At 39.8% G+C, this 72089-nt stretch overlaps 2 protein-coding genes across 5 annotated transcripts in view; one reads left to right on the top strand and one right to left on the bottom strand.

Annotated features, from left to right (window-relative positions):
- The first annotated feature begins 2134 nt into the window (after nt 1-2134).
- Daw1 (dynein assembly factor with WD repeats 1) lies at nt 2135-39501 on the top strand. The gene is made up of 13 exons (XM_090354951.1): nt 2135-2228; nt 14773-14845; nt 15604-15748; nt 17493-17551; nt 19363-19485; nt 24248-24347; nt 26617-26724; nt 27475-27581; nt 30463-30565; nt 31943-32057; nt 33447-33523; nt 36103-36265; nt 37451-39501. The coding sequence occupies exons 1-13, from the start codon at nt 2189-2191 to the stop codon at nt 37483-37485; spliced, it is 1248 nt and encodes a 415-aa protein (XP_090211077.1). The 5' UTR covers nt 2135-2188; the 3' UTR covers nt 37486-39501.
- A 19656-nt stretch (nt 39502-59157) lies between these two features.
- Nucleotides 59158-72089, bottom strand: part of Sphkap (SPHK1 interactor, AKAP domain containing) — a 135872-nt gene continuing 122940 nt past the window's right edge. For 3 of the 4 annotated variants that reach the window (XM_090354953.1, XM_090354952.1, XM_090354954.1), the window contains 3 exons: nt 69713-69765; nt 69439-69623; nt 59158-60955 (listed from right to left, as the gene is read on the bottom strand). In XM_090354953.1, the coding sequence (XP_090211079.1) occupies nt 60812-60955; nt 69439-69623; nt 69713-69765 (382 nt within the window). In that variant the 3' untranslated portion in view covers nt 59158-60811. The remainder of the gene's footprint in view (nt 60956-69438; nt 69624-69712; nt 69766-72089) is intronic. The other variant, XM_090354955.1, reaches the window with a different exon arrangement.

Raw genomic sequence — 72089 nt, forward strand, 5'->3', positions numbered from 1 at the left:
TCCCTGATACATGGCTCTCAGCAAAGTCAAAGTTGAGGCCTGCTGATCCCTTGGGAGAATGTCTCTCCCTTCAGGAGTCTGTGCTGCCTCTTTTAGCTCCAGAGTGGGCAAAGCAGGTGTCACGGGTGGGAGATGAAGCATTTCTTCCAGACTCATGTGTTGAGCTTTTGGATCCTAATGAGTTCGTGTCCAGAGGAGATGGCCTCTTCTAAGCTAGTTGGTCATCAGAGGTCTACCTTCATCCTGAACCCACTGATGGCGTCACAGCTTATGTGATCAGTGGGGAATTGGTGGAGACTTCAAGAGTAGATCTGACTTGCAAGAAGTATGTCATTGGGGTCATGCTCACAAGAGTATCATTTGTTCCCAGTGTATCCCTGACTCTATCTCTGTCTGTCTGTCTGTCCACCTGTCTTTCCTTCCCGGCAGCCATGAACAGCCTCCTCCACCCTACATCATCTCCATGGTGTTCTGTCTCATCCAGGGCCCTAAAGTGTCTTGAAACCTTTGGGGGCTTCTTGTTTCATAACGACAGGAGGGTGGAGATTAGGTCAGAAGTGAAACACGAAGTCAGATGGAGGCCCACTTAAAGATAAAAGCAGAGACAAATACTTCTTCAGGTCCATCTCTCCATTAGAATATTCTGAATCCTTGATTGCTCTGTAGGAAGCAAAAGCCCTTTTTACTTAATAGTTTCAAGCTTAATAGAGATGCTGTGAGAACTCCACGAAAGGAGCCTCTCAGCCAGAGTTTTCTCTTTGCTTTATCATTTTTATTGGCTCACCCATGCAAATGTACACATAAATGTCTACTTACTGGCAACTTGAAAAATGTGAGGGTTGATTACAAGTGTCCTTCTCTTTCCATCTCCATACAAATCAATGTGTCTTTTCTACTCACAAAGGCATTCTCTTAAATCCTCTGGCTATAGCCGTGTGAATCAAAATAATACAATTATTTAAATTACACCCTCTATTCAGATTTCATTCATGGTCTCAGTGATAACCTTTATCATTATTTACTTGGCCTGGGTACTTTTAGTTGTTTTATAGGTTTAATTTCTTTAATCTGACTTGATTCTTCAGTTCTTTTTGTATGTTGACCTTGAAGAGTGTTAGTTTGTTATCACTTCCTCTGTTTGGTTTGCACAGTATTTCCTTATGGTCAGGATAAAATGATACATTTTGGCCAAACCTTCTGAGCTTGCTCTGTCCTCTTTGGTGCATTTATAAGATGTCAATACATCCTAATATTGGTAACGTCAACATTAACCACATGTTTAGATGATGTGCACATCATCTAACTTAGTTAACTTTTGAAAAACCACATTTTAAAATATCATTACCTAATAATAAAGTGTTTCAATAAAATATGCCAGAGACCTCCTCACTTCAGCAAAAACAATTTTCTGCTTCTCCATGTAGGTCCCTGGTTTGCAGGACTGGGGTGGCTCTTAGCTTTGTGGTGAAATGGTTTTTATGTGTTGCACCTTCCTGTCAGACTTGATTGTGTCACTTACTTAGCAGCCAGGGCTTTTCTGGTTCAGTGATCTTTCTTGTCTCCTAAGTATATCCACTATAAAAAGGCTCAGTCAGATGACTGAAAATCTGAAATACTTTGTTTTTCCTGCCTAATTTTTTTTTTTTTTTTGCCAGTCCTGGGGCTTAAACTCAGGGCCTGAGTACTGTCCTTGGACTTTTTTCTCAAGGCCAGCGGTCTGCCACTTGAGTCACAGCACCACTTCCAGTTTTTTTTTTTTCCTATGGCAAGCACTCTACCACTAGGCCACACACCCGACCCCTTCCTGCCTATTTTTTAAATAAAGGAAGGGGAAAGTTCGGAATGTTAAGCAGGCGAAAGTATAGCAATTTAATAGCTTTAAAAAAATTCCATATACTTTAATCTGCTTTTCCAAAAATTGCATGAAAGTATAATGCTTCCCATCAATAAGATATTTTTCCTTTCAAATTACCTTTTAAAGGGGGAAGTAAAATAAGCGAACGAATTTGAGGACTTTAAGGAGGACTCTTACCATCCCCGCTGACTTTGGGGCCTCCAGGCAGGCTGCCAGCACCAGGAGCTTGGGAAACTGGTAGGGGCCCTGCGCATGCGCGCTGCAGTAGCCAGTGGCTGTTTGGCCGTTTCCGTGGCTACGAAGCCAATCAACGTGGTATCTGAAGGGAAGAAAATGAAGCTCAAGAGCCTCCTGCTCAGATATTACCCGCCAGGTAAGGTGGCCCACATGGAGGGTCCCGGATCCCCAAAGCTGTGATGATCTGAGGCAGAGGAGGGGCTGGGTCCCTCCTTGGGTCCCTCTCTCCCTCCCCACCTCCTCCAGGGTGGTCCCTTCCCAAGTGAGTGACTTCAGCGGGCCTTCCCCAGGTAGGCTGCTCAGACTTTCACCTGCTGGGCACTATTCTTCAAAAATGTAAAGTGACTTAGAGGAAGTTTCAGCAACTTCTAAATACCATGCTTCCTGGTTATTCTGCAGCGAGGGTGGTTGAGTCCAGAGAGAGAGAAGGAAGAGAGAGAGAGGGGAGAGAGGGAGGGGAGGAAGGGAGAGGGGGAGGAGGGAGGAAGAGGGAGGGAGGGAGGGGGAGGGAGGGAGGGAGGGGGGGAGAGAGAGAGAGAGAGAGAGAGAGAGAGAGAGAGAGAGAGAGAGAGAGAGAGAGAGAGAGAGAGAGAGAAAGAGAGAGAGGAAGAGAGAGAGGAAGAGAGAGGGAGGGAGAGAGAGAGAGGGAGAGGGAGGGAGGGAGGGAGAGAGAGAGAGAGAGAGAGAGAGGAGAGAGAGAGAGAGAGGAGAGGGAGGGAGGGAGGGAGGGAGGGAGGGAGGAGAGAGAGAGAGAGAGAGAGAGAGAGAGAGAGAGAGACGAGAGAGAGAGAGAGAGAGAGCGAGCGCGAGCGCATTGCTTTCTTAATGTGAAATGTGCCAGAAGGATGAGGCCTATGTTAATGGAGCGTGAGAAGGAAAATGGACAGTACACAAAGCTTATAAGGTAATGCCGGTAGCCTTTTCTGTGCATGTCACCCAGTCAGCACATTGCATGGTGACTGATAATACACGGTGAGTTTAAAGAAGGCAGTAGCCCTTGAATTAAGTACTCACGGAATACCCTCACAAAATGCCATTGTTTTACAGTAGGTTATGCTGTTCTGGTCCTCTTGTGTTTGGGGGTGAGAGTTCCTCCACACTGAGAGAGTACGTGATGCCCAGTGATTCTCCAAGTTTAACAGGGATAAAACCAGGGGTAGAATGCTTGGTTCCTATGTGAGAACTCAGAAATAATAAGACCATGAAATAAACGATACCAAACTTGCCACTGAAAAACACAGATGTCTAAAAAATATGTCTGCCCACTATGAAAAGTTTGAATGAGGAGGTCACATAAAGATTTCAAAAGGAGAAAATAAGTTAAATATGAATTCAGATAGTTTTATGAAGGTAGGACTTAATGAATTTAAGGGGGCCTGGTACTGATGGTTCATGCCTGTAACCTCAGTTACTCAGAGGCTAAGATTTCAGCATTGTAGTTCAAAGCCAGCCCAATTAACCACCAAAAACTGAGAAGTGGAGCTGAGTCTTAAAACAACAACAACAACAACAACAACAACAGTTAAGGGAGCACATTCAGGTCCTGAGTTCAAGTACCAGTACACACACACACACACACACACACACACACACACACACACACACACAAGAATTAGGAGAATATGTCTCATTTTTTTCCTAGCAAGAGCCCATGGTTTAGTTAACATCTCCACTGAAATGTTCAATAGACTTTATTATTCCTTTTCTTTCATCCCATCATAATTTTGTTGTTTTACAGACTGTTCCCTGTTCATAAGTGCTACCACCACCCATGCAGTTTTTTTTCCAGTAGAAAACTTGGTAGTTTAATTTGCCCTTTTAAATTCCTTTGCACTCTGCTATCATTCTAGAAACAGATTTGGTGAGCTCTGCTTCTAGAACAGTCTATGAATTTATCACATCAGATTGTCCCTGTCCTCATTGCAATTTTCCTGACTCAGCTACCATTCTTCCAGCTACCCTTCTCATGCAATGTTCTCTGCTTATGGCCATTCCCCCTTGCTGGGCTATTTCTGTGGCTTGTCCACTGACTTGCTGGTTGCCACTGTCTTCCTCAATCTGAATGGAATTCCTCTGGTGGACACATCTGCAGTCTGAAAGCTCTGGCTGAGCTAAGTCCACCCTTTCTGCATTTTAGACTTCTTTGTTTCATGTGTTTCTTCCAAGAACTAAGAAGGATCTCTTTTTGGACACAACTTTCCTGAGGTTTTGGAATACCTGATCTCTCTTTATTTGGTATCAGAAAATGTCATAAAACCAGAGGTACTCTTATTTACAGACTGTTAAATCTATCCCTCCCTGATTTTTTCCTAGTCCATTTTTGTTTTATTATACTTATCCTTTGACACACTATTATGCTTAACTGTCCATATCTGATCTACAGAATAAACTCCATATGAACTAAAACTTCTTTGTCTATTGCTAGATCCTTAGCACCTAGACAAAATCCTAAGATAAGAGGACGCTCTAGGTGTTTGTTGAGTGACTGCATTTAGAGACATGCAGATTATGAAAAAAGTCAGTTCAGTCATGAAAACTGGGCTGCAACTTTCTCCAATATTAACTTTTTGTAGAAGGACAGCCCCTGTTAAGATTCCAAATAAAATCAGGTGAAAAGCCACTAGCCAGGAGTAGTAGCTAGGAAATTCTGATCTCTTTAAACACTCAGTTTCCTCAAGCCTCTGCTTGCACATAAGCCAGTGCTGGTTTGTGTAATAGTCTAATAACAATTGTCTTGCCTCTGGCCCTCCCCCTGACTGTCGCCATGGGTGAAAAGTTCTCCTGGGCCAGTGTGTTCTGATCTGTCAAGCTGTCAGCCTTCACTGGTGACTCATTGTCCTCTCTCTGTGAGAGGATGTGTCTTCCATCACCTCATCCTTGCACTCTTAATGCTCCTGTCACAAGTTCCTCCTCACTTCCCATGTGACCATCCAACCATTCTCACCTGAGCAGCATCCACCAGAGGATTCCTCTGTCCACCACTGGCTTGTCTGGTGCCCACTCTGCTTCTGCTCTGCCTTTGTGGCTCCTCTTCTTCTTTCTAACTCTGTAGTATTAGGACATTCCGGATCTTGGACCCTGTACCTCACTTTTCTGGTTTGCCCCCGTTTTCCGGGAAATCTCATGAATTCTAGAGGCTGATGCCTCCATCAATGTGCATCTCACATGGGAGGGAGGCCTCTGTGGACTCCCTAATCAGCTAGCTGTAGCCTGATTTCTCCATTTGCTCGGGTCAAAGCTTTGGGCTCATCTTTGTCTCCACTCTTTCACATCTGGTTTAGTAACAGCCTTGTCATTTTGGTTTCAAACTAGATGTAACCCAGTAATGTCCCTGTGCTGCGAAACTCCATGCTGACTACAGCTCCTCTCTCACTCCTGCTTAACTTTAGTCTGTTTTCTACACAGTGGGATGAGTATATTATGCTACAAACCACTGTCTTCTCAAGATGTTTCACTTATTTAGTTTTGCCTAGTCTTTTGTACAAGAATAACATCCATCTGAGGGCCGGCCCCATGCCTGTATTGTTGATGTTTCATTTCTGGCATCCATGTCTTTGTTGAATAAACACACATGATGAGATAATGTGGATTAAGAATGTCCAAACTCTTTCTGAAGCAGGTCATGTAAGAGAGGTCGTTTCTATTTCAGCTCCAACAGACACAGTCTTCAATACAAGAAACACTTCACACTGAGCCTGGCAACTGTGCGCCTTCATGATTATTTTATGAGATCATAGTCCTTAGCATATTCAAATACTTAATTTCTAAATTCCTATCTTTGGTGTGTCGTGTGATAAGCCAGATCCCACGATTCCACTAGATAGTAGGTGAGTGTTTCAATGACATTAGCCAGCAGGAAAAAATTGCTTACCACTGACTCATGCCTGTAGTCACTATGCTTCTATCACTTGAGCAGCTTCTCATTTCTTCCCTCCCTCATCCTTCTGAATGACATAAAGGCCTGGAACATGTTTTTGGTTAGCCTCCCTGGCGTTTGCTTCTCCTTACCTCCATTCCTGTTGACAAAACATGCATAACATGCAGAACTTGGATCCTGTTCACGAATCCCAAAACTCTGTGCTTCGTGTACAGCAGGGGCTGACTGCTATTAAAAGGACTCATCTCCATCTTTTTTTTTTTAAATGAGTGATCACGAGTTGTTTAGCGAGGAGAAAGAACTACAGAGCATTGATAAAACTGGTCAACATTTTGAATCCTTTGAAGGTATCTGTTGATCCAGTTAGAGAATACAGATAAATTCTGAATAGAGCCTTTTATGCACCATAAAGCATTTGAGATTGCAGCTTCTTACTTAGGTGTTTTGACAAATACATTTACAAGATAGCTCTTGAATAAGAGAAGATGAACACAGAAGTATTCTGTGAAACAGTTACCAAAGGAAGACAAGCCTGTATCCTCATCATGGTCTATATCTTACTTATATTCCTTCTTGCAACCATCAGAGCCTTTTGCTCACACAGGAGGCTTAAGTAGTTGCACAAACAATAGATATTTGACTGCCTTGGTGTATGGTCACATGTACATGCTTCAGATTTTGCACGTTATTTTCGGTATCCATTTGTTCAGTCATTTAAGTTCAGAGACTTAGCCAGCCTAAGGCTTTTGAGCATTACTCATTTTCCTTAGAAATAAAGAAATTGTGACTCAAACAATCAGACTTTTGTTAACTCGTTTGCTAATTTTTACTGCTATTTTTCCTTATACTATTAGAGGTTACTCTGTTGTCCAGTACTTTTTCCCATCCATCTTCTTTGAGTTATGGATTATTATATTATTTATTCATTGAGTTACATATTTGTTGCTTATCTCATATATTTACTCAAATGTGTATTGAGTGCTTACTTTCCTTGATGATGAATAATGCATATAAAAGGATTTTATATATAATGCAGACACTAAAGGCACAGAAAAGAAATCAGTTCTTAATTTGCATTTATGTAGACTCTGTATCCTTCAAAGTGTTCTATTCTACTTGGAAATAACCTCGTGGAGATTGTGTTCCTCAAGGTTTTATATACTAACAATGTTCACCCCTATTTTTCTGTCTCTTCTTTTTTCTTATTTTCTTTATCTTTGTATACTATATTTAATTACAGAGGGACTGTTATGACAAAGTCCTACAAAATCAACAAGGGAAGAAAAGAGAACCCTCTCATCCTCTTTCGGGTATAATGACCCCCTAAAAAGCTACAAGACATGCATATCAGCATTTGGATTTCTTTATATTAAGTTCTTCAAGCTTTATTTTTGATAGTTGTGATGTTTTTGCTGATTACCATTTCTCTTTAGCTTTGTTGTATGCTTTGCTTGTTGAAGCGGAACATTTATTTCAGATGAACTTATCCATTTTAAATTTTAATTGTTGAGTTTCACGTCATGTTTTTAAAAAGCCAACTATGAACAGAAAGACATAATATATCCAATTATTCAAATTGTATATCCAGTTTTTAATACTAAAATCCTCAATCAACAACTAATTGTTTTTGTATGTGTGTATAGATTGTGTGCGGTATAAAACTATTTCTATTTTTTTCTTTCTTTGCCAGTCCTGGGCTTGAGCTCAGGGCCTGAGCACTGTCCTTGGACTTTCTCAAGGCTAGCACTCTACCATTTGAGCTTCAGAACCACTTCCAGCTTTTTTCTATGTATGTGGTACCGAGGAATCAAACCCGGGTCTTTGTACATGCTAGGCAAGCACTCCAGCACTAAGCCAAACTCCCGGCCCCAAACTCAGGCTTTCATGCAGGCAGACACTCTACCACTGGGCCAAACTCCCCACCTTACTGTTTTTGTTTTTGTTTTTTTAAACTCCCTTTATCCTTCTATCCCTGGGGGAAATTAGTAAAATATCTAATGTATCTCATGCAAAAATAATAAAAATGAGGAAAGGAATGTGTTGGGAGGGATGGGGGAGGGAAGGGGGAGAATTTTGAAAGGAATCACACTGATCATAAATTACTTTGCTGCAGGATATTCATAAACTCATTTTTACAAGTACTTAAGGATAAAAAAGAAACAAAACAAAGACAAAACAAAAAATATCCAGGGATTTAGGTGTTATTGATCAGAAGACAGGATTGTATACACTGTGTAATATCCCTATAAATCTTGTTACTTCATCACATATATTTTTCTGTCTCCTTCTAAGGTAAGAAGTTTAGCATTTAAAAGAAAAACAAATTCAACTAATATTTGTTGTATAACAATCCATTCTTTCCTTGTAAATTTGACATTCCTTTCAGATTTCTTTAAAATTTGTGTCCAAGTAATTGCACTCTAGTTACTAATTTTAAACCAGAACAGAACATATATTGTCTTTTTAGTATATTGTAGTAACTCATAGAGTAAAATTTCATGTTCCTCAAATTAAATATTAACTATAGAAATGGCATAGGTTAATTTGAAATTTTATAATATTATGCTTTAATTTTCATTTATATCTGAGAGCTTTGCTATATACCCTGTCTGGCTTCATTAATTTTAATTAATTAGTACTTCAGTGACTTTTTTCTACACCTGTGAACAAGATCCTTCTATTCGCTCCAGCTCTGCTTGTTTACATTGATTCCCTTCGGCTTACAGTCAGAGGCTCTTGTATGCCATGACTTCTTTTTTTTAATAAAAGGTTTTTTTAATTAAATAATTTATTAACATTGATTTTTACATCATATTTCAAATGACATATTTAACAAATAAGTATTCAAGAAGGGAATCTCTATATACAATCACTGGCACTTAGATTTTAGAACATAATTAAAATTAGGCTGAGGGTTTGTATGTAATAGATACATATTGATCTATGCAATAAAACATTATAGAGTCATAGATTTTTATGTCTATGTAGTTGTGCTTATATTTCCAATACCATGTCCATGCGCCTTTTGTTCCTTTGGTCTTGACTTGTCTCACTCAACATGATTCGCTCTAGATTCGTCCAGTCCACTTCCCTGCAAATGCCATTAGTTTATCTTATCTGTTGGCTATGTAGAATTCTATTGTGTGTGTGTATATATATATATATATATATATATATCTCACATTTTCTGAATCCATTCATCTGCAGTAGGGCATCTGGATTGTTTACATTGCCTGGCTATTGTGAATAGTGCAGAGATGAACATAGCTGAGCAGGTGTCCTTATCATATCTTGGGTTATGATGTTCAGGGTAGATGCCCAGGAGTGGTATGGCAGGATTGTAGGGAAGGTCTATTTTCAGTTCTTTAAGGAACCTCCACACTGCTTTCCAGAATGGCTGAACTAGTTTACAATCCCACCAGCAGTGCAGTAGGGTTCCTTTTTCTCCACAGCCCCTCCAGCATCTGTCATTGTCTGAGTTCACAATCTTGGCCATTCTTGTTGGGGTAAGGTGGTATCTTAGGGTTGTTTTTATTGCATTTCCTTTATGACCATGGATGATGAGTATTTTCTCATATGCTTTTCTGCCATTTTAACTTCTTCCTTTGATGTCTCTCTTTAGTTCCCTTGCCCATTTAGTGATTGGTTTATTGGGCTTGGGGGAGATTAGTTTTTTGAGTTCCCTGTAGATACTGGATATTAAGCATTTGTCTGATATATTACTGGTAAATATTTTTTCCCATTTGGTTGGCTGTCTCTTTACTTTTGTGGCTATGCTTTTTTCTGTGCAGAAACTTTTTATTTTTAGGTAGTCCCATTTATTGAGTTTCTCTCCAATCTGTTTTGACCCTGGGATTCTGTTCAGGAATTTCTTGTCTGTGCGTATGAGTTCCAGTGTCTCTCCAACTTTATCATGTAGCAGTTTCAAGGTTTCTGGTCTGACATTGAGGTCTTTGATCCATTTTGAGTTAATGCTTGTGCATGCCATGAGTTCTTTTAAACACACTTCAGTTATTTATGGAACACACGATAATAGTGTATCAGTAGCTTCTCAGGACTGGCAATGTGCTGTAATATACATAATGTGCATGACGTGGCACAAGCTGTCTTTTGTGCTTTTAAGCAAATTGGAATCTTTTTGTGGTTGTCCATCAGCAGAACATTCCCTTTATTCTTTTTAAGTTTGTTTCTCAACTGGAAAACCAGGGTGTGGCTTCAGGTCTTTAATTCAAAAGAGCTATTTCAGGATGGGGTCCGGCAAACCAAAACCAGGTCAAATGGGGCTGGACTACAGTTTTTGTCCAGCTGTGAAGTGGTGTCAGGCAGTTTCCTAAGTCATTAAAATATTTTGATTGATTTTTCTGTGCTAAAATGGTAACTTTCATCACATAGCACCTTCTTGGCTTCCCTGTGCTGGCTTTGATGAATGAGGTAATGAGATGCGACAGCGGTGCATTTCCTTTAAGATGGTATCCCAGCCACTGTATGGTGGCGAGGGCTGACACCAAGAATAAGTTGAAGGATGATAGAGGAAGATCCTGAACAGGCTTGAGGTGAAGGACAATCAATCCCCTTCTAGCTAGAGCTCTAGAAAGTTCCTGGCTGGAGATTCATTATTAGACTTTGATGAAAATTGAGACTTCAGACCTTGATGAATTTAAAGAGAAACAAGGCAGAAACTGCAAACATCTCCTCTATGAGCAACGAAGAAGGAAAAGTCACTGGAGAAAGAGACACTTCATAAAGCCTGGAGAAGAAAATATTTGAGGAAGAAGAGCATCTATCATGCTATTATTTTCCAAGGCCCATGTGGTAGAAATGGCAAGGAATGAAAAATGAATTAATCAACCTGAGGATAACCGTTCACTCATGTCCTGGTGGCTGATGCGTTTAGCAAGGACTCCTTGCATAGCTGGAGAACTCTGGGAGATACAGGGAGGGAGAGGAACCATGAGGGAGAGATGGAAGCTGGGGAAGGAAAGGTATAATGTTAATTGGTTGACCAGTGTTACTTACATTTGATCCCAGCCAAATCATGTGTGCCAACTGTATGTAAATCACCAAGATGTGTTCGTTCCTCTAGGAAATATAAGGAAGCACACAGTTTTTTTCCTCCTGATAGTTGTTACAGCCTCACTGAGAAGAAATGACACAAATGCAACTCGACTGATACAAAGTGACCTGTGATAGTCCAAGCAGGAGACCTCAGACAAGATATGCTGAATAAGCTATAGCTGTTTAGATACCCTATGCATGAAATAATTATATATATATATGTGTGTGTGTGTGTATATGTATATAATATTCAACCTTAACCTTCAAATTATCTACAGATGAGAAAATTGAGCTATAAAACATTATTTTTTGAGTCTCATGACAACAGTAGATGAAGATTTGAATTGCAACACACCTTTTGGCTGCATTCATTTTCAAGGATTCTGTGCTTTTGAGAAGCAAACACAGGGTTCTGATAGCACTCTCCTCTGACGTGCTATGTGGCTGACTGCATCAACTCTCCAAGTGCAGGGAAGTCCTGAGGCCTTTGAACCCTTCCAGCCATGACTCAATGGTCCTTCCATCGTAACAAGTGATATTGGAATTCTCACTGTACCGATGTGCACAATGACCTTGCCAAGGAGTGCGAGGGGAGAAGGGGTGGACCCTGTTACACATCAAGGCAGCATCAGCAGAACCAGAGGATGGTGGTTGTATTCTTCATCAATCATTCCCCTAGGGAAGAGAAAACTCCACCAGCGGAATATGGGTACGTGATCCCATGATCCCATGTGTGTCCTTTGGGCTCTGCTGGGTGAGCAGGTGGACTGTGACAGAGGCACCTCTGATGATGGGCAGGGAAGGGCCACTGCAGTCCCCAGGGAAACTGTGTTTGTTGTTGAGTAAACTAGCCATTTGATTTTCTCATGGAAGAACCTCTTTACTTGAAAGAATCAGATAAGCAATTATTTTTCAGCAGGTATTTTCTTGACTAAGAGCCCAGTAAGCTTGAAAGTTTCCAGTAAAACCATCAACATTTCATGCCAGTGATAAAACATGAGCTTTTGAATTAAAAAAAAAAGAAAACTATATCTTGTATGGATGTCTGTAGCTTGCCCAAGTAGAAGAGTTTTCTGATGACAGCAACTGAGAATGGTATTTACATTTGATTCATGTTTGATGTTGTATGCTGAAACACGTCACCACCTAGACCTTGGGGTGATGTTTCTGGTGCTGCCAGCTTCTGTTTAATTCCCACAGCTGCTATGGGAGGGAGGGCAGACTGTACTGAGGGGCTGTTGCTGCATGGCCAGGCTCACCTCTGGGTTTGTGTAAACCAATGGAAAGAAGGTGAGGGATATAGGCCTTACTGAGCCAGCTCTGGCGCCTGGTGTGGAAATGGGAGCTGGCACATCGTAGGACTTCTCATTTGGCAGGAGGGAGTTCTCCAGTGATCCAGGTGTGGGGAGGCATGGGAAGTTGTGAGACTGTGCTGGGAACCGAACTTGGTTTCTGAGCAGTAGCTGAGGAGGTCTGGAGCACTGCCCCGGCCTCTGCTTCATGGTGGAGCCCAGGGACTGCATGGGAACTTGGGCAGCCCTGGCGGATCAGATGCTATAGTTGATGAAGGTCTTCCACCTAGGATCCTGTTCGTCTGTTTGCTTAGCTTCCCCTTCTGGTCTGCCCGTCACAGGGAGCAAGCTTTCTTGACTTGTGACTTTTAGATTAAAATGTTCAATTCTCATCGCTGAGCTTAAGATCGGAAAGATTTAATAATTTTACAGGTGAGTCAGAGCAGACAGATACATTCCGACCGGCAGTTGATTAGGGATAGAGCTTGGGTACCTGGCACTCCGTTGGCATACCACAGCTAGATCTCATGTTCTCGAGTATTCTGAAGACTTGGCAGTAGAAGGGTCTCAGGTGCACGAAGTGTCTAAAAGCCAGGCTCTTTTCTTACTTCCATTCCTGAGTAGAAAATGGAATCATCTAAGTTCTGAAATGGTGAATGATGTGTTGCTTACGATTGACCAATTTCCTATGAACATTTATTTGCTTTTTCTACTGATCATAACACATAACATCCCTTAGGACCTGTTAGTCCAGTCTTCAGAACTCTAGTAAATAAGATGCCTGGTAAGTAGACCACAAAATATAAATTTTGGGGAAAGAAGGATAGCTGGGAGTTTCTTACTACTGTGACTGTTGGGAACTGATAATAAAGTTCCCCTAAACAAAACAGTGTACTGTCATTACAGTTTATTTACTAGAAAGTCAAATGCTTAGTGCTTAATATAAAGTTACCTAAGTTCTCTTTCCTCTTTCTCCTCCTCCTAATCTCCCCCTGCTTTTTTTTTGGTAAAAGACAAAATGTACACTGGGACATGATGAATTATACAGGTCTTCTAAAATTTGTATAGTGAGACCAAAGCAGCATATTCTTAGAAAAGGAACACAAAAGTGCAGTAGCTAGCTATGTGCACGTGATCAGAGAAAATAATATTTATCAAAATTAACTCCAAGAAATGGAAACAAGGTTTCTGTTTTCTTTGTTGCCATTTTTGTTTTCTATACCATTTGTCTTGTACCTTTGTCTGTCCTGAGGCGCCATAAGGAGGCCTTGGCACAGAAATGGAGAGACAAAGGGTAAACAAATGCATCAATTATATTCACTAGACACTATGTTGAAAAGGAACTATACAACTTGTGGGAGGGGGTGAGAAGAAAAAAGAGAAAGAGAAGGAAGAGTTGACACTGTTCAAAACGACAGGTATTCATTACTTCATGTATAGCTGTAACCCTCTGGACATCACGTTTAGAATAACAATAAAATATATTTATTCAAAAAAGACTTTATCTCTCAGTCTGTGTTTAAAATTATCTTTAATTTTTTAAAATTATCTTTAAATAGTTGCCACTTAACTAAGCAGATTATGAATACAATATATCTTTTTTTTGCCAGTCCTGGGCCTTGAACTCAGGGCCTGTGCACTGTCTTTGGGCTTTTTCAAGGCTAGAGCTCTACCACTTGAGGCACAGCACCACTTCCAGTTTTTTTTCTATGTGTGTGGTACTAAGGAACCAAACTCAGGTCTTTGTGCATACTGGGCAAGCACTCTACCACTAGGCTAAACTCCTGGCCTGAATACAATATATTTTGATCAATCCTTTTCTCCACCCATTCCTCCACCCACCCCATCCCCCATTCTTCTTAATTTCGTAGGATATACATTGATTAGACTCTTGTCAGTATTTTTCTCCCTCTTCTCCCTTCTTCTGTGTTCCTCTGACTTCATCCTAACTCTTTCAAGTATTTACTTCTTGGTGATTTATTGTGCTGAACTTTGATTTGGGCTTTCTAAGGAATTAAACTATTTGAGATCTTCCTTGAATCTATGGTACTTCAGTTAACACACTGTATTTACTTAGGACTTTACAAGCTAAATTTAGTTTCCACACATAAGGGAAAACATGCATCCTTCGTCTCTCTGGGCTTGATTTCACTAAAGATAAAATTTTCCAAGTCTTCCAGACATCTAGGACAGACAAGAAAACCCAGGACTCAGCACTGTCAACTCCAGGATGTCTCTCCTCCCACCTCCTTCTACCTGTCAACTGTTGAGTAATTGACAGTGCTGGTTGAATATTTCTAAGGATAAGTTAACCTTTATTCAGAGCCCTATGCAATTGCATTGATGGTGAAAAATGGAAAATCTGAAAGCTCAAGATGAAAGAGCAAAGCTTAAGGATATTAAATTTTGGCATAGCACTGTCATCATTCACTTTTTTGTATTGTGTTTGTTTATAGGAATTCTGCTGGAATATGAAAAAAGTGGAGAACTGAGAACCAAATCCATAGATTTGCTTGAGCTCAGTTCTAGGTAAGACTTCCATAGGATGCAACATGTATTTTGCATCAAAAATTTGAACTGGATGTTGGTAGCTCACATAATTCTAGCTACTTAGAAAACTGAAGTCTGGAAGATCAAGGTTCAAAACTAGCCGGAGAAGGAAAGTTTGTGAGCTCAGTCTCCAATTAGCCAGCAAAGTGCAGACTGGAGGTATGGCTCAAGTGGTTGGGTACTGGCCGGGTGGAAGAAAATCGAATTGTGAGGCCAAAGGCCTATGTTGAATCCCTGCAGTGATACATAAAGAAAACACTGGAGGATGTGTGGTTACTTCTTCCTGAAATTGCTGCCTCTAGAGGGCGTGAGGCAGTATGGTAGAGTCAAGGCCAGTTGAGGCTAAATGAGACATTGTCTTAATTTCTTTCTTTCTTTTTGAAAACCCTGAAATAGTAGATGAGCTGAATGGTTTCCATAATTTAAAAATTGTTCTGTGTTGTATTACTTCCTGCTTTTTTCCAGTGGGATATACTTGAAGGGTCTTGATGAAGAGGTGAGATGAGTCATTCTAGAAAATTCTAGCAAATTCCAGAAAATTCGACTCCACCCCATGCCATTTACTGACTCGTGTGAGGGTTTTTTTTTTCCCACCTCTCTGAGGGATCTCTTGGAGAACAAGATGGTGCTTTTAACATTTCTAACTCTTGTGCCTGCCTAGAACAATGCGATTCTTGATGCAGTGACAACCCAAATATACTTTCTGACATGCAAAATGTCTTCTGGGTGATTTTCAGCACTGATGTCGGGGCCTTGGTAGAAGAGATACAGAAAGTAGAGCCCCTGATCACAACATCGCGAACCCAGCAGCTTACACTGCTGGTCCAAAGACTGCAGGAGAAACTCGCCCAGCACAGTGACCACAGCTTCTACCTCTTCAAGGTGAGGCATGCTTTTCAAAGCTCTGGGGAGGAGAAGGCTGGTGAAATAATCGACGCTGTGTTGATGCTTTATGACTAATACACATGAAGAGTCGTTGCCATTAAATGACTTTTAAGTGACTGAGTTATCAAAATTAGTCTCTAGCTAGAGTCATCTTAAGGAGTTGTGTTTCATAATACATTGACATTTCTCATTTTTTCCCTCTCATGTGGAATAAACTATTTCAGCAAATATTCTTGATTTACACAATTTCAAGATGATATAATGTGATGTAAGTGTGTTTACTGTAGAAATGTCAGTCGTGGTGAGGATGTTAAGAACTGGTTCTTTTCTTTCTTCCTTTCTTTTTCTGTTTTTTGAAAATTGATTCTCGAGACTGTGTCTCGAGGGTCCTTGATTTCAAGATATTACTGCCACAGCCTAGCAAGTGCTAGCATTACAGGCGTGAGCCAGATTTTTTTTATTCTTTACATGTTTTATATTTTAATTTTATTTTAAAATTAACATAATACAAGGCAGTTTCATCGTGATAATTCCATGCTGTAAAAGGAACTGTAAGCAATTTCATTCCCTGTGTTATCTCAGTATTTGGTAGTTTCCATGAATATTATTTATTATTTACACTGTTGCACTTAGTTTATTCTAAAATTTCTTCTCATAGTTCTGGTTTTGTCCTTATGTTTTCAATATAGTAATAGATATTCTTATTTGCATATCTGCTCCAGCTGGTACAATAGTCAGGCCTCTTTAAGAGGTATCAGCTCTGGATCCTGGAGAGGATGAGGTGATGGCTGTCTTTCTTTCCAGCAGGTGGCACTGTTCAACCTCAAATACAAGCTCCATCACCAGCCTGCACATTGTCAAGGAAACCCAGATGCTTTTGGTGATGCTGGGGCTTTTTACCTAGGGCCTTGGGCTTGCCACAAAGGTCTCTACCACTTGACCCACACCTCCAGAACATTTTGCTTTAATTATTTTGGGGAAAGTGGCTCCTGTTTTTGCTTGGGCTGGCCTGGATCTTGATTATTTGCACTGTCTAGATGAAGGATAAGGCCATGACACTATACCCAGGTATGAGAGGGGATTTTGTAAACTTTTTGGCTGAGATGACGTTTCATTTTCTTGATCTCCATGGCTCAGCTCAAGTGTCTGTGATTACAGGAATGAGCCACCACTCTGGTCTCACAAAAGGACAACTATTGATACTGAAAAGAGAAGCTATTATGGTGATACTCCGGCAGCTGACGTAACTGAGACTGATGCAGCCTAGCCATTCACTCTCCTAATACATTATTTATTATTATTTATGAACTATCTACTATGCAGAGATTGAAAAATTGATGACATATATTCTGACTTGTCAGGAAGCTTTAGGATTCAAAAAATAATAAAGCATAAAGTACATATGAAACATAGTGTGCATCACATATACAGTGTTCATAAATACATGCAAAACAAATGTAATTTAGAAAAAAGTGTTGGAAATGAATACTACTTTGTGTCTTACTTAATGGCCATAATTTTATCCTAAGAGAAATTGGTGTGGATAAGGACAACCCAGAAACAATTATGTTTTGCAATCATCTGTATCAACTGAATGTTTGGTTTGTTTCAATAGATGCTCTACTTGTTAGATATAAATTTGACCCCACTGAATGTCTTCCTTCACCTGAAGTTAAAAATTAATGAATCCAGTTTAATTTGGTGTGACTCCAAAAATAAATGGTCTTTTCTTGCATTGAAGGTTCTCCGGGCACACATCTTGCCATTGACAAATGTCGCTCTTAACAAGTCTGGCTCATGGTAAGACACTTTTAATTTTCATTGCATAGCAATCAAACTGTAAAACCATTGCAGTGATGGCCAGATCATTACACTCCTTATGAGTTCATTCCCCTGTTCCCAGGTTCTACTTAGTACAGAAGAGATAAAGAAGCACTTTTTCGCCCTGCTCTGAGTTTTCTGTGCATTTGGGGTAGGAGTCATGCTGAGATCTCAGGAAGCTGTAGCTGTGCATTATTTAATTCAGGGAACTAGCTCATGGGGATGAAGTTGTGTTCTCCACGGCCCCCGGAAGCTGGACTGCTTGTGAGCCTGCAGTTCATTCCCCATCTAGCTCGGGTCTGTGGGTGGGACAAGAGGGAGCCATCAAGATTGTGTGTAGAGCTGGCATTTGGTGAACTTGATTCTGAAGCAGGAAACACAAAGTGGAAAGATGAGGCAGAAGCTAGAGTGGGGGAAAAGGCACATCAACACTGATGCCATGTCACAGGCGGACAATAATATCATCTGTAGTGATATTTTTAGTTTCTTAAAATTGTACACATTATCTAATCACATAAGAATATATCCTAAAGGAATGTAACAATTCTAAATGGAATTTCTCTTCATTTTATTGGGTGAAGTCTCTTGTGGTTTATGATAGAGTTTTTTGTTGTTGTTGTTGATCTTGGGACTTGAACTCTGGGCCTGGGTGCTGACCCTGAGCTCTTCAGCTCAAGGGTACTGCTTGAGTCACAGCACCACTTCTGGTTTTCTAGTGGTTAATTGGAGATAAGACACTCCACAGACTTCAGTGCCTGGTCTGGCTTTGAACCGCCATCCTCAGATCTCAGTCTCCTGAGCAGCTAGGATTACAGTTGTGAGCCACTGTACCAGGCTAGAGAGGAGTTTTTGAGTCAAAGGATTTAGATACTGTTCTCAATTTATTTGTTCTGCACACATAATTTCTATTATTAAAGAGGAAAATGAGCCAGACATTGGTGGCTGATGTCTGTAATCCCAACAGCTAGTGAAACTGAGAAGTTTGTGGCATGAGGCCAGGCAAGAGAGAAAAGTTTGTGAGACCCTTCTCAGCTGAGAGCAGAAACCATGCCTGTTCTCCTAGGTATCAGGGAAACTCTCAGGCATGGGTGCAGGCAGGATGAAAGACCCTGTCTCAAAAAATATGCAATGAGGGTAGACACCAGGGTCCCATCTCTGTCATCCTAGCTATTCAGGACACTGAGTTCTGAGGATTGCAGTTCAAAGCCAGCCTGAGCAGGGAAGTCTGAGAGACTGTTATCTCCAATAAGAGAGACTCTTCTCTTGTGGCAGAAAAAAACCAGAAGTGGCACTGTGGCTCAAACTGGTAGAACGCTAGACTTGGGTGCAAAAAGTTCAGGGACAGAATGCAGGCCCCAGAGTTCAAGCCCCATGACTGACAAAAAAAGCAGTGAGGGCTGGAGGCAGTAACAGCCTCTGCCCAGAAAGCCTGAGGCTTTGCATTCAAACCCCAGAGCTGCCTAAACAAAGACTCACCCAACGAAGAAGTTATCACCCTACAGATAAAATACGAAGTCTTTATTTTTTATTTATTTATTTTGGGACAGTACTGGGATTTGACCTTGTTTACTTTGTTTGCTTGCCCAACTGGCATGCCACCTGGAAGTCACACTTCCAACCTTACTTTTTGCTGGCTAATTTAGAGATGGAGTCTTTCAGACTCTCTCTGACCTTGACCTTCAACCCTCAGAGTAGCTAGGATCCCAGGTGGGAGCCAGGCGCGCCCGGCTCATAGTGAGTCTTCACGAACACATTTCCATTCTCATCCTGTGTTCTGTTCCTTGTGCTAGCTTTATCACAGGAAGCTACGACCGGACGTGCAAGGTGTGGGACACCACGTCGGGTGAAGAGCTGCACACCCTGGAAGGCCACGGGAACGTGGTCTATACCATCGCCTTCAACAACCCCTACGGGTCTGTGTGTTCATTAAGTCACATGTTCGGGTCTCCAGCATCGGGGATGGGGGGATTAAAGGACGACAATTAACACATCCTGGCTGTCTGCTGCAACACCGACGGCCTTCCAGTGCCTCCTTCATGCTCAGTACCTGAGGAATAGGGAGATTTGCATCAAGAACATGGAGTTGAAGGCCAGCCTGCATCCCTGCACAGCTGTGGCTGTTGGCGAGGGATGGCTCTGGGCGCCATGATGTAACATACTCCACGGCTCACCTCTCTCCATTCGGAAGAAATGTGTACTCTGGCAGCACTTGGCTATGTGCTAAGTAACAGTATAAGTACAATAAGGGATTATTTTTTAAACAACCTCTGGTTAGAAGAGCCTGGGGAGCGAGGTGTTTTCTGTCCTCATGACGCAGGGTGCAGACTACATGTGCCAACGTCTACTGGGTGTTTGTACCAGAGAGGCTGCCCACACACACACAGCAAAATCCTCTTCCCAGGGTGAGGTCCTCAGCTTAGAGAGCTGCATTTGTTCACCAAGCTGTGCCTTCAACTTTAATTACAGAACTTGATATGAAACTGCATTACTGAATTGTTGTGTTAAAATGTTCCACACACCAATGGAATGGGAGAGTGTTGAAAAAAAAGCTTAAAAAATTCTTATTATCTTTAAGTAGATGTACAAAAGAGGTGCCACTTAACAAAGAATGTTTGTGGTTCTCAAAGGTAAATCTTTAAAAAAAAATAATGTTCCTAAATGGAATTGCAGGAAAGAATAAGGTTCATCTAGCCAGCCTATTACAAAAACCTGGGAACATAATACATACAGATCTTTTTGCAAATGTCTCTTTAAAGAAAAGGAAAGCAGGATTTATAGAGGTTTGACAAGAATTAGTTCGGTTAACTCATACCGTGTCAATTCTTTAGCTTAGCCAATTGAAAGGCCTCTATCAATAGATTAGGAAATGAAGGTACAATTGAATAAAAAAGTTAAACATACATCTTGTTTTAAAGGGATAGTCCACCAAGAAATGAGTTGTTACATCAACTGGCTCAGTAATTCTGGCGCATTTTCTATGAGAAATGACCACAACAAAACAGAAAATGCTTTAAGACAGGGAAAAGAGCATAGTGGTTTCTTGTGATCTGAGCGCTGTTATAGAAAAATGTAAGATCAGAGTTTCAGTCTGAGGGGGCCATGGGTGGTGGATGCCCAGGACCACTGGAGGATGGGCTGTAGTTTCTTGGGGTTTCCAGATGGCACTATCCGAATGCCCTTATTTCTGCAGGGCTGAGTTGCTATGTAGTTTATAAACAAAGGAAGAGCCATGAGCGTGCTCTTTTGAAGGTCTTCTTGGCAGAGAGAAGGGGTTGGGAGATTTGGTGGTAGGAAACAGCAGGAGGCAAAACACTTAGTGAGGAGGAAGAAAAAGTTCTCGGGCAGAGTGGCACAGGGAGCAGAGGGGTTATCAAGATTAGATGTTCAGCTACCTGTAATCCCAGCTACTCAGGAGGCTGAGATCTGAGGAGTGCAGTTTAAAGACAGCCCGGCAGAAAAGTCCATGAAACTCTTATCTCCACCAAAAACTCTTAACCACCAGAAAACTGGAAGTGGTGTTATGGCTCAAACTGATAGAGTGCTAGCAAAAGAACTCAGGGACAATGCCCAGGCCCTGAGTTAAAGGCTGTTGTCCAAAAAAAAAAAAGATTAGATGTATGTAAATAGAATTTTGCACTATAGTTTATGGAAATGATATCTAGACCTAGATGTTACATTTTCAGAGCATATTACTCATGAGGGTATAATCCATCCTAATTGGAACATTCCAACAGCTAATGTTATAGTCAGCGTCCAGGAAATTTACCTTTGATTTTTACATCCTAGAGAATGATAACATTCATAATATTACCTTGTGAGTGGGAGAAATGTGATTGGAACTATAAGTCATTTTGTGTTATAGCTGGTGTAATTCCCATTTCATTTTATTGCAGTGCAGTCCCTATAACATAATACCATATCTTTTAATAGTCTACTCAATAGATACAATCTTTTTATTTGGTGTCTCTTTGGGACTAACTTTCTCCGGCAAATAGCAGGGAGAGGTGTATGCTGTGGCATTTTAGTAGATTCTGTTACGTGCCCCTGGTGAAAATGCCCACTGCCTAATTGTGCAAATTTTAGTTGTATGATTTAATTGTATACAAGAGTAGTGGCTTTCATGTTTTCCTGTGACATGAATATTTCCACAAAGTAAGTTTAAGACAACTATCAAAAATAAGATGGAGCTTGTGTTCACGTGTATGTGTGTGTGTGTGTGTGTGTGTGTTATGTGTGCACATCAGTTCATGTACCTGTGTGCCCATGTGCATTTGTATGTGCATGTCTCTTTATGTGTGTATTTGTGTGTGTGACAAAAAGTTTGTGTGTGCGGAGAGAAAGAGAGAGAGGGAGAGAGGGATCATGAATACTTAATAGTGTTTTTTTATTAATTTTATGCATTAGGTAAGGAGTGAGTTTTGTTTGTTTTCTTAAATCCTGTTTGCCAGTCTTCAACTTGCACTTTTCTGCTTCAGACTCTCAAATGCTAGGATTACAGCCATGTACTGCTGTGTATGTAATGAGTAAGTTTTGATTTAGTAAAGTAATTTTAAATAAAAATGTTGATATGCGTAGCATCTTGTATAGTATGCTATCATGAAGACATAGAGAATACTTTGGTATAATGGACATTGGTGAAAACAGTGACAACTGGAGACTGATGTGGTGTTACAGGGGAAGAGTTTGAACAAATGGACTGAGGTAACTCAGGAGGCCTTGATGTGATCTTGAGCAGAAGTTGAAGGCGATAGCAATAGTTGGAAAATGCCCAGATGCCTGGATTGGGTAGCAAGGGAGAGGCTATTTCAGAGTGTCCAGCCGGCAGAGGATTTGGCGGTATTCTCTAGGAAAAAGCTCTCCTGGAGCCTGGGCAGGAAGAATCTTTACCCCAAATAATCACAGAAGCACCAGGTTGGGAGTTGGGACCAGGGGAATAAAGCGCTGTTATGGACAGTAACTCTCTTGGTCCTAGATAATTTGTTTTCCGATGTGTAGCTTGAGTTAAAGATCTCTTTCACACAACAAACATCCTCTGTAAATGAAGCCCAAGGGCTGTGGGGTGGCTTCCTTTTCAGCATGAATGAAGCCCTGAGTTTGATCTCAGCATCGCAGAAATGAAAAAACCCACAAAACATTGTTGATTCTTTTTTTTTTTTTAAAAGGTCAGGTATGTTTACCCATCTATAATTCCACCATTTGGTAGATTGAGGCAGGAGGATCATAAGTTTGAGGCCAGCCTGGACTACATAGTGAGACTCTGTCTCAAAAATAAAACTTCATTAACTAGTTAATTAATTAAATTAAAAAAATACCACAAGATAACTCAACTGTGGGGACATTTTTTTTAACTACAATTTTTTATATATATTTTTTCATATATATTTTTTAAAAGAATTTATTAACGTTGATTTTTACATCATATTTTAAATGACAAGTTTAACAAACAAGTGTGCAAGAAGGGAATCTCTATTTACAATCACTGGGACTTAGTATTTAGAACTTAATCAAAATTAGGCTAAGGGTTTTTATGTCATAGAAACATATTAATTTAAGAAATAAAATATTATGTCTATAGATTCATAGGTTTTTATGTCTATATAGTTATGTTTATATTTCCATTACCATGTCCATAGCTTTGGGTATGCAGTTATTGAGTCCTTGCTCTTGTACTCTTTGGATTTAATAGCCGCATATTAAAGATACCATGCACCTTTTGTTCCTTAGGTCTTGACTTGTCTCACTGAACATGATTTGCTCTAGATTCATCCACTTCCCTGTGAATGCCATTATGTATCTTGTCTGTTGGCTATGTAGAATTCCATTGTGTATGTATACCACATTTTCTGTATCCATTCATCTGCAGCAGGGCATCTGGATTGTTTCCATCACCTGGCTATTGTGAATAGTGCAGAGATGAATATAAGTGAGCAGGTGTCCTTATCATATCTTGGGTCATGATGTTCAGGATAGATGCCCAGAAGTGGTATGGTGGGATGGTAGGGAAGGTCTATTTTCAGTTCTTTAAGAAACCTCCACACTGCTTTCCAGAGTGGCTGAACTAGTCTGCATTCCCACCAGCAGTGTAGTAGGGTTCCTTTTTCTTGTGGGGACATTTTGATGACTTGCTATGAGTGATAAATGTGGCCCAGGCGTACAATAAGAAAAAATACTGCTAAGACCCAAGATTAACTATGCTAATTTAACTCTTCCTCTTGAGTGGGAACATATGCCAGCCACAGATTCAGCATGGCGTGTCTCTTGTCTGAAAGTGACTTACTTTGTCAATTTGCACTTTCAACCTTCTTGCAACAAGAAAAGTACCATTTTCCCAAGGAGTTTCTCACTGCCTAACTTCTCGGAACCACAATACCCATAGGCAAGAGGCAGGTTTTCTGTCTCTCTTCTAATTTTCTCCTTTCCTATTCATGTCACTGGTCCTTTATAGCTATTTACAGGATCTCCCTAGGTTTTGCCATATTTCATTATTTTAATTAAAAATTGGTATGAATGGATGCCATGAAGATGAGACATTATTTTGTTATTAATTGAAGCAGATATACGATTGCTTATCTTGAAAGTGATCATCTAAGTTATGTCGACACCTGAGCGCCGCTTGTCCTTAGTTCAGTGTATCATGTAATGCAGTCTTAACATTCACACTTTAAAAAATTGCAGTGATAAAATTGCCACCGGGTCCTTCGACAAAACTTGCAAACTCTGGAGTGCAGAGACGGGAAAGTGCTACCACACCTTCAGGGGCCACACAAAAGAGATTGTGAGTATATTTCACAGCTCATCTTTTCCTTTTGCTTGTTAGCTTATCTGTCTTTTGGAGGGTGGGGGAGCACGGAAATGGCAGGCAGAAATTGAACAAAGAGCAGTGATGCTTACTGGAAACTACGGACTGGAGTTGGGATTAAGTGACATTGTCCATTACCTGACGTATGAAACTGTGACTCCTCTATGTATCACCTCTACAATAACAATAATATATATATATATATATATAGAGAGAGAGAGAGAGAGAGACAGAGAGAGAGAGAGAGAGAGAGAGAGAGAGAGAGAGAGAGAGAGAGAGAGAGAGAGAGAGAGAGTGTGTAATTTATAGACTACGAAATTAAGAAAGGGAAGGGAAGGGGTGGGTTGGGAAGGATGGGCTAAAATATTGATTAAGATGCATTGCATTTATGAACTGCTTCATTAAATGGCAACCTCTTTGTTCACCTACTCAATGATAACACAAAATAAAAATAAGAAAAAACGAAGAGGAAATGTTATATTGCATCTCCCTCTTAGGATTCGACTATGGAAGCAGAGTGGTGGTATACTTTGTTTTCAAATTCAAGCCCAGCACTCTCAGTTGATGCAGATCATAGCTGGCAGTGCTGCTATAATTTAGAAAGAGCAGTGTCTTGCCCTAAGGACACTCTGATGTGATAATCATATCCGTATAACAACCAACCTCACCTCGTGCTTTCTATCCGCTAATGTCTAAAGAACTGATTCTGCTAGAGTGGAGGATGTGTGTGCTTTTAAAAATGATTTTTTTGTGTGTGTCCTGTAAAACAGGCCTATTATTTTAGAATTTGCATTTGCATAGACCGTCTGAGGCTCTAAATAGCTCTCATTTCTGGGAGGCCTTTGCCCTCCACCAATTAATGAGAGAATTGGCGCCCTGCAGAACAAGCCCTGGCTTGAAATGTAAACAGCCTGCTGATTTCAGGAGCAAACTGCTTCTGTTCCCCATTTGAATTCACCGTGTATTCATCCAACGAGAACACATACTGTACCCAAGGAACTTTGCAGACACAGGGTGCCCCTGGGGGGCACTTCCGGTTCAGAGCCCTGGCCACATGATAGCTCAGTTTTGCGTGTGAGTAAGCCTAAGTGATATTTTCCCATTTGAGAGCTCAATTGAGGTTGCTGATGCCTTGAGAGTAATTCTCCCAAGGTTAGAAAAAGACATAGTCATGGTCTTTAGAGAGTGGCCATGTCATCACACTTTCTTGGAATTTTCCCTTTCCTAGAAGACAGTTTTGGCTGCATAATCAACGACCTCTCTCCAAGACATAGTTAACTAAATGTTAACTATGCATGGAGTCACTATTAGAAAGGGACACAATCTTGTCCCCTAGAGATGTTTTTTTGGTTGAATTGTGGAGGCATCAATGTGTAGCCTCCAAGATGGGTTGAAAGTCTAGTACAAGTCGACCAGGCATTCAGAGGACATGGGAAAGAGTGGATCATGTGTTCTTGGGCAGGGAGGAAGTTGAGGAAACACAGAGAGATGGCAGAAGGTGGAAGGAACACCACTGGCCAGTGGCCAGAGTGGTGCACCACCTGTACCCTGGTCAAAGCTGATTGAAGGACAGGAGTGGATGGAATGAGGGAAGGAGGCGTGGGCTAACTGTAGATTTGCAGAGAGCCCTGTAACATGACAGGAAAACTCGACTTTATCTTTCACATAATGTCCCAGCTTTGAGAGTTTTCCACTGAGGGCAGGGTATGCTCAACTTGGCCAGGTGAGCTTGCTTTTGGGTTGGTGGGAAGGAGAGATGGGAGGCATCTGGGGTCACAGGTCTGGAGAAGTTGGAGGTCTTTTTCCTCTCCAGCTGTCAAATGTTGAAGGCTTGCCAAAGGCGGGTGCGGATGCCAAGAGAGGTTTGGCATTGGGGTACTCAGGAGGATTCTTAGGTTTGGGAATCCTGGGTCACTGAGAGTGGCATTAATCAATTCTACATAAAAGATGTGTCAGTTTATGCCGATTGACTTTGAAGAAGTAGCCCGTGTGATACCCCAATAGGAATCTATTGGGCAGCTGGTTCTTTGGTCCTGGCATTGCTAGTGAGGTCAGGAGAGGAAGCCTCCGTGTGACCCTGGAAATGAACTACTGAGCAGAGGTGGTGGCCTAAAGCAAAGGATGTGAACGGGGTGAAGACGAGTAGAATCTCGGTGTGTTAGGCTTTGTGTTGCTGTTGCCAGTTATCAATTTTAAAGTCTATTCTTCTAAAGTGCTTTTGTCTTTTCCATTTCGTGTGATTTAGGTGTGTTTATCATTTAACCCTCAAAGCACAGTGGTAGCCACTGGGAGCATGGATAGAACGGCCAAACTGTGGGACATTGAGAACGGAGATGAAGTGTTCACTCTGACGGTAGGTGTGCGAGGCTAGCACTCTGGCCGTTTGGGCCCATTCCTATTTGTGTTTCTGGTACAAAATTAACACTGAGTTAGAAAGCGGTTTCGAACCACTGGTTTATGGTCTGTTACAATTGATCGGCTGACAGTCCCAGAGCCTTGCTAAGGATAATTGAGAAGTCAGACAATTGTTTCTTTTGATGAGCTTGATTCTTTAAACCATATAAACGATACCTCGGTACCTGTAGATGTCTAAGACCTGTAGATGGACTAAGAGGAGAGGAGGCCTGTTTGGGAGAAGCAGAAGTGTAGGGCAGCATCCCAGAGGATTATTTACAGAGACCACAGTGTATCCTTTTCTCCTCTCCTGCCAGTCTTAAAACCCTCCTGTGTCATGGGTTACTTGACCCATGCCACCAGCCTGGCTTTTGCCAGCTGTTTTAGAGATAGAGTCTCATGGATTTTTCTTCTTGGAGAGGGTCTGATCTGGCATTGAACTGCTGTCCTCCAGGTCGCAGACATTCAAGTAGCTAGGATTGTAAGAGACACTGATGCCTAACCCCCCAAACATCTTTATTGCATCCAAATGAACTTACTTTAGGTGTGTAGGTCTATATTTTACTGTCACCTAATCTAGTTTTTAGAACATTTTCATCATCCCAGAAAGAAATTTGTGTGCATTTCTAGTCATTCTCTAGATTGTGAGTGACATTCTGTGTCAGATTTGTTCTGTCACTTAGTAAACATGACAAATACTTTTTTTTAGGGACATTTGGCAGAGGTTATCTCCTTGTCATTTGATACCTCAGGAAACAGGATCATCACAGGGTCCTTTGATCACACCGTTGCAGCATGGGACACTGCAACTGGAAGGTAATTAATTTTTTGTCATTATCTTTAAGTTGTATAAGGGTTTCATGTCATCATGTCAGTTTATGCATTCAAGGCATCCTGACCAATGTCACCCTTCCTGTCATTTTGAATCGTGTTGAGGTTGATGGTGTGACTTATTAGTTTAAACTTCTATCTAGTAATCGTGCTGTGCATTCTACAGAAATAGGACCTACTGAAAAATTTTGAACGAATTAAATTCTTTGCTGACATCTCTGATGCATAAAATAAGTGTCTTCTTTCAGTTCTGTGCAATACTGACAGGCTATGAAAAGAGCTTGGATGATGTGACTGTGGCATACCCGTGTGCTATCTTATCAAATCTTCATGATGTCTAGTCATGGAACAGGCATGAGTATCAGGAATAAACGAAACTCAGTTAATTCTCCAAAGTAAATGTTAGTCCAGGAACTTCAGTTTTCTTCCTAATGACTTTTGGTCCTAGTTGTTAGGAAAGTCAATGAAGTTAGCATACTTATATGGTAAAAGTTCATTCTTGGACTTGTCTGCATTTTGGTAGTGATTCGTTCTTTGGGGAACAAACCAAGATATGCTCAAAAAGTCACATGATACGTAGTTTCCAATATAGGTGTGTGTGTATGTGAGTGTGTGTGTGTGTGTGTGTGTGTGAACACTCATAGGGGCTCAGATTATATTTGCTATTTAAAAATATTATTGGCATGTGTTTATTATCTTTTAAGTCACTGTACAAATTAGTTGCCATTAAATAAAGCAGTTTATGAATACAATGTGTCTTTACCAATGTCACCTCTCATGGTCCTCCCCCATCCATATCAGTCTTCTCTTACTCTTCTTTTGTAGGACATGCATTGAATTTCAGACTTCAACCCTTCCCCCCCCCCCCGCCCCTCCTCCTGCCCCATCTTCTCTTTATTCTTCCACCTTCCTATCTTTGGCCCCACCCCCACTCCTTCCAAGTACCAATTTCCTGGTGTTTGTTTTGTTGACCTTTCATTTAGTTTTCTGGGAAATTACTCTATTTGAGTTCCTCTGAATTGACCATAGTTCAGTTAGTTTTGTTATGTGCATACCACCCAATGTATTTACTTATTTATTTATAAACAAATTCTAGCTTCCACATATGAGGGGAAAACAAATCCCTTTGCCTCTCTGGGCCTGACTTCCTTCACTTAGCATCATTTTTTTCTAGGTCCTTGCATTTCTTTGCAAATGATATAACACCATTGTTTCGAATTGATGAGTAAGCTACATTGTACACACACACACACACACACACACACACACACACACACACACACTTTCTTGATTCATTCATCCATTGAGGGGCATTCGGACTGATTCCATATCTTGGCTATGGTGAATATTGCTGTATTAAACATGGTTGTATTAATGGCTTTACTGTATATTGGTTTATAATCTCTGAGATAAATGTCCAGGAGTGGAATTGTTGGATCATAGAGTAGTTCCACATTTAATTTTTTCTAGGCTCTCCATGCAGACTGGTTGGACAAATTTACATTTCCACCAACAATGTGTTATTGGTCCCTTTTGGCAACACCCTGTCTGGCATCTGTTCTTGTTTGGTTTCTTTGTAGCAGCTATTCTCACTGGGGGAGCTGGAGTACCAGGATTGTTTTGATTTGTATTTACTGTATGGCCAAAGGCATTGAGCATTTCTTCATGTGTCTGTCAAACATTTTTACTAATTTTTCTGAGAAGTCTCCACTTAACCTGATTAGCCCATTTATTAATTGGATTGATTCTTTGAGTTTTGTTTTGTTTTGTTTTTTGCCAGTTCTGGGGCTTGAACTCAAGGCCTGGACATTGTTCCTGAGCATCTTTTGCTCAAGGCTAGCACTCTACCACTTGAGCCACAGCACCATTTCTGGCTTTTTTAAAAATGTGGTACTGAGGAATTGAACCCATGGCTTCCTGCACACTAGGCAAGCACTCTATCTCTAAGCTACATTCCTGCCCTGAGGGTTTAGTTTTTTAATCTCTGTACATTCTGGATATTAGGCTATTTTCTGATATGTAACTGAAAAAAATCTCCCACTCTGAAGGATGTCTTTTTAATTTGTTAGCTAGGCATTTTGCCAGCAAAAGTTTTTATCTGGATGCAATTTCATATATCAGCTTTTCTTTGATTTTCTGTAGCGTTTACATCTTTGCTCAGGAAGTTTCTGTGTGTACCAAAGAGCCCTAATGTTTTTCTTACTCCTTCCTGTAATAGTTTCATGGTTTCAGTCTTACATTGAGGTTGTTGATCCATTTTGACTTGATGCTTGTGCAAGGTGACTGGTAAGATCTAGTTTCAGTTTTCTGTGTGTGGATCGACAATTGTTTCTACCCATTCCTTTCTGGAGTTTTATTGGAAGTAATATTTATTATTAACTTGTGAATCATCACTTTTTATTCTTAAGTAACATTAGTATTTTAATTGTACATGGTTATGGCATACACTGTGATCATTTGACATGTGTGCAATGTGTAATGATCAAGAAGGTACTTAGCATTTCCATTTCCCCAAACTTTTGTGCACTTATGAATGTATAATAATTGTACATGATTTCATAGGCTACAGTGTGATATTTCACACAGTATTCACTAATCCGGTCATAAAATGGATGGAACTGAAGGAAATTATATTCAGGTGAAATAAGTCAGATAGAGGAATGTTACTTGTGATGAAATTTTAAGTACATTTTCATTAAAAATCATTAGCTCCTTTTGAGGGGTAGCAGAACCATCTGGTATTGCAACACCAGAGGTACTTTGTTAAAAACAAAATTCAGTCGTACAGATGGGCTTGATCTCATTTCTCATGGGCGTATACCATAGTAAGAACCTTTCGCTAACCTGAGTCTCTTCCATCTTGTAGGAAGATGTACACCCTGATTGGTCACTGTGCAGAGATCAGCAGTGCAACGTTCAACTGGGATAGCTCTCTCATATTAACAGGCTCTGTGGACAAGACCTGCATGGTGAGGTCGAGAAAGAGCTTTGCTTTGGAGTCACAAAACACTAACAAATTTCAAAGATAGTAGGCAGTTAGTATATGAAGTTACATACATATATGTGTATAATTACCTATTTATTTCAAGTGTCAGCTTTCCCAAGTTAAAAGAAATGATAAAGTGCTAAAACAACTTCAATTGTATCAAGTGTAGGGGAGATCTTATTAGTAAAGAACATCCTCTATATGTGTGTGTGTGTGTGTGTGGCCTGTGTGTGTGCGCGCATACTGGTGTTAGAGCTAGAATTCAGGGATTCATGATCTTAATAAGCTTTAGTTTGCTCATGGCTGGAATTCTACCACTTGAGCCACAGCTCCACTTCTGGTGTTTTGCGAGAATATGTATATGTATGTATATATCTGTGTATGTATGTATATATCTGTATATATATATATATATTATTTTGGAGCCCATGCTGGGGTTTGAACTCCTGGCCTGGGCACCATCTCTGAGTTTGGAGTTTAAGAATAGGACTCTGCCACTTGAGTCACAGCTCCACCTCTGGCTTTTTTGTGGTTAATTTGAGGTAAGAGTCACAGAGATTGTCCTTCTCAGGCTGACTTTGAACCATCCTCCTTAGGTCCCAGCCTTCTGGGCAGCTGGTATTACACGCATGAGCTATTGGTGTCTAGTTTAAAAGTCATATCACTATTGGTTAATGTCTTGCTACTCATTCCTTACATTTTGATTAGCATGGTTCTCTTGGCCTCTAAATGTGAAAGAATGGTTACTCAATTAGGGATGGTGGAACTCACCTAGAACCCCAGTAACTTGGGAGGTGGAGATAGTGGACTGTAGTTCAAGGCTGGCTCAGGGAAAAGTGATGGGATCTTTTCTGAAAAGCAAATTAAAAGGCAAAAGGAGCTGGGGGTGTGGCTGAGGTGGCAGAGTCCCTGAGCTCATCCCCAGTAACCAACTCTGCCTCCACACAAGGTAATTAAGCCTTTATACTTTGAAATTAACATTCAATTATATATTAATTGTAGTACATGCTTTTTATTTTCTGGCATGGTAGCCTGGGATTAAGCCCTTTAATATTTAATGTCTTTCCTATGTAAAGAGGAGCCTTTTACTCCAATTACTAAAGCATACACTTGGAAAGTTTTTCTTTCCTTAATGGGGTAATAGATCCAGAGAACCTTGTCTTGATCTTTTCTGCTGTGACAAATACGAGCCAGATGATTGGCTGCAGTGGTCTCTTGTCATAAGTCAAGGTAAAAAATACTTGAACAGTGGAGCTTGGACTCATAGCTTGGGCACAGTTACTTCATAGCCATAAGCATGTCAGAAAGCCTACTCTCACATTTCAGACAGAAAATCTGTTTTTCTTTTTTCTAATTGTAGTTGTGGGATGCTACCAATGGGAAATGTGTGACGACATTAACAGACCATGACGATGAAGTGCTGGACAGCTGCTTTGATTACACTGGAAAGCTCATTGCCACGGCTTCCGCCGATGGTAGGAAATCTCTTTATGTGCACGGATGACTTATGGAGGGATGTATGCCTTGCTTCGATGCACATGCATGATTCTAGCCCATAGGGGATCTTTCTGAGATCCTTCTATGGTGAAAATGCCATGTGGCTTATTTCCAAAAAGATGTGTGCCACTACAATGCGTGTCCATGCCATATTCTTGAAATGGCAAGGATACCATATTTTGTCTGTCACCTCCTTGATAACACCTGAATGTTGTCACCTCTGTGGTAAATCCACATGATGGGATGGATGCTCTGGGTCATCTCTATGTTGATGTGTGATGCTATATCAGCTTCATCAGCCTGACAGCTCCATTGCTGGTACTATAATACATCTGAATGATATCTTCACGACTGAGACGCCATGCTACCACATCTGTCAAGCACTTGTGATACACCTGTGTGACCAGTGCTTCACATGATCTTTGGTTACAATGTATGATTCTGTACAGTGCTTATGTCCTTCTATTGATAACTATGTAAGTGGTGCCATACTACATCCATGTAGGCCGCCAATAATGCTGTCTTTATCTACTATGCCCATGTACTCCGTATTGTCCAACAATCATGATTATTCTGCATTGTTTTTTTTTTTTTGCCAATCCTGGGCCTTGAACTCAGGGCCTGGTCACTATCCTTGGACTTTCTCAAGCACTGGAGCTCTACCACTTGACCCACAGCACCATTTTTGGCTTTTTTCTATGTATGTGGTACTGAGGAATCAAACCTGGGTCTTGGTGCATGCTAGGCAAGCACTCTACCACTAGGCCAAACTCCTGGCCCACTGCATTGTTTTTGTACCATGTCCTTGAAGGTCATGCAATTATGCTTTTATCTCCTTGATATCCATGTTTGATACTAGACTGTATCTACCTCATACACTTGGCATATTTAAGATTTGAGTATCTATGCTGTTCTTTTAGGATAGCACATCATATTACCATGTGTCCATAATCTCCCAAGTGTATGATTTCATTGCATGCTTCATTTTCCTGATGGTTAATTAGACACCACACTCCTGCCTCATCTTGAGGGTGCCTAAGTGTGTCGCATAACTTGTCTTCTGAAACTTGCTTTGATCCTTTTTCTTTCCCTTTACAATCTTTCTTTTTTCCTTTCACCCCAACACCCATTTATCTACTTTGGAACTCATGATCTTTTCCAAGGCCAGAACATAAAGGAAGTCCATCTCACTCTCTCTGTGCAGTGGGAACAGCTTACATTTAGAAGATTAAGTGTGATTCTCACTACAGAAAGAAGACAGCACAGAGTTTGTGTGTCAAAGGATAGATATTTAGGTAATTCAAGATCTTTGGTCCAAAATTCTACATTTCAGATGAATTGACACATATCCCACCCCTCTCAAAAAGGGACAGCAAGAATTTATTGTACAGCCACAAGAAAATGCATTATCAAATTGGAAGGCCATGAAGGTGAAATTTCAAAGGTGAGTTACTTGTTCATTTTGAACAGGGTTATTTACTTTCAGATGTAAACAGTATGCTTAGTGGAAGTAGGAAAAATAGGTTAGGAATTATTCCTTTTACTGAAATATTTAGTCATTTGCCTCTTAAAATACCTAATATATTTATTTATGTGGAGTGAGTAAGCAGAGAAATAATGTGGGCTGATCTAAAGAAGACACAGATGAATGCAAGATGTAAGTCCCAAGTAGTCTCATTTATTACTGCTAGAACTAACAGAGACACATGTTAGAGAAAGTATATTGTTTTACTTACTCTAAGTCATGTCTGTCTGTCTATCTATCTATCTCTCTATCATCTATCTATCTGATCTTGCTCTCTTTTATTCTGAGACATAGTTTCTATATGTAGGTTATATGGATCTTAAACTCAAAATTCTTTCTCAATCACTCCAGTAGGGGATGAGAGAGGTATGCTACCATGCCCAACCGGATCATTATTTTTAAAATTCACATCCATTTGAGGCAACTCATTAGACCTCTTACAAAAATTTGTTCCACTAAAATTACTCTCTGTTGTTGCCTATATTTCCTAGATTTCTTTGAATATGGCAGTGGACTTTCCTTCTAGTCTTTGCACAACAGTTAAAAATTCATCAGACTTGGCAAACTTCACTTGTATATAATTGACTTAATAGGAATAAAAGGGTTTCAGCTAATTTTCTTTTAAAAATATTTGAATCTTTTTATTCAATTGGCCAAATGTTGATATATATGTTGATACATAAAATGCAGTGTTAAAAGTAGGTCTAGTTTAATCAAGATATGAATTTGTTTAATTGTATCACTTTTCTTTGGAAATCATTATCTAAAGGCTTAATTAATTAATTTGTCTGTCCAGGCCTTGGGTTTGGAATTCAGGGCCTTGTTGTTGTCCCTGAGGTTTTTTTTCCCTTTTCCTTGAGATTAGTGCTTTACCACTTGAGCCACAGCCCTGTTTATTCATGTCTGAGCCTCCTGAGCTGGTACTACAGGCGTGAGCCACCAGTGCCCTGCTAAAACATTTGATTTGCAAACATGTTCTCTTTCTAGCTTCACATGATAAATAATTTCTGACAAACATAAGAATTTGTAAGAAAGCATTGTATTCAATCATTGACAGATATTTTAGTTAGTTGAAAATATTTAACATCATAATTTTTGGAGGTTATAAAGTGTGCTTTCTGCTTCTAGTAGGCATGTGAGTTTATATTATACCTCCTCTCCCTCTCCCGCCCCCATTCAATTCCATGTGTTCTCTCAGTTAGATGCAATTAAGGAAATACTTTTTGCAAATACAGAACATGGGAAGTATACGATTACCTATTTTGAAACAACCAAACTGTCTTAAGATTTTACATGAACTGTGACCCCAAAGCTTGTTCACGGCACAGAGCCACTCATTCAGGGACCTGCCATCTTCATGGGTCACGGAACACAGTAGAACCTTCTTGGTTGAGGCCTCTCACTTCCCAGCTCAGCCCAAGCCCTAGCTCTCATCCTTGACATTGTCTCCATCCTATCCATATGTAAATGTAAGCTTGGTGGTTTCAGGTTTCGGAAGTCAATTTTGCAGCTATCCCCTGCACAGTTCATGTGCCTCCTTCCTCTGTCCTGTGGTGCTGGGGGACCATTGCTCTCTAGCCTGTCCATGCCAGAGGCTACAGTAATAAAACTGCCCTCTGCATAAGCTGAGAGACAGTGGGTAGAATTGAGGGGTGGGAAAGACAAAGTGGGGAGCCAGAATGGAAAGGCAGGTGACTATTGCCATGTCTAGCACTATTCCTCAACAAATACCCATGTGTTCTTGTGACTGTGTGAATGTAGTTGTCAAACTCTATATTACTCGATTGTTATGCATGTTAACTGAACATATGACTTATAGAACTGCTATGTGGTTATGGCATTTTTGTGGTGTCCAAAGTATGTATTCATTCAGCAAGCACATTTTTTGAGGGTGTATTCTGCTAGGGACACTGTACAGGTGGCTGGTAAACAGTGACAATGAAGAAGGCAGAACCCTATCTACCTAAAGCCTTATGCCTTAGAGGAGGGGACCTAGGGGCCGAAGTGTGATTACAACTCAGGTTGTATTTGATAATGCCTTGCACAAACATTCACAGGAAATATTGTTCTGTAGATCTGGACTTTCACACACTCTAGGCCTTGAGTGAAGGGGCATCTGTGTCTTCTCTCTTAGAGTCCTCTTGTACAGATGACCTTCAGGTTTGCATTTGATGGTCTGCATTGTGTGTTTATTCACAGACCCTATCTCTTTGCTACAGTGGAGAAGGCTAGCACTTATTCTTGAAGGAGAGCTGTGTGAAGAATACACAAGTGGAGTTTTGGTTTTCATCCTTAGAATTATAAAGGGCGGGCAATTTCCATGTGGGTTTCAATTTTCCTAGTTTGGTCCCTGCATTATTTTTCCCATCAGGAAGCAATTAACCCAGCTTGAGGAGGCGCTTGGGGTTAGTTGTTCCATTCTCTGACCAAAACCTTTTGAGGCCATTTCACAAACTTAGGATCATCTTTTTTTTTCCTCCTTTGGCTCTCCCTTGCAGATCTCTTTCAACCCCCAGGGGAACCGACTCCTGACTGGCAGCTCTGACAGGACAGCTAGGATCTGGGATGTGCAAACGGGCCAGTGCCTCCAGGTTCTGAAGGGGCACACCGATGAAATCTTCTCCTGTGCTTTCAACTACAAAGGCAACCTCGTCATTACAGGTAGGGGAGAAACAGCCTCTGTGGACTTGATTTCCCTTTTGCATTAGATGCTAGAATTTCCAGGTTAAGTACTTGAAGGAGCTCAACTCCACATTCCTCTCCCATTTCCTAGCATCCCTGGCCTAGCACTGATTCCTGTTATGGATTGTTTGGTAGCAGTCTTGATGTGTATTTGAGGTTAGTCTTGAATTGTGATCCCCCTGCCTCACTTCTCCGAATGCTGTGATTAGAGGCATGATTCACCATGCTCAGCGCCTACTATTTAATTTTAGTTGCAGTAAGATTTCCAGGAGTGAGGGAAGAGCCCGGCTCATGGCTTTGTGAATGCTGAGTTTTAATTGTTCCGGATAAGTTACGAATTTGGGATACCTTTTCTCTGGTCATCACAGTCGTTTAGTTCTTCATGGGTCAAAAATGTTAGTAATGAGTGGATGTCAGTTAGTATTAGTAACCAAGTCAATACCACAGCTGTCCAGAGTTGATTTTCATCATCTCAGCCAAGATACCTTTTCTGAGCTCAGTTGCTACTTCTCACATATCTCCAGACTAAAGCGCTAACATCTGGAGAAAGTCAACACCTATTGAGCAATTTTTTAATGATCAGAAGTGTATCATGAGTTAATAACAATAGCAATGTAACCACTAATATGATGCATTTTTAAAGTTGGCTTAAAAACAATTCAAATTGTCAGAAAACTGGTCAGTCTCATGAACCTTACATTTTTTTTCTTAAATGCGAGGTGTCATTTTGCAGAGTGTGCAGTTTTGTAGACTTGAGCAATTCTTAGAGACATTGCTTTTCTCACACTCTTCTGGAGGAGACAGACCCAGAAGCACTCACTAATGTTGGGGAAACTCTACAGGAACTTAGAAAAGTCTTACCCCTCCTCAACTAAACCTGGAGATAGTCACATTTCCACTTGATGGCAGCAGTGATTCCAGGTGTCAGAACTTGAAGGCTGTGAACCTGCTGGATTTATGACTGGATGATAGCAGGGGCAACAAAACTATTTTGAATATGTATGAGCTTCTTAGGATATGGATTCCTAGTATAGACACTGAGGATCTAGAGTATTTAGCACTGTGCTAATAGCTGTGATCCAGAAAATGCCCAACTGTCAAAAGAGGGGGAAGGTGAACTATGACGAAGAAATACATTCTCTCAGGTGCGATTTGTTTTATTAGGCAGCAAGGATAACACCTGCAGAATATGGCGTTGACTGAGGAACTGTCCTGGCGAACAAGATCACTTGCAACCGTGATCAACAACTTGAGCCTCTCTGGAACCCTGCAAGCGATTTCTATATTTTATACATTTTTCTCTAATTTTTTCCCTACAACTCAACCATTCAGCAATATCCATAAATTCACATATATGATTGTTAAGGCTAATGAAGTTATGTCATTTCTAGATGACAGTGATAACAGAAAACAGCATGCTTGGGGAATAGCCACTGATAATTTCCTTTGTGCCTTATGTTCAACACCATCTTATTGTGGAGAAATGAAACCCAGAGTTATCCAGTCTATGTCCTATTGTGATCATTTGTGTGGGGTAAAGTTTGTAGAGAAAACTCCTTGAGGATGATACATCTATTATATGTTCAGAGGGTGATTTAAAGAAAAGAAATTGATTTTTAATTACCATCAGACGTAGTATGAATTGATATAAACTCTGCTTCTATTGAGTTTGATGGTTTTAACTCCTACACATAGATGATTCATGCAACATTTGCATTGCTTTGTTTGATTTGCTTCATTAGCATAATGCTTTCTAGGTTCTTCCATGCTCACAGAAATGGTTTTCAAAGCCGAGTAACATTCAGTAGTCTATTTATCTCCATAGCTGAGCTTCCATATCTATGTTATTAATTACCTTACTGTGCAGAGGCTTTTAAGCTTGATGTCTGTAATTCCATTTGCTTAACTTTCCTTTTGCTCTGCTTTTAAGGTTATAATCAAAAAAAGTCACCACCAAGATCAGAGGAGTGCCATGATGCTTTCCCTTTACGTTTCTTCTGGGGCTTTTATGGTTTTTGATCTTAATGTTTACATTTTCAATGCAATTTGAGTTGATTTTGGTGCATAGCATAAGATATGTGTGCTAGTTATCTTTCCATCACTATTAAATACCTGAAACAACTAATTTGGTATGAGGAAACCTTTTATTTTCCACAATTTTAGAAGATTTAGTTTAAGATTGGTTGGTTAGATTAAGATTGGTTGATTAATGTAAGATTGGTTGGTTAGGTTAAGATTGATTAGTTAGGTTAAGACTGGTTTTGAGTCTGTGCTGATGGTACATGCCATGGCAGGAGCCTTCCAGAGCAAAGCCATTAGGGGGAGGGAGGGGAAAAGGAGGGAGGAAACATGTATTATCCATATAGCTATCATCTATCTGTCTGTCTACCTATCTAGATTAATAGAGATATAGGTATATAGAGATATGCTTGTATCTATAGATTAATAGATATAGGTTGGTCTATCTATCTATCTATCTGTCTATCTATCTATCTATCTAGAGCAATGAAAAAATAAGATGGATACTGAAGTCCCACAAATCCTTTGGAAGTTATTTCTCAAAGGCCTAAAACCTTCTACTGGACCTGTCCCTCTCAAAGTGCCTACCGCCTCTCTATGGCACCAAACCAGATCCATCTTTTAAATGCTTTGGCCTTTTAAGGGAGATTCCCAATACAAATTACAATAGTAAGGAGCCAGTCTTATCATTTTGCTCATAGACATTCAGCTTTTCCATCACCATTTGTTGAAGAGACCATCCTTTCCCCCATTGTCTACTTATTTTAAAACTAAAGAAGTAGACAAAGATTCTTGCCTCATCTAACTGTTCAATGGCTGTAGCAAAAGTAACCACAGTATGCTATCATAGCATTCAGGAGTCAGCCAATGTATGGACTATTTTAAGTTATTTAGATTTGTCCACAGCAAATCACAACTATATTGCAATTAATGAGTAAACAAATGAGAGCAATTTCCCAGAAAAATACAGAGGAATAACAATCATTGTTAACTGGTGGTAGGAATGTGAATTAGTACAATCTCTATGGAAATCAGTATAAACTTTTCAAACAACTGAAAATTGAGGGAATGAGTGGGTAAGGGAAAGATGGGTGAGAATGTTGACCGAGAGGACTTTGATCAAGATACATTGTATTCTTAAACTGCCTTGTTCAATAGGAACTCCTGTGTACAACTAGTTAAAGATAATAAAACAAAACAATTCAAACTTATGATCCTGATATATCACTCATTTAACGGAAGGAATCAAAGAGAAGGTATGAAAGATACCTGTGTACACATGCTTATGCCGGGACTATTCACAACCATTGTATGGGTGTGACATTGTGTCCATCAGCAGATGAGTGGAGAAGACCATATGGTATTTTCAGCCACAAAGAATTTTTTTAAAAAGGCCGGGAGTTTGATCTAGCGGTAGAGTGCCTGCCTCACAAGCCTGAAAACCGGGTTTGACTCCTTGGTTCCACAAACATAGAAAAATCCAGAAATGGTGCTGTGGCTCAAGTGGTAGCGCTCTAGCCTTGAGAAAGCCAAAGGATAGTGCTCAGGCCCTGAGCTCAAGCCCCAGGACTAGCAAAACGAGAGAGGGGGGGAGTTTAAAAAATCTTAACATATTTAGGAAAATATGTTCAGCAAATTGGCCAGGCTATGAAAGACACATGTTACATATTTTCACTCACATGTGGAATCCAGATTTTAAAAGACATGAAAATAAAAGTGAATTACTTGGTGTGATGAAGGTTAAAAAAGCCAGTACAAGGGGTTAGAAAGGATAAAAGAAGGAAATATGGACAAATGTAATCAAAGCTTATTATACACATGTACAAAATGTCTAATGAAACTCTTTATTTTGTATAAATGCATATATGCTAATTTTAAAAAATAAAAGGAAAACATGGTTAAATTCCAGCCATCCCAAATGTGGTTATCCAACAGCGTGAATTGAGGACTCAGCATTTGCTGACCTTTCATCATCCATCCTTGGCATGTTCTTGCATGCCCTTCCTGGCTGCATGGCTGAGACATAGCTTTCTTAGTATCTTTTAATCTAATCTTGTCTCATAGAGAACCTCAGTTATCCTGCAGGGTTAGTGGGGATTTGGGTCTCAGCACCCAACTTTCGATAGCAAAACCCAGATGCTCAAATCTCTAATAATGAAATGGTACTGTTTTGACTTATAATGTATGTACATTGTCCTGTATGTGGTAATTCATACTTAAGTTAGTTACAACACCAAACAAAATGTCAATGCTACAAAAATAGTTTTTATACTAAACTGTCTAGGGAATAATAAAAAGAACAAATTTGTGCATGTTCATCAGTTTTTAAAATCACACCCCCCCACACACACACATGTTATTGGGGCTTGAACTTGGAACTTGGGGCCTGGGAGATATCACTTTTTCTGAAGGTGAGTGGCTCATTGGAAACAAGAGTCCACCAGACTTTCCTACCTGAGCTTGCTCTGAACCAGGATCAACAGCTCTCAGCCTCCTGAGTGGGGATGATTAAAATACTACGTTTGATTTACAGTTGATTTCCTGATGGAGGAACTCTGTCAACATGGAGGATGGCTGAATTTACTATCTTCCCTCTTCCTTCCGTGCGGTTCAGCACTGTGACAGTGCATTCCTGATACAGGGAGCCCCCGTCACGGTTTTCCATCACAAAATTTTTCATTTTCAGTGATAACAAAATCTTCGGTATCTAGTCTTATGGGTATTCTTTTGAAAATTAATTATTAATCGGTCCATTTTTTGATGGCAGGACTAGGGCTTGAACTCAGTATGTCAAGTTCTGTTTGGCACGTTCACTCAAAGCTGATGCTCTACCATTTGAACCACATCTCCCCTTCTGAATTTCCAGTGGTTAGTTGTAGATAAGAGTCTCTTGCATTTGACTGCTTGGGCTGGTTCTAAGCTTATAGGTGTGAGCCTCCGGTACTTGGCTACTATTATTTCAATCTTTAATCTGTAACTTTGTTATTTTATAATCTACATCTTATTATCCTCCTGGAACTAGATGGTGAAACAGAAACAATCTAGCTACTTGCTCTGGCTTGTTTCTGCCCTGTCATACTGCTTCTTCCTAAAATGAAAGAGCAAAAGCTGAAATAGTTTCACATTTATAGGACATTTACAAAAACAAGTACATTTAACAAGAAGCATGAAGCAGGAACTGTGAGTTTCTTTAAACATGGTAATACATGTTTAGAAGTTAGCATAATTTTGAGACTCAGCCCTCTTTCCCATTTTCTTCCACCTTCTCCTTTCCTCCGATGTCAAATACTTTGATAAGTATTGAGGGGATTATGGTCATATTTGGAGGAGGTTTCTGAATTTTACAACAGGGAAAAATGTTCCATTTTCTCTTAGTCCTAAATATCGTCACTTTTTTGGTGGTTCAGCTTGTATTACCTGAAAGCTTAAAAATGGATTTGTATCTAATTTGTCAAGTTAAAAGGGAAGAACTCCAGGAAAGATGTATGGAAGCTGTAAATGCAGTGTAGGCCATGCCAGGTGCTGGTGGCTTGCTTGCTACTGGTAGCCCACTGCTAGCTACTCAGAAAGCCGGGCTCTGAGGATCACAGTTCAAATCCATCCTGGGCAGACAAAACTGGAACTGTTCTCCCCAGTTTACCAGCAAAATCTCCAGATTTGGAGTGGTGGCTCAGGTGGTGAAGCACAATCCTTAACCAAAAAAGGCCAGTGACAGGTCCAAGCCCTAGTACACACACACACACACACACACACACACACACACACACACACGCACACACACACCCCAGGGAATTTGAGCATTGCCATTTATTTTGCCTTTGAGAAAGTGCTGGATACATTGCTGTGAGCACAGTTGCTTTACTGCTCCTTTCTTAGGACTGTGGATATTGAAAGAAAATTGCTGCAATCTGTCAGATGTCCATGTATAAAAGACTGTGTTTTCAGGGTGTCAACTTGTACTCTCCTCCCAGCAGGGGGCAGTGTTGGCCTTTCGACAGATGGGCTTTTGCTTGTCTTAGAGATATAGATAATAAAGAGTAAGTGTCTTATTCCATGTCTCTTATGAATCAGGGTTATATATAATTAGATAACAATTCTCAGATTGTGGCAGAATTTGAAATTTAGGCCAGTATTGGCAGATCTGGGACAAATAGCATATCTCATTAATCTTGATGAACCATGAAGGTATCCATCTAGTAAGGATGGACCAGGGAAGGTGAAGAGGAGATACCTCCATTATTCTTTAGAGGTCTCCATGTTGGGAATCATGTTATAGCCATATATCTTACAATGACACAATCTATTAAGAAATCTCAGACTTGATTTTGTCTTTTAATAATTGGAGTGCTTATGTGTGTGTATGTACGTTTGTAAACTTAAATATTTTTAGAAGAAATTCTTAGTAATTACAAAATTACATGCTGTATTATACACAGATGATTTATTTGTGAATAACTTATATGAACAGATCTAAGCTTAAATTTTGGATAGTAAATGTGAAGAATGTCAGGTGTTCATATAGTTTGCCATTCAAAGATTTCAGATTTATATAATTTATAATTTGCCCAGATATCACACTCTCCTGGAATTTGTTTTTGCATCTGTCTTGTGTCCATATCTCTGAAGCGAGTAAGACAGGCTTCACAAATACTATTCATACGTGCTTAATAATCATATATAGACCAGGGATTTCAGAATGTGAACCGGATATGCAAAATATGAAGGAGCCATGAGACCGTCAGCAGTAGCTGTGGTTTTAGAATGAGAGCTGTGGTTTATACCTGTCTGTAAAGTTGAGATGGCCCTAGTGGGAAAAGAAATGTGGAAAAATTATAAGTTCATTGAAGCCATGTGCTATAGAAGACAGAGGAGGTGATCGAAACTGCAGCGAAGGTGACATGAAAGGGAAATAAGTCAGGCATCAAAACTGGTGGAAGAAGATGTAAGGAATGAATTCATCTCGTTAGATTAGTTATTTCTAAAATTATTTATTTCATGAACGTCAGAGCCAGACTTCTGTGTTTCTCCACTTATTCTGTTGGACCTGTGATTCGGATGGTTAATATTTCTGTGTCTATAATGGGGAAGCATATTTGCTGTTATCAAGGGATTACATTTGTAAAGTACTCAGCATGCCTAATGAAACTGATCATAGCAACAGTTCTTATTACTGCTGTCAGAAGACCAGGAAGACACCTGGAGTTGAACAAAGCAGGGCAACTTTCCGCTTGGAGAGAGAATGGATTCCCCATGGAGATCTATGGAGCAATTCCAATAGAGAACTTCTGAAAAAAATGTAGTATGGATTTGGGGTTACTTTTGGCTATTTGAGGAGGCACTGAGGGGTCTGATTTTTGCTCTAGATTGGAGATAGGACAAAAGGGCATGAGCATGTCAGAATAGCTTGGTTGTTTCCTATTAAGAATAGAGAATGCAATGAAGACATTATAAAGGAACTAACCACTAAGAGAAGCAGACACTGAGTCATTATGAGGACTTTCTAATTAGAAGCCTTTTTGTGTAATGAAATATTTATTCTAGGAAGAGTCCAACGCATAGGAAAGAGGAAGGAAATATCGGAGGCTTCTACTGCAAGATACTCCGAGAAAGTAGAATTTGAATGCTCCATGGGCCCCGTTACATTTGTCAGACATTCCATCTCTCCTAAGACAAGATACATGGGTAGGACAGCCATGGGTGACTCCCTCCTTTTCCTCTTCTGATAGCCAGTGCTCTCATATTCCAGTTTTAGAATCTGACCCAGCTCAAGTGCCTTTTGGCACTTCAGTCTGTGTTGCCATATGGCAATGAGGCAGTTTGCTGTTACCCTCGTGTTTCTGAGAGGTTTTTTTTTTTTTGTTTTGATGGAGCTCTTTTATTTTTTCCTCTTCTCCCTAGGGCACTGGCACAAGTTCATAGAGGAGCCATGAGGTCAGAGAGGAGTCTGCTAAATATACTTTCACAACTTTTACATAAGTCCTGTGCTATTAGAGACTCTGTTTTTAGAATAGGCCTTAGAGCCCTTAGGAGGCACCCAAGTCCCATGGTCACATCCCAGAAGACCGGCACACTCCAGAGATTCATTACCTTTCAGGCTGGCCCACCACTGGAAAACATTTCTCTTCCACTCAATATGAATTATTATTTACTCTTGTCAAGCAATGGATTGGTTGACTTTCCATCATGACTTACCCTTTATGTTATAAGCTTTATATCTATTTGACCAGCTCACCTGTTTCATCCACCCATCTTTTTATTCAGCGTGTATTCCTTGGTTGCTTTTTATGGGCTAGGCACATTGTTAGGCACTGGGATTTGTAAAGAATATGATGGATATCAGTTTATCTATCAAGCTGATCATCACAGGAAGGAAAAAATCTTTAAAAATTATTAATTATATTTCTGAAAAAGTAAAATAGTTTATTGTATTTTATTGTCAGGATAATGTGTAGAGGGGTTGCAGTTACATTCGTCAGGTAGTGGGTACATTACTTCTCGTACCTTGATAACCCTTCTCGTGGTTTTGACCCCCTTTCCTCCCAGTCATCTTGTTTTCCCCTTTCCCTTCCCTATTTCAAATAAACAAATAATTATATATTGTATACCAGTATACACATTCAGATACAGTAACCTCATGAGATTAACCATAAGTGGAAAAAAGAGAAAGAAAGGAAATAACTTCACATAGTACATTAAGAACAGCAATCACAAATATAAACTTCTTGTTTCATTAACCTAGAGTTCATTTTGTTTCAGACTCATCCTGTATGACCTTATGTCTATAGCTTTTGAGCTATTGTGATCATCTGTTAGGAGAATCCTAAATGTGTACTAATTAGTATTATAAATGAGGGAAACCATGGAGCCTATGCTCCTTTGGGACTGGCATACTTCATTTAGTATGATTTTTTCCAAGTCTTTCCATTTCCTTACAAATGGGGTGATGTCGTTCTTTCTGATGGCAGCATAGAATTACATTGTGTATAAGTACCACATCTTCTTGATCCATTTATCAAGGCATCTGGGTTGATTCTATATCTTAGCTATGTAAATCATGCTGCCATGAACATCATTGTGCTAGTAGCTTTAGTATGCCCTTGTTTCTGACTTCTGGAATAAGCTTTGTGAATGACCAGTTAACATTTGTGTCAGTTAAAAATCTAGAGCAGGGGTACAGTCAAACTGGCATTATGAAAAGATTCTCCATTTGATTCTAACAAGAAGCCAGGATGAGATCAACTTTTCAGTTCTGTTTTTATATAGGTTTAGAGACTAGCATGATATTTTCATCCTTTTTGGAAGTAAATGTCTTTATAAATTAGAAATAATACTTTCACTTAAAACATGGCTGTTAGCAAAGGTCCTGAGATACATCAAGTCACCTTCTTGATCTGTACACATGGAAGACAGGGTGCAGGTGTTACTGCGTTAGTGTACAGTTAGGCTAAGTAAGGCTATGCTGCAGGAAGAAAACAAGGAGCCTGGGAAATGGAAGCTGACAGATACATCCCAGTGTTTTCACCTTTGTCACTGATTGTACATCAGAAAAAAAGAACTACGATTTTTGAGTAATCTGCCTTTTTCCCATTGTAAGAATTGGAGAGAAAGATAGCGATGAACATTGACAATATCGAGTCTGTTTAGTGTTATATTTCTGGACAATTAATCTAATAACTAAATATCTGGAAAATACATACCCTGCATTTGTTTTGCTTTTAGACATTGTGTGAGATAATTTGTGTGTCCTCTTAAGAGAGTATCTTGGCACATTGGCTTTACAGGTCTGGAGTGCTGATTTGTGACTCTCCTGCTCTTTTTTTTTTTTGCCAGTCCTGGGGATTGAACTTAGAGCCTGAGCACTATCTTTGGACTTTCTCAAGGCTAGAGCTCTACCACTTGAGCCATAGCATCACTTCTGGCTTTTTCTATGTACCAAGGAATCGAACCTGGGTCTTTGTGAATGCTAGGCAAGCACTCTACACTAGGCCAGACTCCCAGCCCATAATTCTCCTACTCTTGTGAGAGGAAGCAGAGCCTTGACACATATGTAGGCAATCAAGAAGTGGGATGATCTTGCTCACAATGACAGTGCCAGGACAGAGATGGTCGCTAGACACCAGACACTCCAACTGACTGCCCTTTCTTTAGATGCAATTTTTTAAAATTTTTTTTATTTTATTGTTGGGGTGATTTACAGAGAGGTTGCAGTTATATTCATCAACTAGTGGGTACATTACTTCTTGAACTTGAGTTGATATGCAAAATAACCTCCAGGAGAGTTCAGAGTCACTGGGCACTGTGTGCTAGCCAAGCGAGAGACAGAAAACTGACCAATTAGAAGAACATTAAACAACTTTTTAAAAATATTCTGATGTTTCAGGAAGGAGATAAATATATATATTTCCTATATTTTGTGCAAATTGGTTTGCAGTACACTTGGCTAAATTCTATGGAGAGTCAGCAGTATTTCTGGGTCACTTCCCTGATCACATAACTATGTCTAGTAAGAGTTGTTTCCAGAATGTCCTGGATCTGTATAGCTCTGAAAAATGGTGGGCTGACTGGTAAAGAGAAGGCAGGCTGTCTTCAGGTCAAGGTCTTTCAAGAATCTTTCTGAGATCTGCCAAGCTTCTGTTTTCCAGATTGCTGCTTTGGGATGAGACAGTGCTACCTCAATAAGAAAGGGTCATCTGACAATGACTTCTAAAGCATAATAAACTCTCCGTGAACCTCTGTCCAGGCACAAATGAACATAAGGGCATTATAGCAGCAGGGTGGCTTAAGATGGCAGACTCATCTTTATTCAAAAGCTATATTTTCCTTGGAGATATTTGATTTGGTTATAGATTTTGTAAAATTTTCAGGTTGAGAAAAAATAGACTTGAATACCTAGGTTGTTCTAATATTTCAAAGCTACCCAGTTCCTGGGAGTGGGTGGTGCCTTCAGAAGGGAAGTTCTCAGAGAATCACCCATGGAGGGACCCTCAGACTCTGCTCTCTTTGCCTCTGTCTTCTCCACTTCCTAGCCTTGAGGTGAACCCTTTCCTTTCTGCTAGGCATTTCCACCAACATATTTTCCTCACCCAAATCAATGGACCAGGTTACATCTTAAAATTGCGAGACAAAAGTAAGTTTTAAGTTGAGTAATTCAAGCAATTATTATTTTAATGAAATTTTGGCTAGAAAACTTTATTCTGTGTAGATTTAGATTCACTATTTTAAACCGATATCACTTTAAAGCAACTTTAAACAAGATAATGAAGAATTTTAGTCAAATTCTAACCCAAGGGTTACTTTTCTTCTTGATTCAAGTCATTTCATCCAATTCTAATTTTCTAGAATAGTGTGATATAAAGAAAATTGAGGGAAGCACGGGTGGGAAGGGGGAGGATGGGGAGAATGATAAGCGATCAATCAGATCATTGAATCTGTATACTACTTCGTTAAATGGCATCTCTTTCATATAACTACATAAAGATAGAAATAAAACAAAGTTCAGTGACTTAATGATGTCTTAATGATGAATTAATGATTTTAATTGGTAACAATGAGAAAAAAGAAAGATAAATGCCAACAATAACATTTGTTCTATTCTGACCAATCTATTTTAATTAGACTGTAATGGTCAACCAAGCCTTACAGATTCTAGGCTTAGGCTCGCATCCATTCTTGTGACCATGGAAGTAGGATGCAGTAACTGATTTAAACTAGGTCCTGTGTCAATCCTGAAGCCTTGAACAGCATCGACTTCACATCAACTATGTAAACTATGTAACAGCTAGAATAAATAATCCCTAAATCATAGGCCACTGAGTTACAGACATCAGGCAAGCCTTACACCATACTTAAAGGTGATAAAATGTTGCTAATATTAACTGTTACTATCAACCTTCAAAATAATGCACAGTCTGGTACTCTTATAGCAGTCTAATTTGTAAGTTAGAAAGTTATAGAGAATCAGAGATACAAAACTAAAAGCATTGTATTAAGGCTTTATTTTGGAAATCTTACTGTTCTGCCAGGTTCTTAGCATCTCTGCTCAAACTGAAGTTGACTGCTCTCAATAATAAGTTGTATTCAGTCTATGAACTTGACACTTGGAATGTTTCCCTTGAGAGTCACTGGAGAAAAATATGCTTTACCCAGATGGAAACTAGGCTTATAAATATGTCAGCAAGTTTGAGCTCTGCCTCTCTACACTTAAAGGCATTTTTGCAGTAGGCATCATCTAGGATGACCTTTTCAGAGTGGCGAGAGGGATTCAGGCGTCACAGTGCCTCAGAGGTATGGCATGCTTGTGAAGGAGGACAACCTATTGTTGCAATTTCCTCTTACAATAAAGATACATTGATGCAACTTTTAGGGGGCAAACTGAGGCAAAGTAGTCACTTTCCAAAGGTATGTAGATGGTTGGGGAAGATGGAAAGTCAAGTTCATAGCTCTTCCCCAAGTTCATAGCTCCTCCAGCAAAATTTCTACCTCCTTGCAATAGGAGCTTCTTACTTGTCTGATTCACATCCTGGGTGCCATGTTATACTTTAGGCCATTTCATATAATTACAACTAGTTAATCCTAGCTACCCAGGAGACTGAGATCTGAGAATTGAGGTTCAAAGCCAGCCGAGGCATGAAAGCCCATGAGATTCTTATCTCCAATTAACCACCAGAAAACTGGAAGTGGACCTGTGGCTCCAGGGGTAGGGTGGTAGCCTTGAGTTGTAGAGCTCAAAGACAGAGCTCAGGCCCAGAGTTCAAGTTCCATGACCAAAACCAAAACCAAACCAAACAAAAAACTAGTTAGTTTGCCTAGAATAATAGAAACACACAAAATGACTTACTTTCATAGTACTTTTTAGTTGAATACTAAAGTTTATACCCCTTCCCCCCCCAAAATCTAAACACACACACACACACACACACACACACACACACACACACGAACACACGAACACACACACATACACACACAACCTGCAAATGTGTGTAAAGCATACCACAGTGCTTAGTCACTGTGTGTGTTTTTGGCTTTCCCTGTTTCGATGCCCGCTATTTGCAAATCACAAGTTAGCCCTCACTTCATATCCAACATTTTTCCATTTGCTCAGAATTATCTTCCTTAAATCTCTTTAATTTCTGATTGCTAGGTCTGAGCAGAGTTGTTAGTTTTTGGTTGCTGTCTGAAGTCTGTTTCAGTGTACGTATGACAGTAGAAAAGCAGATAGGAGCATCTGCTTTTCAAAAAACCCTACATGCATTGTTTTATTTTTTTAAGGGTACTTTGTACATTGACATGTTTTTGCCTTTGAACACAGAGCTTCCACATGGCTGAGTCCCAAATGGGTCATCATTGGGGGATGTAGCTCACAGGTTATAAAGTGAATACTGTAGCAGTTTATTTGCAAAGATTTCCCAGTTCATTTTCCCCTGATGTTGCTTGAGAGTGCTCATTTTTCTCTATTTTTGCCAGCACTGAATACTAACCAATCCGTTTAATTTTTGTTAATTAGGCTTTAATTTGCAGTTTACTGATTATTAAAAAAGGAGACAATTTTGGCTGGCTTTTCTTTTTGGGCACTTTCACTACTTTTAAAACTGTGTCATAATTAAATCTTCTTCCCATTTTATTAGCAAATCTTTTTCAACTGTAGGAATTTTGAAATGGAACTCTTTGTTTTTGAATAATATTGGATGTACTATGAACACTTTTCCTAGTGTGTTTTGCTTTTGACATTTTAAAATGTTTTTATATAGTGTTTGCAACATTTTTATTTAGTTAAATATGTAGCCCTTTGCTGATTTTGCTTAGCAAGAGTGTCATTGATAATATTAAAATATTTTTTCTGTAACGGACAACTGATTTCAAAATATTTAACTTTGTTGTGATCATCTATATTTTTAATAGAAAATTAGTATGTTTGTAATCTCTTAATAGGTAGCCACCAATCAGAAACTCAGTGACTTTATACAAAGCAGCGTTTAGTTTTAAAGCCCTTTATCTAGGTTGTCTCGATTTTTTCACCAGGAATGATTGGCAGAAATGGGAAGAACACGGTATTGGATCTGATCTCCTGCCTGTTTGCTCTTGACTATGACGGGTCGGCAGTCTGTATCCTTCCCTTCTTTGCCTTGTGGTTCTCTTTCAAATTAAAGTATGTGATCACCTCAGAAGGCAAATGTTTTAGTTGGCTACTTTGGGTTTTGAAAGCACACTGAATGGAATTTATTTTCTTAAATGCATTTAGTTGGAGAAGAAAATTCCAGAGAGAACACTCAGTTTAGGGAGGGAGGAGAGACAGTATCCAAACAGCTGAGATCCAGACTGACATCAGTCTGCCTGGGTGTATTGTGGACATGATGTTAAGTGACTATGCGCTTTTTAAGTTAATATTCTCTAGAAAAATAAAACCACTACGCTACACATGCATATGGGGGGAAGAGGAGATGGGAGAAGAGGAGAAGAGATAGATATAGAGGAGAAAGAGAGAGATACAGAGAGAGGCAGAGGGAGGGGAAGTCAGAAGAAGGAAACTAGTGAAGAAGAAACAAACTTATTGTGTGAATTGACTCAGGCAATTATAGAGGAAAAGAAGTCCCTGCAATACTACTCAGCTGTACCTGGAGAACCGGAAGACATAAGTTTAATTCAGTCTGAGGCCCAAAGCTAAGGACCAGAGAATCGGATGATAGATGCCCACGAATCTGAAGGTTGAAGAAATGGAGTTCAATCATCTGATTGGATGTCTCCTCAAGAGGAAAGCTAGACTTTGTTCTTATTCCCCATCTTTTTCTTCTATTCTTACCTCTAGTCAATTTGATGAGTTTCTTCCTCATTTCAGAGATAGGGGTTTTCTTTCTTCAGTGTACTGGTTCAAATGCTAACCTCTTCTAGAAATATCCTCCAGACACACTCAGAAATAATTATTATTATTTACCATCTGAATACCTCTGAACCTCATCCAGTGGAGTCATTAAATTAACCTCTCTACTGGCTTGAGATGTTCTGGTTTCAAAGAGAACAATGATTATTGGATATTATAACCCAGGACGAGAGGCCTGGGCAGGAGAAGGGACGGAGAGGGAAGAGGAGAGGCACAGCACTGTCAGGGCTGGGATCGGATTTTACACTAAACAGAAACATTATAAAGCAGTGACCGCTCTGTAAGACACCCATACATATCCCAAGAGAGCCCAGATGTGGGCTTCTGCCCAAGGGGACATTGCCTGGAGAGCATGGCATTCTAACTGCGCTCCAGACAACAAAGGAAAAGCTTTCCCTCCCTAATTCCTCTCCACCCCTCAGTGCTCTGCAGTGGTGGAGACAGGAGAGAAAAGGTAGGACAGGAAGATGCAGGTAGTAAACATTGGGCTTCTGCTCACACCCAGTGCCCAGGGCCAGGGTGGGGCCATGGCTAGAAGGAAACGAGAGATTCAGGGGGCCACAAAAAGCCACACCTCTAATTGATAGAAAGAGTGGCTGGAGATCTTATTAATGAAAGTGACGGGAATCTGTGTATGGGATCTGCCTTGCATTCATGCGAGGATGGCAGGATCTGGCAAAGCATGCCGGGCCTAGTAAGGCAAAAGGTCTTAAAAACGTAAGATGCTTTTGTTTGGCTCAAGTAATGCAAATTATTTGATAAATAATTTATATTAGCAAGTAGATTGGCAGTTTGCTATCAGAAAAGGGTTTCTTATTCTTTTGTGGAAAGAAGTTGAAGAAAGGAAGGAAGGAAGGAAAGAGGAAATGATGAGGACTAAGAGGAGTTACAGGTAGTGGGAGAAGATGAAGAAGTAAGTATGTATGGGGGGGGAGAGAGAGAGAGAGAGAGAGAGAGAGAGAGAGAGAGAGAGAGAGAGAGAGAGAGAGAGAGAGAGAGGAGAGGGTGTTCTTTATAATTCCTTCTCATATTGGGCCAATATATGACCCAGGCTACAACCAAACGAAATGCCCTGAGAAATGCCAACTGAACTCTCATGGAGTTAGCCCAGCCTGCATCCACCCCGGGGGCCCTGGATGAAGGTAAATTCCGCTAAGGAAATGGCATATCTTACAGCACATGGCTTATGTGGACCAGCCAAGTAAAGCTGAGAGAGAAGAGTGCCTAGCTGATTGTCACTGAAGTTTCACTGCAGGGGTGCCACCATATGTGCCAGTCATCTGCTTCCATTCTGGACATGGCCTGTGGGGCCCTGGGCCATGTGCCCCAACTTCCTGTGGGTTATCCCTATCCTTCTGCATCACAAGGGAAGCTTGCTCTCACTCCAGGATCCATGGTGAGTCAAGCCTGGCGTGTGGATTGTGTGCTTTCACTTTCTTTCCTTTTATCCTTTTGTTGTTGTTGTTGTTGTTGTTGTTGTTGTTGTTGTTTCCTCTTGGAAAAACAGAACTAAAAACCGAATTTACAGTTCTTCTCCCAGGGTGTTTATTATCTGATCACTCTCCCCATGATAGAAACTTGGAGGCTGTACGTGGCCTCTGCGAGCCAGGGAATAACGAATGCTGCCTCTCAAGTTGTTTAATGTCTCACTGTGCAGAGACAAACAGCGCAGAGTGATTGGTTGAGAATGGTTAACACAACATTTTCAAAGCTAGACGTTTGTAAAATCTTTTAAAAGCTTTACCAGAGAATCCAACCACATTTTCTTGCTAGGAGAAGAAAGTTTCACAATGGTACAAAAGTTTGGAGAAATAACTTAGTGTTCTCCCAGACTAAGGGAATCTTTACAATTTGCGGTTCAATGCAGTATTTACCTGGGGTTAGCTTATGTGGGCCATCCAAGGATAGTCTCCTTGCATGGGGGGATTTCTCTCTGATTACCTGCTTCAGAAGTAGTCATGAACCCTACTTTCTTAGCCTTCCCTGAGCTCAAGGAACTTGTGTTTTTCATTATTCTCTATCCTTATTTGGGACAAACATGACACCTAGGATAATATGTGATTAAACAGATACAGGGTGATAGTGATGAGAATCTCTATTTCCTTGCTCTCTGTTATCTATCCTTTGAGCTTCTTGCTACTTGAGCCTCTGTCTATACTAATTAAAATCCTTTCATCAGTAGTTAGGGATGTAGAGTTCAGTATTCATGTCTGGAATAAATTTTAATCTTCTCTTCTTTCCTCCATTCTTTCCTTTCTCCCTCAGTCCCTTCCTCCCTTCCTTTCTTCTTTTCATTTCTTGTCTTTCTCCCTCCTTCTCCCCCCTTCTCTCTTTCTTTTTCTTTCTCTCCCTTCCCTCCTTCCCTCTGTTCCATTTTTCCTGCTTTCTTCCTCCTTCCTTCATATTGAGGAAGTAAATGAACATACATAAAGCACTGACCATCATTTCTTTCACCTAGACTAAGTGCTCAAATACAGGTACATTGTGGTTGGCATTTTTACTGCATTGCTAAATTCCTCTTTGTACCTTAGAATCTCAATATCTTCACCTGCAAAAATTCAGTTCCTATTCTCCTTCCTACATTAAAGTGTACTCCATAGACTCAAATAAGAACTATGGAAGAGTTCTCCAATAAAATGTTGACTAAGCAGCCTTAGGGAGCTTCTTGTGAAGACTGCTCTGTATTTCCACTCTGTATTTCCAGAATCTTTAGAAGTTGACCCAGCTTGGAATTTTGTGAGATGCTCATTAGTAGATGTCTCTCTTTGCCAACTACAGGATTGGCTAAGCTTTCTTCCTGAATCAGAAAGCTGTCTTCTCTCCAGAAACCCAATCCTTTATGTTCAACTGTTGTCTATCTTTCAGTCAGGGGAGTTCTACTGATGATAACTGTGACGACTCATGCAGCCCTGTGTTTAGTGGCATCCCCTTGGATGCTCATGCATAAAATGTAGATGTGCCACAGACATGAACAGCAAGAGCTGTGGCCAGTGTGTAAAAATCATACACGGAAAGGCATTTGGGTTTAGTTGAGACTGGGGCAATATTTATACTGTCCGACAGATATGAGGCTGGGAGGAAGAATTGCCCAGACTAGAGGTGTATTGATTTCCCGCATAGCTGTGTTCTCTTTCATCCCTGTCCTTGTCATTGCTGGAAATGAGCAAGGAGAGCTCATGGGGATATGCAGACAAAAACTGCCTTTAGCCCCAGCCTCCTCACTCCACATCACATTTAGTTTGACTAATGCACTAAGTGTTCAGAGACCATTTCAAGTCTTATGTTTGGATTTCTTTAAGAATGTTCAGATTTACCTAAAGATGCCCTGAGAATACTGCAGCTCAGGTGTGATAGAAATTACCATTTTCTATTGTCTTTTTAACTTCTTGCCTGCTTTTAAGTTATTTTCCTACCACTTTACAAAGTCTATTTTATATATTATACTTTAAGATAATCTCTCTCCTTTGCTGAATCTTCTTGTGCTATTTGGAACGCAGTTTGGCGTGCTTTGTGTTTTTTTATGCTCGTGGAATGAGTGACTAAGTCCTATCTGGATGCCAGATCTGTGCTCAGTTCCTTTCCTTGGCTCTCTTTTCTCAAGTTGGGTACCAGGCCCATGAAAGCCTGTGTAAAAAAATGTGCTTGGCTAGATGCTGAAAGACTGTTTAGGATATATATATATTTTTTTTCTGAAGGAAATATTTTCCAGAAGAAGTTCTGTTTTAAATGAGGTGATTTCATTTCAAAGCACAATTTTTCACTATTTTGATTGGTAAGAAAGGTGTGTCTGTTTTCTACACATGTCGATGAAGGACCATGGTCATGTGGCTTGCAGGTAATTAACATTAGGATTTTTCCTTGGAAGCTGAGAACTAGAAATTTCTTACATACAAATGATGTAGAATTTTCTTACATACAAAGCAGAGTATTTATCCAAGAATGCCTTCCCTCATCTCACATTCCTCTACCTCCTTTCCTCTCTCCTCCCCCTCTTCTTTCATATTGTCCTTTTCTCTTTTAGCCTTCCTTTACTCTGTCCTCCCTCCCTCCCTCCCTCCCTCCCTCCCTCCCTCCCTCCCTCCCTTCCTTCCTTCCTTCCTTCCTTCCTTCCTTCCTTCCTTCCTTCCTTCCCTCCTTCCTTTTCTTTGTTCTTCTATTCCCTTTTCTCCTTTCTTCTTTCCCTCCTTTCTGCACTTCCTTCCTTCCTTCTTTTTCTCTCAACATCCTCCATACAAAGGTAACTATAACATAACATTCCTTCTGAGTAACATTCTTAAATTCTTCTTAGTACCTAAGTTCTAAGAGGGATGAATTTTTAAAATCAAACAGGTATGGAGGATCTTGTAAGTAACAAGGGAGCTCTGGCAGGAGGGTTTAGTAGGCAACAGGGGATGGAGAAGACAGTCTACTTCCTTGAAACCAGAGCTGGGCTGAAAATACTGTAACCGGATAACCCTGAATTTCGTAAACTGACAGCTTTCATGGAATTTCACAAAGAGTCTGCAACAAAAAAACCTGGATAATTATAGCTATATTTCTCTTTACCTCAGAATAGTCTTGATATTTTATTTAGTCAGAATTGTTCAAAAATATTTTTTCCAGACACAAAGCAACAAACTACTGCCCCATATTTCTCAGGAAAACAGCCATTCTTTACTCTTTGGAGACAACAAATCTATTACAATCTCTTTGTTCTCTCTTCTTTCCCAATAGTCAGTTTGAAAAATGTTCAGTTGGAAGTAGTTTCATCCATCACTGTATGCACGCACTTTATTTTATTAAACTAATTTTCAGCAACATTTAATAATTTGCTGGAGGGCCCACACAGCTGGGATTACAAATGACTAAATTTCCTATTATGTCCCTGAACTTAAAAATCAGAATTCCTGTCAAAACATGAAGGAGAAAGGAAATACTGGATCTAATTTACTAAACATTTTCTGACATTTATATGGCTTTCATAAAAGGTCAACATAGGATCGCCTATCTGTATTACTAAAAATATTGCTAGGATGAAAATGATTGTCCTGTTACTTGAAATAGACAATGAACATACCCTTGATAAATGCCACACACAAGGATGGGGCTGAATTCAAGGCGCTTAAACTTGAGAACCTTCTGGTCTCAGTCATCTTCACAGTATCTCAACAAATGATGATTCTTTCTGCTTTCATCTCTAAGAAAATAAACTCATTCCTACCCAAGTATGTTTTGTTTCAGGATATTGTTGTGAAATGCTAAGAGAGAGATGAGTTGTGAGCATAAAGATATGGATATATATACACAATGTGGCCCCTATAAGCAATGGAATTTCACACAGCCACTAGAAAGAAGAATATTATGTCATTTGCACAGAAACAAAGTGTCCTAGAACAAATCATGTTATGTGAGGTGAGCCAAGCTCAGAGACAAATACGAAATTTAGATTTAAAATGCAGCAGGACATGATACATTATACAGGACTCCAGGCATTCACACGCAGTGAGACCAAAGGAGGATACTCTTAATAGAGAAACACCAAGTGCAATGTTGAAAATGAACTAGACAACTTGTATAGGGTTATGAGGGAAAAGTGGGAGAGCTAAAGGGTGGCTTTGTCCAGAAAGGGATGCACTCTTGACGTGACTATAGATTGGTAACCTCTCTGGACATCGTCTTTATAATAATAATAGAAAATATTTAATTAAAAACAGACTTGGGACTATGGAAAGTAAAAAATAACATAAAAGTAATCTTTGTATTAGTTGCATGTACTCAGAGAATCACAGTAGAATTAAGAGTCCTAGAGACATTCTCAGCCAGTAAGAGAATCAAATGACTATAGTGATAACTCAAATAGAGATCAAACAAAGCAATGATAATCTTCCATGTGCACATAAAAATGTTACTAAGTGCTTATTAAAAAGGCCATCTCTAGCTGGGAGCTGATGGCTTATGCCTATAATCCTAGCTACTTGGAGGCTGAGACCTGAGGATCACAGTTCAACGCCAGCCTGGGCAGGAAATTCTGGGAGACTATCACCAATTAACCATCAGAAACCTGGAAGTTGCACTATGGCTCAAGTGGTAGAATGCTAGCCTTGAGCACAAAGAGATTCAGCGAGAAAGCTCAGGCCCTGAATTCAAGCCTCATAAGTGACAAAAAGGAAAAAATAGGCCATATCTGAAGAAGAAAAACATCCTCCTTTTTCCCTTTCTTGCATATGAGGAATCTGTGAAAAATCTGTGAACACTGAACAAGAATGAGGGACAGAACACAGAACTTTACTGAGAAAACTGTTGAAAAAGAAATAGTCAGATACAGCATAGATGGTTGAAGGATGCATCACAGCAACAAAATTGGGATTTTTGTTGGTATATTTTTCCATAAATAATTTTCCAGTTTTTATTTTATCCAAGCCTGTCTGTACTCAACTGGCCTCCAAGTCTTGCTGCTAATGAGCCGACTGTCCCTAAAATTCATCCCCTAACTGCTAAAAATGCTTTTAGTTTTTCCTCTCTGAACTGTTCTAGGCACAACACTCATGCAATTACAATTAAACATAAATGATTAGAGAAAGTTTGAGCTGTCTGAAGCCAAAAGTAATTTCATAAAAAGATCATGAGCATAGAGCAATTTTGTGGTAAGGTAAGAAGAATGTCAAAATAAAATTGGGTTTGTAGAGTTAATTGTTAAAGAATATTAAATATAAATGGAGATGTGCATTCCCTGGGGCCCATTAGCTTTTCCAGTCCAGTGGAGAAGGCATTGACAAAGGACAATAGCAGAATAATAAACTGTGTCTCCCTCTTTGAAGAATAGAATCAGTGATGGGGATGTGCATGTCACTTGCCATGCTGGACTGAGAAGGATATCACTCAGGAGGCCTGGATGGCTCCAACACCACACTTTTTGCCATCATCCTGATTTCTAGATGTGTCTCTTCACTAGCTTCTCAAGTTGGGGGGTCAGAATGTTCTGTTTGATTGTGAGCGTGTTTTAACGAGTGCCTGACTCTTTAGGTCAGATAATTTATGGTGCTCATGTGATTTAGCATAAACCCTATATGTATATGTGTATATATATATATATATCTGTGTATATATAGTCATCAAGGGGTGATATGGTTGATGAGCAATTGAATACTTTCACATGACTGACCTCTAGTCCGTGGTTCCCATCTGTAATTCTAGCTACTCAGGAGAATCTGAGGATCATGGGTCGAAGCCAGCTAGGGAGAATAAAACTGTGAGACTCTGATCACCAATTAGCCTGAAAAGAAAGAGGAAGAAGAAGAAGAAGAAGAAGAAGAAGAAGAAGAAGAAGAAGAAGAAGAAGAAGAAGAAGAAGAAGAAGAAAGAAGAAGTGGAGGAGGAGGAGGAGCAGGAAGAAGAGGAAGAGGAAGAGAAAAGGAAGAGGAAAAGGAAGAGAAGGAGGAAGAGGAAGAAAGAGAAGGAGGAGAAGGAGGAGAGGGAGGAGAAGGAGAAGGAGGAAAAGGAGGAGGAGGAGAAGGAGACGGAGAAGAAGAAGAAGACGAGGAGGAGGAGGAGGAGGAGGAGAAGAAGGGATCAGCACTAAATAAATAAATAAAATGCAGATACAAAAGCTTGAATCAGATCCCTTGACTGGCTACATTTTGCTTGTGTTGTCACATATTGTTGATGGAGAATTATATATATCTTGGTATTCGTTTTCCTGGCATTAATTTCTACCGGGCTTTTTCCTGCATGTCCTTTTAATTTTCTTGATATGAATTCCCCTCTTTGTTTTGGTAAATTATGTTTGTGAACACTAAAATTCTGTGTCCTGTTACTTCCTACTGCATGGAGCCATGCACCCAGGAGAAAAATAAACAATAAGGATCTCAACAAAGTACATATACTTACTCAAAAACTGAAGGCAGAACTACAAAACCTAGATGAAAGGTAGCTTTTATGTCCATCAATTCATTTTTTCTCATAAAATATATTTAAAGAGAAAAGAAAACAACAATGATTTGGCAACAGAAATTTATTGATTGATCTGCAACATCAGGTACAATACAATATAACTTCACCACATGTTTACAATCCAGTATTTGTGCTTTGTAGGAGAATAAACATTTACTTGAGCACAATAAAAGTCTACACATAGTATTTGGGATTGTTTCAAAAATAAATGTCCTTTCCCCATCAGTGGCACAGAGAAGTACATTTCTACTGGAGTGGACAAGTAGATTTTAAAACCTGGTCAATGCATCAAATTAAACATACAATCTACATTTGAGCTATTCATATAGCAAACATCCTCTTAGCACTGGGAAAGACTCCTGGCCTGTGTGGCTGGGGAGAAAACTATGGCTTATAGGAAAGTTTTCTTGTAATTTCATGATATGGATGTTAGATAGATCCCGTTAGGCCAGCATGGATGGTCTGGGAACCTTGTTCACAGTTAATATTGTGGTCACAAATCTTGAAAAGTAGAATAAAAGCAAACTATTTCAGAAGATCTTTAATGAATGCCTCATTAGGCAAGAAAATAATTGTATAGCTCATTAAGATGGAAGGAAAGAAGTCATTCATGATATTAGGTATCTCTGTTTTTCAAAAGAGTACATTTGGTATTAAAATACTTAAAATGTGATTAAAAAAGTCTTTTTTATCCAGAATTCAGTGACACTACTGTGGAGACAGAAGGCGTCCATGTCATCAGAAGAGCATGTCAGCTATTCACAACAACTATACATTCCCAACACAATGAACCACCAAGTTCAGTGTCACGAATCAACTTCACACAGCAATCTCTTTGTGGATTGTGAACCGCTAAGTTATTTTGTAACTCAATATATTAAGATAATAAGCTCTGCATAATTTATAATAAAAATAAAACGGAAGTTTATATTTCATATAATGTCATATATAAGCAGATTTTATCCTCTAAAGTTAAGTTTTCCCCCCAGTTAATAAAAGCTTTTCCTTAGGGTAAGGGTTGTCTAATGATTTCACTCGTCGTGTTGCAATGGAGACAAAGACTTTCATCTTCATTTCCTCTAGTCTTATGCCACTCCTTCTCTGGTAAGCAAGGAGCCCAGAGTTTGTTTGGGATGAAAAGGGAGATTTATCAGAGGATTATGCAACATCCCCATAAAGGAAACTGATATTCGATTGCAAGCCTGGAAATGTTCACTGATATGAACCTGAAGGTGGAAATGTTTAGATAAGTTCTAGAAGTTTCTCACCAATATCCTACATGTTTCTCTGGGCCAAAAGACCCTTTATCTGCCCAGAAAGGAACAAGGACAATTATCACACAGTTTATAAAGTTAATTTGACCAATGCATTTGTTTGCAGTTGATTTACATAATTGAAGACATGATATGTCATTTGATACAGATGTGAATCCAGTCTTTCTGGAGTTTGGGGAAATGCATTATTTTCTTTTGTAGCCATTCTAATACAAGCTCTTTTGGAAACACAGGTTGTATTGATGCACACAGATGTATATTTTGATTTTCTCAGGTTTGTTCAGCGTGTATGGAATTAGAGTATAGGTTTTTCTTATTGTACGGCTAATGTGACATGATGTTTTGAGAAAGTTCACAGCATTTAGAGCAAACTCCTGTAATGTAAGCTGGGATAAAGGGAGGATCTGGCTCACAGGCAGCACTGCTTTATCCCCGTTCCAGCAGCCAATCAAATAGACTGGGGCTTCCTTGCTTCTGCTCCTCATGCATTTTGCAGTACTGGACAACTGCGTGAAAGATGTCCCCCACTTTCCAGGCCTTCTGGTGAACCAGTCTGACGACATCTAGAAACTTAAGCAAGACACAGAGAGAGGGAGGAGCGTTAGGACTCACACAGTCTGGGGTCCTCAAAGACATCGGATTTTGCACTCTTCCCAAGCCAGTGATTTTCTGGTCTGTGTTTGAGGGTCTTTTCATCTCAGAACATGATTTTTCAGAACAGTCTATTTTCTCTTTAGGAAAGTTCCACCAAATGAATTAGAATTTTTCTGCTTGGCAATTTCATTCATAGCTAAGAACTACATGGAATGAGGTCACTTCTTCTTTTGTAAAGTGAGTCTTTGAGGTATTTAATGTTCCTTGAAGTCTGTTTTTCTTTATTTATTACAAATAATTTAGGGATCGTTATGAAATTGCCATCCTAGTTTCAATGTGGTTTGGGACTTTCTAACACATGACTGAGATTCAGTAATTATTCTCTTCATGGTGATGACACCATCTATTTATAAAATTGCAAAAAGAAAAAACCCTCATCCTGTAGCTATTCCCTTATCCTCCAACTGGTGCTTTATTACACTTGCATGCTTTGAATTGGTATAGACAAATGGAGGCAATTTTCTAGACTTGAAAATAAAATATTTAACTTCAAAACATTGCTCTTTTTTTTTGGTACTATTGGGGATTGAATTTAGTGTCTCAGTTGCTAGGCACTTGAGTCTCCCCTCAATCCTGTTGCTTTTAGGTTGCTTTCCAGTAAGGATTGTATTTACCTTTTGTTCAGGCTATCCTCAAGCTGAGATTCTCCAAACTTCACCTTTGAAGTAGCTGAGATTACAGGAGTGTGCCACCATATCCAGTCTCTAAAATACTTATGTTTTTAACAGGTGACAACACAAATGTTATCTTAAAGAGTGTTAGGATGTTGTTGAAAAGAAGAGAGATGGAAGATGGTTGGTCCTTCTACCATAGACCTAAGTCAGGGGAAGGATAGAATCTTAGATATCTTTTTGTCTCTAATGCCAGAGGGGAGGAAGTGCTTAAAGGATATTTGCTGAATGATAGAAGGATGGATGCCTAAATATGAAATCAAATGCATTCAAAGTTCTCAAGATGGTTGGAAATCCAGTATCAATGAGGAAAAACCTCCATGTCAGCTTCAGATATTGACCTTATAGATGTTGAATTTAAAAGTCAAGTCATACACTTGTGAGATGCAATGATTTTCTGCTGGTAGGGACCTCCAGGAAAATGTTTAAAAGTCCTAGATCTAGTCAAAAGCTGAGCAGAGCTGCTGGATTCTGCACAAAGGAACACAGGAGAAGAGAGTTACAAAGCTCTCATAGTGACTGAGAACCAGCAGACACCGCATGGGGGCAGATAAACAATTCTACTTCTCACTGCAGCAGTTACTGGATATGAGCTCATCTGGCTCTACCAGCTGTGTTTGAGTTTCAGACAATTTCATCCCTTTCCTGGGACCCGTTGCCACCTTGCCTAGTTTCCTACCTGCCTGATTCCTGACAGTTTTGGAACAAACACATGCCCTTTTGGTGCCAGCTTTGCTTGTAATGCCAACACCCTTAGGAAAGGAACACTCCAGGTGGCTGATTTATGGCCATACAGAGAAACAATTTTTGGAACCATGTCTTCTATCTCAATGTGTGGGGAAGGCAGATCAAGTTTTTGATCAAGGGAGTGAAAACATGAAGCTTCCACGTATCTGTCCCAAGGAAAGTAAAAGGGAAAGAGGTTAGGGTGTCTTTGTATGATTTTATTAATGCATCTCTTTCAGCTCCTGGTGGAAATCCAGTGAGTGAAGTGTGATCACCGGTGGAAATGGCCTGGCCTAGTGCCAGAGAGCTCCCTGGGAGATACTTACAGACCATTGATTTTTCTCTATCTGAAGGGTCCCTCAGAACCTTTGGTCACAAATGATCACTTGAGAGTGTGCCTGCTGCTGCACCTTTGCCTGCAAAGGTGAAGCTGATACAAAGTACACAGAGTTACTGGACACGCTGGCTCACTGGACCACCATATCACACTGCTTATTATCAAGTCATTACTGAGGGGAGGAAGAATCAAGTCTCTGCTGCATATGCCAACTTTGCCACATTACTTTTCCCAGAAGGGTCTTGCCTGAGATGGTTCTAGAAATCAAACTGTAGCTCTTTTGCCATGTATTTGGGGCTTGTGAAAGAGAACTCTCAGTAGTGATGACCACAGATGCTAATGACAGATCCAACAAAACAGAAGTGTCCCAGTAGCAAGGCCACCCTGCCAGGAGTTTGTGGAATGGCTACAGGCTACAATGTCTCATGATTTCTAAGTCTAGACAGTCTTCCCAGCGGAGCAGCTTTGAAAATGATCTGGCGCCACTAAATATAGCATGCTCTGAATCTGAAATGCCTTAAACTCAGACACTAAGACCTTGAAAATGTCTATAGAGCAGAGATACAGGAAGGTCTCATGCTCTCTTCATTAAAAAAATGAAATAAGGTTGGGAAGCAGTCAGAAAAGGGTATTTCCATCTCATCAGTATAGCCTTATAATAACCACATTCGGTGGCTGCTTACAGAGCTTTCCATGTGTGCCCCTGCTTTTGCCTTGGTATTTTATAATAATTGGGTTTGCCATTTGGGTATGTGCTTGGCTTTCTTTCCCCTGTATTAAAAATTAAAAATTAAAGTCCCCCTTGCTACTTTGTAATCAATAATAATTAGGTTCCTTTTTCTGAAGACCACAGTTGGTATTGCTTAGGCAAATGTTTTGTCCTAGGAAACTCAAAGAATTTGTCATCATTGACAGTTTATATTGACAAATTCATTTGAAGCAAAATATTACATGGTAGATGCATTTCCTAGATTAGATGGCTTAAGAAATCCTAACACTCAATGTTCCTAAGTGAAAACACAAACCAGGTAAGTTGGGGGGACAGGAGGACTTGGGAGAAATAGGGAATGATGGAAGGGGTGACAATTATCACAAGTTAACAGGTTAAATCGAATCCCCCCTTTACAACTACTTAAAGACAATAATATTAACAACAGCAACAATGATGATGATAATAATAAATCCCAGGGTTGAATCTATGGGAGTGCTTTTTAAGCCATGAAATGATATTTGAAACATTCAGCTTACATTTTTTAGAACAGCTACCATTGTTTGGTTGAAAGAGGAAAAGATATTTCCCTCAGCACAAATGAATTGTCCTCCATATTGCTCTTGAAATGATGACCTATGGAGCCCCAGTTCTTAGCCTTGTCTGCACAAAATTCTATTGCATGGCATTACCTCTGTGGGAGAAGCACTAGTAAGTGCTTGGAGCAATGTGCTTGTGAGTCTCCCACGGGTTTCTCACACTTTCATTAGAGCTCTCGCACTCTAGTGAAAGGATTCGTTCAATAGAACTTCTGTGGCTACAAAAGAAAAGCCTTAGTATCTAATTTTCCCTTATTATGCCCTTCCCTTGTGGTATGTCCCTTCTGATAACTTTCACTGTAGTTTTGTTGGGGAAGGAGAACAGTCAAGAGTCAATATCATTGGTATCTTCGCTCAGTTTTCTTCTACTGCTTTGCAAGTTGAATGGGCCTCCATTTCCCAAGGGAGATGAGAATATGGGTCTTCCTTTTCTCAGTACATTCCTTTCTGCATACTGCTTCTGAGAAAAGGAAATAATTTTCCATGCAAGCTTAAAGATCACAAAGGCACCAAATTAGCTAGGAGGTGAGGAGTCGGATAACCTCACTGAATTTACCCAGAAGAAAAGGCAGTAGGGAGCGGTGACCATGTGTGATGCAGTTTGTTTTCCTTTTTAAATAAAAAATACTTATCACAGTTTTGGTCCTGACTTAATTGAATTAAATTTAATTAATGGTAAGGTTTCTGTGAATGAAATTAAAAACTGTCTTAGATTATCAGGTGATAGAATTCCCATGAAATAGAATTCAAGGTGGGGAACCTGACTTGTGGATAAACACTTCAAGCAATTCTAGTTTTGTACCCACAGGACTCAGAGACATGATTTCAAACCACAGAAATTGAATATAAACTCCCCCCATTTCCAAAGCTGGTATTTAAAACCTGTGTATCTCTTGGTTTATGTTCTCCCTATCTTCAGTTTTTTTTATTAATTAGACCATAAGCTCCAAGAGTGTAGGAAAGTTTAATCTCTTTTGTTTAATGGGTTTCCAAAGCTTAGAAAAAATTCCCAGCATATTTAAGATACTCTATAGACACTTTTGTTTGTTTTCCTTTTAAAATTATATTTAAGCAGTTGCACAAAGGGGTTTCAATTCGACACGTAAGTTTATGAGTACAATGTATCTTGATCCATATTATCCTTCATTGTTCTCTTTTAATATTGTAAATAGACAATTTTAGCCATATTCATCGTTTACCTTTCATGAATGATCTGAATAGTTGACTTTCAAAGGCACTTATCCTTTTAATATCTAGGCAAAGCACAAACAACAAAAACAACAAGGGAAGGAAACACTTAAAACTGAAGGAATCTTGTATGATTACAGGGTATCTGGGCACTCAAAATATTTGAAATTTGCTTTTAGGTTGAATTAAGGCTGGAATTCATTCCCAATTTCAAGGCCAAATTTATAAGCAGTAATGGGAAATATGACTGCTTCCTTCATTCATCCTCTTCCTTTAAAATACATATTCCTGTTTTTTTTCACAAGGAAAGAAGGTTAGTAAATTGAGACACTATAGCAAGAAACATGCTGACTTAAATGAATATCTATAAAAAAATCAGGCTTCACACAAAGATTTAAAGTATTCATCTGTGAAGGTGGGTCAATAACTTCGGAGACAACTGGATATGACATAGTCTGAATTTTATGTTTCTTCAAACCTTCTCCAAGCAGATGGGGGTAATGAAATATTGCTACGTTTACATGACACATCCTTTCTCTCTTTTCTACCTCTCTTGCTTTTTTAGTCATCTAATTAAAAACTTACTAGAACCAAGCCTCAAATGTCATGTAAGAGTTTTCTTTTTTTCATGAGAAGGGGTATCAGTGTGTGAGAGGTAATGCACCTGCTACCTGGTGAATATAACTGTAACCCCTCTTTATATTATCCAGACAATTAAAAAAAGTTGTCTTTTCTTTTTTTTTCTTTTTGTGTCATTCATGGGGCCTGGGCACTGTCCCTGCTCTTTAGCTCAAGGCTACCAACCCACACCTAGAACCACAGCACCAGTTTTCTGGTAGTTAAATGGAGTTGAGTTTTATGGGCTTTAGTGCCTGGGTGGGCTTTGAACAGTGATCCTTAGATTTCAGCCTTCTGAGATCTAGGATTACAGGCATGAGACACCATGCCAGGCTAGTTAACTAATTCAGCTATGTAAAATAAAATATGGTAGTCCTTTCTGCTTAAGACACTAGATGAAGAGAACCCTAATTGACTTTAAAAATGTAGGTTTTTTTTTTTTTGCCAGTCCTGGGCTTGGGCTAGGGCCTGAGCACTGTCCTTAGACTTTCTCAAGGATAGCATTCTACCACTTGAGCCTCAGCACCACGTCCGGCTTTTTTCTATGTATGTGGTACTGAGGAATCGAACCCGGGTCTCTGTGCATGTTAGGAAAGCACTCTACCACTAAGCCAAACTCCCAGCCTCTAAAAATGTAGTTTTAAGCTGGGCCCACTGGTTATTGCCTGTAATCCTAGCTACTCGGGAGGCTGAGATCTGAGGATCATAGGTGGAAGCCAGCCTGGGCAGAAAAGTCCATGAGACTCTTGTCTCCAAATAATCACCAGAAAACTGGAAGTGGCACTGGGGCTCTAAGTGGTAGAGCTCTATCCTTGAGCACAAAGCTCTACACAGTGTCCCTGAGTTCAAGCCCTATGACTGACAAAAAAAAAAAAAAGCAGTTTTAGTATGTGAAACTGCACTAATTCAAATTAACTCTTTAGAGATGGTTAAAATGAGCAAATGAAAATCATTTAATATTTTTCTTGATAATGGTAATATAATGGCAATAACATTTATTTTTTCAGACCCACACTTATAAGAAAGGAAGGGAATGCCTTTTAGAACTGAAAACCAGGTAGAGATAAACAAATGTGTACCGGGGTTATGATCTGCATAATCCTGGCATTAGTGAAACATTCATTCACATGTATACTGGATTTTTCCTAGATGTATATGACCACTCTTTATTCAGAAAGCTACATTGAATTAAAATTGGTTCCAGAAATAGGTATGCTGATTAAAACTACACTGTATGAGCTTTAACTCATGAAAAGATTAGAGTTAGAAATTACCTGAATTTTCATTTATCTATTGACCCTAATCTTTCTGCTGAACTTGGTGGGTATGGTAGGAGTTGGAGAGTGTGATAGGAGGTGGATCAAGTGTGATTATGTTCTTTTATTCCACCTTTCACCCTGGGGCTCTGAGTGGCAGATTAGAGATAGACACAGACCCACACACATCAGCTTCTCCACAAACACAGGGCAAATGAGACAGATACCTGTATTTCACTGGGAAGGAGAGGAAATAGACCTGGGCAGGGAAAGCAGTATAAATCATTGTTTGAAGAGAGAGGGTGAAAGGGGATAGAGCATAGAAAACAGAATGAGATCTACTAATCCTTCCAAATGGGAAACTATTCTGATGGCCATGTGCATTGGTAAAATAGTAATAGTCATTTCATTTCACATGGCTGGATTTTGGTGGTGAAAATTAGGTAGGATGCCATTTCACACTTAAAATACCCATGTTTTAACCTTTGGGCCACTTGACTGAGAGAGGTAGTTTTTAATAAAAGATCACTGAGAAGTATCTAGGCTCAAGCTGTGACGACCAGAGGAATCTCTCATGTACCAGCCTCCCTGAGGCCCGATTTACTCCTTAGGACAAAAGGGAAAATCAGATCCATTTTGTCCTTCTCATAGGCTGCTTAGGAAACTCACATGATTGGTAACTAGAGGCTTCTGGTATCAATTAGACACAATAAAGCACATTTTTACTGAGATGAAGAGGCTTTTAAAATAGCTCTTAACATCTGCTCTAGTCCCTGGGGCCATGAATCCTGTGAGATACCATGTCCTTACGGTCCTATCTTACATAGCAAAAAGAGATTGGTACATTCAATTTGAGATAATGAAGAGGAACATTGTCAGGGCACCAAGATCTAATTACACAAGCCCTTCAAAAGCAGAGAATGTTCCTGGTCTAGTTATAGTAGCACACAGAGCTTGACAGCATCAGAACAGGCAGGAGCCATGTGACCTCTTCTAGGAGTTAAGCTTGGCTGCTAGGAGAACAAGGAAATGGGCATCTTGGCCCCACAGCGGAGTGAGGCCAACAATCCTAAATGAGCGTGGATACTTCCTTATTCTTGACTGGACCTTTCCTTAGAAGAGTGTGACAAGGCTAATTGGATTTCTGTCTACTAAGAAATTATAGTCAAATTCATCTCCACTTATGACTTGTTGAGCTGAGTGTTATTTAAAGCTGGAGAAGTTGTGGCAGTTTACTTAACAGCAACAGAAAACTAACGGAAGATTAGTTCAATACCCTTTGAGATTAGAATAATTTCAAATTATGGGAACTTGGATCTGATGACATTGTCCAATTTTTTTTTGCCAGTCCTGGGGCTTGAACTCAGGGCCTGAGCAATGTCCTTGGGCTTTCCTCAAGGTTAGTGCTCTATCATGTGAGCCATAGCACCACTTCCAGAGTTTTCTATATATGTAACTGAGGAATTGAACCGGGTCTTTGTGCATGCTAGCAAGCACTCTACCACTAGGCCAAACTCCCAACCCCTGTTGAATGTTTTTATTCATTAATTTTAATGGTTGAGATCCTGCCACTGTTACTGGCAGGTTCAGAGGTATAAAAGTAGGTTAATCATTGTGATTAATTTTGATGGTGGGAAAAGTCTGTTGTTTGGTATTGTGTATCTGTAAGGTAGAGAATGGAACTGTGAAAAATACTGCTTATATACCAGGATGGCCTCAACTTAATTTCTGTTGCCAACAGATCATTTCTACTGACATTTGTTTCAAGTGTTTGTTACCAAGAGGCTGGTCTTAGAGCAAGGTTATCAAAAAACAATAATAACAAATTGGTTTTCAAAATAACCTTGAAATGGTTACCATCTCCTCAAGTTGACATTATTCCTCACTCCCAGCTCATTGAAACAAACTGAGGATCAAAGAATCAGTGGTCATGAGTGTGTTCATACAGAGGGACATTTTGAGGTTCTTGACACTATTTTTAGGTCAAGAAATGTCAAGATCAATTGAACTAAAAGGCCAACTGAACTGCATCACTTGAGGGTAGGGAGGGGCTAGGGAGGAGGGAGGAGAATCAGGGACAGGGTGACACTGACCAAGATACATTGTACTCGTAACCTGATTTGTGGAATTGAAGTGCTTTGTACAACAACATAATTTTTATAATGACAATAATAAAAGAAAGGTCAAGGTCAAACACTTTAAATTTATATGAACTGAATGGGAAGTTATTGAATTTCCAACATGGGCAAACAATCAAGCTTTACGGACATCTTTTTCAAACATGGGACATGGTACCTTTTCAATTCTGCTCTCCTGAGATTTCTTAAAGTAGATTGTGGGGATCCCCAGTTCGGAGGCAGCTATCCACTGCAGAGTGGCTCGAAGCTCAGCATCAGGACACTCTGGCTCCAGGTCAAAGTTGATCACCAGCAGGCTTCTCTGGTGGCTGGCTGTTCTCCCTGGCAGTCCAGAGGCGTGTTCTGAGCAGACACAACCACAGCCTTACTCTGCTTTCCAAAGGGTGACCTCAAGCAATTGTGTGTTACGATTATATGGGAATGGGGCTTACCCTTTATGCTTTCTGACTGGCCTTTATGAATCTCCTTTTCTTCTACTAATTCACTTTGGGAGAAAACAAACAGAATATGGTTGGGAATGGTTAGGAAGAATAAAGTGCAAATGGAAGATGAGATGATGTGTCTAAAAGCTTCTGGAGTTTATTCTTGATTCAGTTCTCATGGGACAAAAGAATAATGTGGCTATTACATATCACTACTAGGCCTGCAAAAAATAAATATGCCTGTTCGCCAAAGAGAAGTTCCAGACAACCTCAATTTGTAGGATAACTCATGTGAGAAACTCAAATGCATCTTTCTCTTCTTTTCTATATTCCTTTACAACTCTTACAAAGTTGTACCTTCAAGGAAAGAATCTGGATAATTAGGTCTGAGTTGGGGATAATGAGATAATTTGGGTAACCAGATCCTTCTTATGTATCTTGTCATTTAATGAATCATGTGTTTCCATATTGCCCCAATGGAAATTTTTTCTCTACTGGGATAGCAATATGTTTTCATTTCACTCTAGGAAAATATCAGTCTTTAGACTGAGCTAAGTTAAGATATAAACCATGAACTGCAGAAATTAAATTTTACAGCAAAATATTTCAATGAGATGAATTTTTTTTCTTTTCCATTTTTTTTCTCATGGAGTATGATAGGCTGGAAAACCAGGCTCTTTTAAAACCAGGCTGGGACTATGTCATTAGTGATTGGTGTTTAACGTGAGATATTTTCAAAGGGTCTTTACTTATCATAGAGCCTGATGCTTACAGAGAAGACTTGGTGATGGTTTAAAACTGAGGACCTATGTTACAAAAGATGACAGGAAGTAATCATGTGGGTGAGCCCATGAAATTCCTATATGTTTATGATATCCAGAAATTAAAAGTAGGCTGCTATAATGTGTCTTTTGATGATATGAAAGAATTATCACATATTCTCTGTTGCTACTTCTATTTGGCTGATAAATTCTATTGAATCAATGGATTCCACCAATGATGATAAATTTAACTGATACTGAAAGAATGTAGCCATTCTATTCTTCCTTCTGAGTTACTGTACTTGCAGGAATGCTCATTTCTTAAGGATCTAGATTTCTGCTTGATCTCTATCCCCCGATAGGACTGACATGACATTTAATAGATACACTCCCTGTTACTCTTCAGTGCTGGGTGTGGGAGTTGCTGATCTTGGTTTGTCTGAAGGAAAGATGGAAAAGTAGCTAAGTTGATGTTATCTGAAGAAGAATTAATATATCCTAAAGTTTTCATTTATTTATTTATTTTGTTTTCCTTTTTTTAAAAATGGCAATGTGTCTATTCATCTCTACTTATGAGCATTAATTCAGGGAAACAATTAAGAATGGTTATTTAGAATCTCTGATTGTTGAGGAATACATAGAATTAAATGAAAAAACAAACAACAGGTGCTAGGGGCTCATGCCTGTAATCCTAACTACTCAGGAGGCTGAGATATGAGGGTCAAAGTTCAAAGCCAGCTGGGGCTTTGTGAGACTCTAATTGTGCTAAGTGGTGCTGTGGCTCAAAGTGGTAGAGTACTAGCCTTGAAGAGCTCAGGGACAGAGCCTAAGCCCAAAGTTCCAGCACCACAACTAACAAAAAATTAAAATAAAAAAAGATATATGGCAAAATAAGACTGCTTCTTATAGAAATCTGCCAAAAAGAAACTGCAATCTTATTCTTGTTCATTTGTTTGTTTTTCAAAAAATTTTAGAAATTTCCAAATAATAGGCTACATGCTTATAGTCAAAAATAGATCTCATTTTACTTCGATTTCCAGAGTAATCACAAATCCCAGGTGTGGTCTTGATTTTCTGTGACCCTTCTAATTTTCTATGATATATTTTATACAGTGCCCATTATGATGTACACTCTGTGTACTTTTTTCCCTATTGGTATTTGAAGTCACCACACCGTGGGGATCCAAGTCACCCAGTGGGAATGAGACAGGTCCATCACAGCACTGGTTTGGCAATAGACACATTAGTAGTGATAAGCCCAGGTGTCCACAAACAAAGGAAAAGCCACCCACACTTGATGCTATTGACATGGCAGTGGCCCAGAGTGGTCCTCAATGGCTCACCTTGGGTGGCATGGTACAACTGAAAGGGCAATTTTGCCTTCTGTATGTCCAAGTAGGTCAAAGAACCTAACACTTCTGAATATATACTGATGAGCTGTAGTCAAACTAATTATTTCAGGAGAATAGATTCAAATCCAGGAAAGATAGCGGTGTTAGGCAGGGCACATTCTAGGCCTGAATCCTCGATCCAGTGGTATGGAAGCACAGCTGCACGGACACAATGGATCAGTGGTTGGGCACAATCGGACTGATTACAATGGATTGTTGGATGGAGTTGAGTAG

The sequence above is a fragment of the Megascapheus bottae genome, chromosome 21, assembly GCF_031878675.1.
Source record: "Megascapheus bottae isolate mThoBot1 chromosome 21, mThoBot2.hap1, whole genome shotgun sequence".
NCBI classification, from domain to species: Eukaryota; Metazoa; Chordata; class Mammalia; order Rodentia; family Geomyidae; genus Megascapheus; species Megascapheus bottae.

What these genes read in the sequence shown, in the direction of transcription:
- Daw1 (XM_090354951.1), top strand. Translation starts at nt 2,189, where the DNA reads ATGAAGCTCAAGAGCCTCCTGCTCAGATATTACCCGCCAG. An exon ending in GCCTTCAACAACCCCTACGG is followed by an intron (nt 19,486 to 24,247) that starts GTCTGTGTGTTC and finishes AAAAAATTGCAG; the next exon opens with TGATAAAATTGCCACCGGGT. An exon ending in TGGGACACTGCAACTGGAAG is followed by an intron (nt 27,582 to 30,462) that starts GTAATTAATTTT and finishes TCCATCTTGTAG; the next exon opens with GAAGATGTACACCCTGATTG.